The 50,660-nt window shown below is 41.5% G+C and overlaps 1 protein-coding gene across 1 annotated transcript; it reads left to right on the forward strand.

Annotated features, from left to right (window-relative positions):
* Positions 1–9,371: 9,371 nt before the first annotated feature.
* On the forward strand, positions 9,372–37,756 carry LOC125918054 (uncharacterized). Its single transcript, XM_049624108.1, has 2 exons — positions 9,372–9,721; positions 36,780–37,756. Exons 1-2 carry the CDS (start codon positions 9,624–9,626, stop codon positions 37,363–37,365), a joined length of 684 nt encoding a protein of 227 aa, XP_049480065.1. The 5' UTR covers positions 9,372–9,623; the 3' UTR covers positions 37,366–37,756.
* The last annotated feature ends 12,904 nt before the right edge of the window (positions 37,757–50,660 follow it).

The following is a 50,660-nucleotide window of genomic DNA, read 5'->3' on the forward strand; positions in this document are numbered from 1 at the left end:
GTTCATGCTCTGTCTCTCTCTGTCTCAAAAATAAATAAACGTTAAAAAAAAAAAATTAAAAAAAAAAACTTTAAAAAATAAAAGAAATAAAAGTAAATTGCATCTAGCTTAAATCTAGGGTCAACCTAGAAGATGAGGTATGTTTTTTGTTTAAAATATTTTTTAATATTTATTTATTTTTGAGACAGAGAGAGAGAGACAGAGCATGAGTGGAGAAGGGGCAGAGAGAGAGAGACACACACACACACACAGAATCCGAAGCAGGCTCCAGGCTCTGAGCTGTCAGCACAGAGCCCGATGCGGGGCTGGAACCCACGAACCGTGAGATCGTGACCTGAGCCGAAGGCGGACACTCAACCGACTGAGCCACCCAGGCGCACCTGAAATATGTTTTTTGCTTCCTCATATCAAAATTGCATTTACTTTGGTTAGTGATAGAACATGAGGTCAAGGAAAATACATTACTTCCCCCCACTGGACAACCATTGCATCCAAGTAACGAAGTTAGACATAACTTTAAAACTGTGTTGTGGTTAGTTCGTAACACGTGAGCTCTTTATAGAACATGAGTTAATGATGTCTGACATCATAGGATTTTCACTGAATTAATTGCTGAGTACGTTTTGAGGCATGACAGTTTTAAATTGCACGCTTTTCGGCTTGCTTCTGTAATTTAGACTTACCACCACATATTTGTTATCTTTCAAGGTAAGATATACCCGCCTTCTTTCCCTAAGAATAAAATCTTTCTAACGTAAGATCACCCAAGAGAAGAATTCTAAATTAGAAAATGAGAAGGATCTGAAAATAGTTCAGAAAACAGAGGTATTGAACTGGTTGCTGAATTTCTTGGATGCCACCATAGGAGGCAAATAGCATGACTATAAACTATATACCTTTATGAAGACTTTCGAGCCCCATGTTATGGCAACAGGTCACAAGGTTCGAGTCTGACACTGAGTCTTTTTTTTGGAATTTAAGATTTTCTCCTTCATGTCTGGTTACAGCCTTTAATATTTAGTCAACAGTAGTTTCTATAGATGTATATTCCTAGGAAATTTGAAATTGTAATAGTTAGGCCCAGGAAATGCTAAACATAAAATTAAACTAGTTGAACATAAAGGGCCCCTTTTCGTGGAAATTTTAAGTAGTATTGTATGATCTTAATGAGTCCTTACGATTGGCTTTCCATGAAAGAGTTTACTTCTAGATCTCATTTTTTAGCTATAACATTTATGGTGCAGATGTGCATGTGGTAATAACTCTTTGGGTAAAAGGAAATAAGTATCATTTTTTAAATAGTAGCATGATTTCACTAATTTTAATTGGAATGTTGAGGAAAATGTCATACGTTACTGTAAAGGCCTTTCAGTAACTTGGAGTTTTATAAAAGCATAGTTATTGCTGAAAGAATGTAGAATATAAGCAAATGTTGACTTTCCTTAACTAACATGCCTTTTGAGATTGGGTTTATATATGATGAGCTTATTATTGAAAAGTTTTTTGTGGTGCCGGGGTGACTCAGTCGGTTAAGCACCCAACTTTGGCTTAGGTCATGATCTCATGGTTTGTGAGTTTGAACCCTGCATCGGGCTCTATGCTGGCAGCATGGAGCCTACATCATATCCTCTGTCTCCCTCTCTCTGTTCCTCCCCTGCTTGTTCTCTCTCTCTCTCTCTCTCTCAAAAATAAATAAACTTAAAATAAGTTTGGGGAGCCTGGGTGGTTCAGTCAATTAAGCATCTGACTTCAACTCACGTCATGATCTCACGGTTCGTGAGTTCAGGTCCCACGTTGGGCTCTGTGCTCACAGCTCGGAGCCTAGAGCCTGCTTTGGATTCTGTGTCTCCTTCTCTCTCTGCCCCTCCCCTACTTGCACTCTGTCTCTCTCTCTCTCTCCCTCTCTCAAAAACAAACAATAAACATTAAAATTTTTTTTTTTAATTTAAAAATTAAAAAAAAGTTTTTAGACCATCATAGATAAACATTATTAGGAAGTATTTACTCTTATTAAAATAGTTCAGGATTTACAGGGGCATCTGGGTGGCTCAGTTGATTCAGCGTCCCAACTTTCACTCAGGTCATGATCTTGCAGTTAGTGGGTTTGAGCCCCGTGTTGGGCTCTGTGCTGACAGCTCAGAGCCTGGAGTTTGTTTCGGATTCTATGTCTCCCTCTCACTCTGCCCCTCCTCCACCCACGCGCGCTCTCTCTCTCTCTGTCTCTCAAAAATGAATAAACGTTAAAAAAAATTTTTTTTAATAAAAAATAGTTCAGGGTTGGGGCGCCTGGGTGACTCAGTCGGTTGAGCGTCCGGCTTCGGCTCAGGTCATGATCTCACAGTCTGTGAGTTCGAGCCCCGCGTCGGGCTCTGGGCTGACAGCTCAGAGCCTGGAGCCTGCTTCTGATTCTGTGTCTCCCTCTCTCTCTGCCCCTCCCCTGCTCATGCTCTGCCTCTCTCTGTCTCAAAAATAAATAAAAACATTAAAAAAAAAAATTAAAAAAAAAATAGTTCAGGGTTTATAAAAAGATTGTAATATTGCTTATTCTTTTGTTTCCATGCAACTTTTATGGTTTTGCTTCTATATTTGATGCCAAATTAAAAAAAAAGTAGTGAAACTATTTGAAAAGCTTTATATGAACGTAGTTTTTAGCCAGGAGAGCCATAGTCTTTTTGTTTGTTTGTTTTAAGGTTTTTATTTTTAAGTAATCTCTACACCCAACGCGGGCCTCAAACTCACAACCCCGAGATCAAGAGTTTCGTGCTCTATTGACTGAGCCAGCCAGACACCCCAGGAAATCCATATGCCTTTTTTAAGTTTATTCATTTATTTTGCAGAGTCCGATGTGGGGCTTGAACCTATGAACTGTGAGATCATGACCTGAGACGATCAAGAGTCAGATGCTTAACCAACTGAGCCACCTAGGTGCCCCTAGGAGAGCCATGTTCTTAACTTTCCTTTCAGTAGCACTGTATATTTGTTTTTATTTTTCATTTTTTTAAGGAAGCTCTACGTTCAACGTGGGGCCTGAATTCACTCCCCTGAGATCAAGACTCACGTGCACCACCAACTGAGCCAGCCAGGTGCCCCAACACTGTACATTTTTAATGGCTTTTTACTGCAATAAGTCTTCAGGTTTAATGTACAAACACATCAGAAAAATCTAATGATGGTTTGGCTGTTTTATTTATAATTTAAGAGATACTTAGGAATTTGCTGGGAGACAACAGATAAATTATCATTACTTGAGATGAGAGCAGACATCATAAGTGATGCATTTATTTCATTTTAAAAAAGCCTATATTCTGGGTGATTTTCTTCAGCATATACTTATTTTTAACAAGATAATGTGTATATCTAATTTTTTTCATTTTAAGGAATTCATAGCCTAAAATTATCAAATTAACAGGTGAATATTCTTTTTACCTGAACTCTGCTTTTAGAGCAGAGTCAAGATTTAAAAATCCTTCCAGGATATATCCTGGCTTTGATACACAATTCTTTTTTGTTTTTTTTTTTTTTTTTAATTTTTAGAAACGCTTATTTTTGAGAGACAGAGACAGAGACAGAGTGCAAGCGGGGGAGGAGCAGAGAGAGAGGGAGACACAGAATCCAAAGCAGGCTCCAGGCCCTGAGCTGTCAGCACAGAGCCCGACGCGGGGCTCGAACCCATAAGCTGTGAGATCGTGACCTGAGCTGAAGTCGGATGCTGAACCGACTGAGCCACCCAGGTGCCCCGGAACAGAATTCTTATTTAATCACCCCTCTGCTTGTAAACTTCTCTTTCAGTTTACCTGACAAATATTTACTGAGTGCTTTCCTGTGTGCCCGGAGCAGTGCTCAGTTAGGAAGATACAAAGATTGGGGACTCCTTGAGGGAGGAGCAGGGAGGGTGTCTCAGGCAGATGAAGCCGCACAGTGGGGACATAGGGTGCACTAAAGCATGGCCACTGGACACATTATCTCTATCTGATGGCGATAAATACAATGCCTCTCTAAACTGCCTTTTTCAAACACTTTGAAAATGAGAATGCAAAATCAGGTATGTGATTTAAAAAGTTTTTTTTGTCTACCACCACCACACCTGATACAAACACTTTGGTTTGGGGTTTAAGGCAGTTGTTAATAGAGGGGGATACTTAAGGATCGATTTCGTTTGCTCATGTCATAGATGTGCAAAGACTTACTTGGGCATGTGGATTTGGGAATCATCTATGAATGAGGCACTCAGGGGTAGCCACGGGGAAGAAAAAAAACTTACAGAGTTTACTAGACTTACAGATTTTACTAGAATCTAGAGACTACAGAAAACACAAGATGGAAGAAAGGGCAAGAACTTCCAAATTTCCCATTCAGTGCTAATCCTTTTTTTTAGAGAGTAAGGATAGTCAGAACCCGTGGGCCCTTGGGTCCCCAGCAATTGGACCTTCCTTGTCACCTGCTCAGTCCCTCTGTATTTGCTGTCCTACCCCAACTCCTATCTTAGTCCCATAACCTCATTCATTGGACCCCCAAGTATAAAAGTTGCCACATCCGGGAACTACTACCATTCTGGCTTCTCATTCTCCTTCCCTCCAGCCATTCCCCTCCTCGCCCTTTTTGTCCTCTCCTTTTGTCCCTTTTCCTATTGTTTCCTGGCTTGCTGGCTTACCATCCCCACTTATGGCTGTTCTGTGCCTCCTTCCCCCAAAACTCAGTATCCTTCTTCTCTTTTGAACATGTCAAAGACGGGAAGAGTGCTTGCCTACACTTTACTCCTGCCAGTGGGGAGGAATTCTGTATATGCATATGCGTGCATACACGCACGCATATGTACGCATGTGTGCCGGCAAAACAATCGTGTTTTTGTGCTTGTTTGTATTGTGAGAAAGGGGATAGCTACTATATGAATCCCAGACATAGTCATAGGTGTAAATCCTTTGCGGGACCGTAAGGATCCACACAGCTCTGTTAAGGAAATTGACATGTGAGAAGGTACTTCTAAAAGATGAAGTTACTCACGACTTTCCAACATAGTCAACCTTTGAGAAACATCTGGGATTTTCTGTTTTGATTTTAGCAAGGCTACATATCTGAGTATCTAGTAAAAAAAAAATTAATGTATTTGATACTCAGTTTCCTGAAACAACTCAAGGAGGTGCGCACACACACACGTATATGTGGCCATTCTGTGAACGGTTCCATTTTCTATAATAAGGCACCCTGAATGTTTTAAGATTTTTGCTCTGTTGTGCGGAAGTCCATTTTTTTGTGTGCTCTAAAAGGTTTAACATTTTCTACTTGGTCACCTTCCAAATACTCTTACTGATTGGTAGAACAGAACAGAACACACGATTTGGCTTAATCTGTGGTCCGATCTGAGCAATGCAAATAATGTGGATATCCCAGATTAGTCCGAGGAGACACTGTCAGAATCGAAGAGAAGCTTACACGGCGCCTGCTCACACAAACTGTGGTTAATGCTATCAGTCTCTAGTTGTACCTACCACAGGATTAACCAAAACTTGCAAGGAAGAGGTAGGTCAGTTCTTAGGGAATATCAGGAAAATATGGAGAGAGAGGACAGATATGCGACATCATGGTCAATTCATCGAGTGGGGTGGTGGCGTTTATTTACTTTTTTCTCCCTCCTCCTATTTAAACACCTTCTGCAGTGAAGATTTTGCAAATGGATTCTAGAGTGGGAGTCTTAGACCAGCAGATGGAACATTGGGCAAGTTAACATCTCTGGGCCTCAGTTCTTCATCTGTACAAAGAGGGTACTGAGCAAGGTGATGTGTAAGCATTCTAAAAGTTCTAAAATTCTTCTCTTTCTACATTGGGAACCAGGGAATTCCATGTCGCAAGATTTGGCCAAGAATGACACTTTTTGTGGCCTTGGCCAAGTCCCCACATTGTCCTTTGTTTATGACATCTCTGAAATATGCACTTCACAGGTACTTTTAAGTGATTCATTAATGTTCCTAAAATGCTTTGACGAGCGTTTGCGTATGTTGTCTTTCTATCTTGCGTGTTTTGCGCGGTGGGGTCCATAGTAGAAACCAAATGTTCCATAAATGAAATCACTGTTTCCTATGAAGTCAATGAGGGTTTTTGACATTTCCCAGCCTAAATATTAAAGTAGTGGGACACTGAGCCTGCATAAAATTATATTTAAAACCCACACTTAATCATTTGCTCCCTTTCACTCTGTAGGTGAAAACATTTTCAGTTCCAGAATGTAATGGTAATTACACTCGATAGTTGGCTACTGGAGTCGCCGTCAGGGTAGTAAAATCTGATTCATTTGGACTCTGCTAATTTGCAATTGGGGTGATTTTACCTGGCTGAAGTTTATTTCTAAACAATGTATGAAGAATGATGTTAACCAAATTAATAGCGTAAAGCGTATTTCGTGGACTATATTTATGCTTAAAGGAATTCTTTTTAAAGCCTTTGGCATATTAGTTGCTTGCTCATGAGAGATAATTACAAAGGACTCCTAGCAATTTATTAAAGCAGAAAAACTGAACAGAAATAAATGGTCACCATCAGATGTAAGCTTTTAGGGTTTGGGGTCCTTATAAGCACCGAGGGTGGTGTGGAGGGAGCAGTCTTATTCTCTTTTCACTTTGAGCAAATATTACAATTGTCAGAGGTCCACAAGAGCAGGTTCTAAACTTCAAGAGAAATCTAGGTTGGAAATTGACATAGATGATTTGTTGGTGCTGGTTGATTCCTGTGGGACCTGAGGTTAGACAAAGATTATGTTGCTTTTTTTGAATAAGTTGATTGTTCACAGAAAGCTAATAACTGCAGAACCTTTGCAATAAAGTCATCTTCACCTGTTTGGAGATTTGGAAAACTATACATTCACCCTATTTCCCCCTCATAAATGTTGAGTGCACTTTACAGACCGCTCGAAACGCTTCACTAACCATGTTTTTATATAGGTTTGGCGGGGGGCGGGGGGGTCTTTGTTCTCAGAAGTTCTATTTGCAGTTACTGTTTTGTAAGATTTTCCGAAGCTGGAAAGTGGTTGAGCTTCCTTTCTAAAACGTCCCCTCCTTGCTACCTACAGCTAGTTTGTGTAGCTGTTTTGTGTTTTATATTTGTAAATGTTTGAGAATGCTTCACCTTTTTGGAATGGAACATTCCAAACTTGCTTGATGGGTGTGTGTGTGTGTGTGGGTGTGTGTGTGTGTGTGTGTGTGTGTGTTTTATTTTATTCTTGGGGTTTCCAACAAGTTGCCGCTCCTGATTGTTGTACCCGGAAACTTTTTGTCCCATAACTCTTCAGAGTTATTACACAAAGCCTTCTAATGTAAAATATTTACTATGGTTTATTTGCATTAGTGGTGCTTTTTGTTTTTAACCTTTTACATGTACTTTGCTCATTAGGGTATTGATAAATACTCCTTTCTCAGATTCCTCTGAAGATTTCTATGAGACAGTTTTGTGTGTGGGTACTAAAAAGAGAAATATAATTTAACTTTTTCAGTTGCTTGCCTGGCTTTTTGGGGGTGTTTGTGTGGGATAGATTGGATTCAAAATTATTTGTGAGTTAGTGATGGCTGACATCTCCTTACTATTTGATAGCGTTTGTGCATTACTGGTCAGAATTTCACAAGAACCTTTCTCTCCATATATGTATGTTTGCTTGTGGTGTGTGTATATACCGAATGTACATGTATGGTTGGCTTTCATAGGAAAATACTTTGGGCCTGAATATGGATGTGGATCTTAAAGGACGGTTAGTTGTGATTACCTTAGCTCATTGCACACTGTATTTCTGGTACATTAAATTCTGTATTTTGGAAGTTTTCAAAGTAGTTGCTTCCTCTGGTCACATTCATCTGTGCCTTTTTTGAATACAGATAAGAGAGCCTCTTAAGGGACCACATCTCAATCTTTTCAATTAAAACTAGGAATAATTTCGAAAGAGTATCTGAAAGCCAGCTACTTAAGTTAGAAGCAGAAGTTTATTGTTTGCATACAAACTTGAAAAGAAATATGAGCTCTTTGTCACTGCAGTGATTTTTTTTGGTGGCTTCCGCGACAAGGGCAGTCTGCTTTTCCTAAGCTTGCATTGGCGAAGGCAGATAATTCTGGTTATATAGGTAGATGTTGAGTGATGGCGACTTGCCTACATCGGAGGTGAAATTGTAAAATTCTTCAGCCTGTAAATAAAGAGTTCAGCATAATACCCGTCTGCCCTATGTTCACGTCTCAGAATCGTGTAGAAAATTTGTGAGTTGGATGCTTGAAAGAGAAACTTAAAACAACCCCCCCGCCCCGCCCCCATCACTTTCAGGGCACTTACGAGGATGCTATTTTCTGGCAGTGTTTTAAAACAATATAGATGAAACGTCTACTTGCCACTGCTTTCGCGAAATACCTCCAGTTGCCTTTGACAGCAGCTTGAATTTTTCAATCTCCTTGTCAGTCACTAACCCCTAGAGGTTACCGGACCCGCCGCTGAGCTTTGGAACGGTCCCTGCTGGACACCTGCTTGGCCGGCAGCATTGGTCTCTCCTCTAGGCAATTTGTGAGCTCTTTGGGGGTGGGGGGGGGGAAGCGAGGGGGGGGTGAGCGCGAGGGGACGTAGGGGAGAGAAGAAGGGGAGGGCAGCCTTGAATTAGATTGTTGATAGCGTCCCTCCGAGGACTGCTATTAAGAGCACACTACTCTGTGCTCTGCTGCAGAAGACAGAGTGGTATTCGTGTTACCACAGCATGTTGTCACTGTATGCGATTTTGCTCATCCCGGCTTGGAAATAAGAATAGGGAAAGGAGAGCAACTTGAATCAGAAGCCGCTAGAAGAGCGGGCAGAGTTCCGCAGCAGTTTATATTTGTTCTTACATTTTGCCTTCTTCTAACTGGAAAACAGAGAGACTGGCAGTTTTTAAACGGGCTTTTCCCATAATGGCATTCTTGTATTGTGTGGCCAGAGCTCGCACAGGAGGAAAGCAGGCTGCCGAATTTAGTCACTGATCTCTATTAGCTGTGGCCTAAGGCTATGCTGAGGTTTATATCCCATTTGTATTGTTGCAGCTCAAAAGAAGAATGTTCAGAGGATGACAAGTGTATTCTGAGTAGGTATGTTGTTTCATTTTCCTGTGAAACCCTTCTGTTTTTTTTTTCCTGCTACTATTGGTCAGAAATCAGGTTAATAGGCGCAGAATATAGTACAGGGCTGCAGTATCCCTGTTAAGGTAGAACAATGGTGTTGCAAGCTTAAAAAAAAAAAAAAAAAAGAGAGAGAGAGAGAGAGAGACAGAAAGAAAAAGAAAGAAAACCCCAGCCGCTTTTATTAAATAAAGCTGCATTGTGTGGTATGCACGGTGCAGTCTTAAAAAAATATATATATATACTGCAGTCAACGCTTTCCTAACGAGGTGGCACTATTGTTGAGTTAGAACGATAGAATCATCATCTTGCTTTAGGGGACAGGAGGATTTAAAGGAGGTACCTTGCAGCCCTATTTTACAGATTGGAAGCGTCGGTTTCAGGGCACTGGCAGGATCGTTGGCTTGTTCTCGGCGGCCGCCGCTGCCTTGTCGGGGCTGCGTGGAATGGAAGTCCTAGTTGGTACTCTGTCATGGAAACGCTGTTTACTGTTATTGTAGTACCGTAGTGACAACATGCCATTGAAATGGAAAACGGGCTCTCCTGCTATCTGGAAATTCCCAGTTCCTGTGCTTAAAACATCCAGGTCAACTCCACTTTCTCCAGCATACATGTAAGTGAGAGAAAAGAGGATATTAAAGTGGGCTTTCATTCGTGGATCAACCTTGTGGCAAAAAAAAAAAAAGGGGGGGGGGTGGTGGTAAAAATCCCAAGCAGCGACATCCCAAAACCCACAAGATCAAAAACCTCAAGCTTGCTTATCATTAAATATATTGGCATGCCCACGTCTTACCTTCGGTTTGTTGTCCTAGGAGTTTGTTTATTTTCATTTAACGTGCTTAATGGTGATCGAATTACTGATGTAAAAAAGTCTAAAGGTATACCTAAGGAATTGCATAAGGATAAACTTTGATCTTTTACACTGGTTGGATTTTTTTGCTGAATTTTTGTATATCTGAAATACTTAGATGACTTCTTTTGTGGTTGATGTTGGTGTGGTGTTAAATAGGGAAATGTGTTCTATAATTTTTTTTTTTTTTGATGAATCTGAAACATTCGGAGTTAACGCATTGATCAGAAAATGGGTCTTTTAATCCGGACTTTTATTCTTGCGTTGCGTATGAATATTAATAAGTTTGGTGTTCATATCTTTCCCGGTTGTATAATTCAAGTTCAGAAGTGTAAGTTCAAATCTGTGCAAGTTACGGTTCTATGAATAGCTACATATCTACATGGAGTTGCAAAGTATGTTCTACAAATGCCTATTTTAGAAATTTATTTTAAGTAAATATATACTAAAACATATTGGGAAGTCTTGCTAGAATTTTTCAAAATCTTATTTTTTTTAATTTGCAAACTGTTGCCTTAGAAACAAAATCCAGGAGTTGTAATAAAATATCCTTTGGAAATACTGTCTGTGAAGCTTCTTTTTTTCCTTTCGGTGGAGGAAGGAATAAGGGCAAGGTAGACCCTTTTTTTTTTTTTTTAATATTGGTACGAAAAGGGCTTATGAGTGCAAGGCTGTTTCAACTGTATTTCCTTGAAAATATCTTTCAGTAGGAAAGATGTGGAAAATTCTTCCTGCTTTAGGTTAATTGTGTGTTTAGAAAGCCGGTGAGGTGCCATTCTGTTACTTAGGTTTTTTTTCTGCTAGGTTCACATGCACAGTGGTGTCTTCTCTGGTTCTTTGAAAGGATTTCAGCTGCCGAGGAAGGGTGCCCATCTTCTCAGTCCAAACGCATCTTTCCCTAGAAAGTGCTGAAAAATGAGCACATTTCAAAGTGAAATCCCGTCATCGTGTCGTTTTCAGATAATTTTTTATGTCCTTCCTTAGAGATGCTTCAGGTGATTTTCTCCGTCTGTTAATTTTACTCTTCCTGTAAAGTTAAAACTTTATATTTGTAAGAAAAAAAAAGGGGGGGAAGGTTGGTTCTACTTGTTTCTCAAAAGCTGAATGTGTCAAAAGCACAGATTAGTGGAGGTGCCGAGTTAATGGAGCTCCTTCAAATAATTTGAGAAAATGAGATGTGCCTGTTGACTTTATGAATCTTGGCTGGTGAGAAATGAGCAAAGATTTACCAAAAGCAACTTAATTGTGAAAACAAAACAAAGCATACATGCCCCAAAACTTGAAATCAGTAGGGTACAATAAATAATGGCTAATAATGAGTGTTATCTTCCTACTATGTTTTACTATACAGAAGATCCAAATTGCAGCTGGTTTTCCAGTTTTTAGAGACGGTTAAAACATTTTTTTATACTGTATTAATTCATACTAGCCACAGGCTCGGATACAGCCTAGTAAAACATCTTGAATGAATCCCTTTCTTCCTTTTAAGCAGTCACCTCTTTGACCTGATGATATGAATGAATTGATATAGATGGCAGAAGCTAGAAAATTCCACAGAGCTTTGCATGTTGATGTTGATTCTTGGTAGTGGCACAGAGGTAGAACGGACAAATATACTTGAAGGGCTGGCGTTAGGTTACACTGTTTTGACATTGTGACAGTCTGTGTTATTAAATTGGCCTTAACTTATTTTTCTTTATAAATAAATTAACACAGGCTTTAAAATATTATGTAAATGTACACAGGGAAAACGTTAAATATAGGAAAAGACTAGCGTGGGGAGGTTAAATTGGGCTTGGTAATACATTGCTTAGTTTTTGACTGTTTTAGGTTGGAGTTCATTGTCTTACTTGGCCAGAAATAAAAATATCATGGGTAACATGTTGTAACTATTCCACAACACTTCACACACAAGGATACTTAAGTTGAGCATCATTTTCGCTCGCAAAAATTATAAAGACTAAGTTAAAACACCGAGTCAAGAAACATTATATTTGCTCTCACAGTTGCTGAGCCGGCAGACACAGGTTAAATGGTTCTTGGTGTCTTTGAGTCTAAAGCCTTTGCCCTATGATGGAACAGTTTAATTCCGACTTTCTGGTCAATTGCGATATTTTAGAATTTGTCTACAAGCTCACGTATAAACATTTAAAATATTATCTTGGATATAGAGTTCTGGACAGTGACGAGAAACATCCTTTTATACGTTTGCTTGGGTAGTATTGGTTTGTAGCGTTTTCGCATTATTTACTGTGATTTGTCAGATACACGTGACGTGGTTTTCGTGGAAGACGTGGGTCGTTTTTCCTAGACTGAAAATTCAAGAAAAATATTTTCGGTTGTAGTCAAAATGTGCTGTAGTAATTGAGCAAGCATGGAAAAACTGTCAAGGCTCCTTGTGGGCTCGTTCTCAACCTGGTATAGGTGCCCCTCAGCTAGAGCTCCTGTGTTGGTGCCGTAGGTAGGGCGGTGCTGGCACGCTGGTGAAAGGTACAAGAGACAACATTTCAGTTACTGCAAACACTGCGCAGAAAGGCAGTTCTTCCCTTGTGGATTTCAAACCCAAGTGGGTCTTCTTTCTCCGTCTTGAAAGCCTGACTGAGAGTTGCAAGCTCTCCATATTTTTCAGGTTGATTGATGATAAGGACAATGTTTATGACGACATTAAAGAAAATGGTTTCTTCCATAGCATAAAGCGCCCTCCGCACTCTATTATCGTATGCTTCGGGAATAGTGGAGTCGTACCTTGAAGACAAAAGATTTAGGGGAAAAAAAATCCTTTGGCCTTCAGGTAGCTTGGTTACCAAATACTTCGTCTTTAACTGGGTAGATCTGGTCTTCCTTCAGCTTCCATTTTGCACCCTTGCAGGGTGGTGTGCCACCCATGTGGAATGGGATTCTCTGAAGGGACCGTCTTGATGGAAATCTGAGTGACGTGTTTGCGTTACCCTCTGTTCAACAGTAGGTTGAAGTTCAGCCTTAGCCTGAGGGAGGATCTCCTGGTCAGTGTAAACTGAATTAGTAAAGACTGCGCTCCTGACAGGTGTGCACCGTATAAATTAACCTGTCCTTTTGCCTAAATTAATAAAGCTGAAAGGGCAGTCACATCTAAGTGGCTTTCTGGTATTTTGGTATTCATTGTTTTAAAACAGCAAATGGTTCCTTCAGGCTAATGTTCTACGGTTAACGTATTGTTAGTTTCTAAGGGCACACTGAGATAGAACGGATTAGCATTAGCAATCCTTTCATGTTTTTTTTCACAAGCAGTAAACTTTGGATAATAACCGTGTGGCAAAAAGAGGAAGACAATGGGTAGGAATTAACCAGTGCAATGTAACAGTGAATTCTAGCAAGGCAGACGCTGTGAGATGTTTTCCTTCGAATTTCACCTTTCTCAGGCTAAAAGGCAGTGAGCATAGAAGGAGTCTAGTAAATTAGACTTGTCCCCCTTTGGCTAATGCACTTGCATTCGGTTAGCTTCCTGTTTACAATTATTTTGTTTAATATGTAAAATGGAGTTTGTAGTAAATATCAATAGCACAGTATTTTACAGCAACTGCTTTCTATCATTTCATCATTAGAATTCAGTATCTGGATTTCCTGAGAAAAGATTGTGCATCCTAGATAAGTATCCCTTGTTTATGGGTGATTCAAAAAAGAGATCAAATAAAACTAGGCATTTTCTAAATTTGACATCTTTTCTGTTCCCTAAGATTGTCTTCGCCGCCCCCCCCCCAATTTAGGGAATAAAATAAAACCTTGTGGTTTTAGAAATCGTATTTTATTTAGCAAAATACTTCTTAAATTGATAATCTCAAATTAGAAAAGAATGTATGTAGCCACTTTCACCATTAGCGTCTACATAAACTTTTATTTCTGTCTGCTTAATTTGTTTTTACTAAATGCTCACTCTAACAAAATTACGCGGAGAAAAAAACGTAAACGTAAGCTCCTTTAAGACTTACTGATGGAAAACCATAGAGATAAATGTGACCTTAGAGGTCCTTTAGAGAACCTAAACCCCCTTTAAAGCAGGAATCCTTTCTGCGACACCTCTGAAAGATGGTAATACACATTCTCCTTAATCACTGTCTGTGACAGAGAGCTCACTACCTCACTCCTTGCATTGAGTCTTGTTTTCCAGACCTTTCACTCTGCTGGCTGTCCTCACCCAGATAGTTTTTTTGTGTTAATCGTTATACAAGATAATACATCTGAAAGCAGTGCTCCCTGGGTGGTCCAACTAGAAGACACTTTGCCCCTTTTATATAGATGCTCTGCTTGTCTTAGAGCCTGGGATCATATCATTTTTTAATCATAGGATTCACACCGTTCCATAGTGAATTCAGCGTTTACAAACTTCCTTCCCAGATTTTTTAGTCTGAGGAAGCCTGGCATGTGCAAGTGAACGTAAAACTTTGTTTTAAAGCCAATTGTGTGTGTGTTTTGAAAGATCTCTTGAAGTCCTTTTTACATGACTGAAGAATACAGCACAAAGAAACTTGCAAGACAGAAAGCTAGTATTTCTGATGTTTTCAGAACTTTCCAAGAATTCTACCTGTCAAGAATTAATCTAGATTCATTTTTTTTTATATACTTTAATGTTCCTTCCAAGTACCCCTGGAAACACTCGCCGCAGAGGGAAGAGGCAGAAATGCAAATCTCACATCCTCATGGGAAGTCTGGAGTTACTAAGAATTCTAAGGATTCCAGACATTCTGCTTGAAAGTTAGAATATTTAGAGGAGAACCTAAGTAGGGCCCAGTGAGGGGGAGGGGAAAGAAAGATGTAAGAGAGAGGCAAGAATTTGTGTTAATGACTTGAACTTGTGGTTTAAAGAGTCAAGAATTGCAAGCGCTGTGCATGACGGTATTTTAAATCGAAATGGCAACCACTGTGTATTGCTTTCTTTCCTCAAGACTGTCAGAAAGAGGCAGGGTCCGTGGAAGATTCTTGGGGAATTGGTATATAAAGAAGTCTTCCTCTCTCTCTGCTCCTTCTCCACTCATACTGTCTGTCTCTTTCTCAATTTATTTTACTCGCATGAAAATTCTGAGCCAAGATAATCAGGTTAATTTTTTTTAAAGGTTTATTTATCTTTGAGACAGAGCGAGAGACAAAGTGCAAGCCGGGGAGAGGCAGACAGAAGGAGACACAGAATCCGAAGCAGGCTCCAGGCTCTGAACTGTCAGCACAGAGCCTGACGCGGGGCTCGAACTGGTGAACCGTGCGATCATGACCTGAGCCGAAGTCGGACGCTTAACCGACTGAGCCACTCAGGCGCCCCTCAGGTTAATTTTTATTTACTGTATTTTCAGTATTGATAATGGGTTTAATGGGAACGAAAACACTATAGATGAGAAAGGTGTCTGGGCCAAATGTGAAGGTAGGAATTGAAAATAGATACCAGATTTGATTTTACTTTTAAGATTTTTTTAAGAATTTATTTATAAAATTTTTTAAAGTTTATTTACTTTTGAAGGAGAGAGAGAGACAGAGCATGAGCAAGGGAGGGGCAGAGAGCGAGGGAGACACAGAATCTGAAGCAGGCTCCAGGCTCTGAGCTCTCGGCACAGGGCCCGACATGGGGCTCGAACTCACGAACTATGAGATCATGACCTGAGTTGGAGTCAGACACTTAACTGACTGAGCCACTCAGCTGCCCCTAAAGATCTTATTTTTAAGTAATGTTTACATCCTGCATGAGGCTCAAACTTACTACCCCGAGATCAAGAATCCCATGCTCCACTGTCTGAGCCAGCCAGGTGCCTTGAAAATACCTAACAGATTTTATTTTATTTTTTTAATTTTTTTGAAGTTTATTAACTTTTGAGAGAGAAAGAGAGAAATAGAGAGGGAGCACACACAAGTGGGAAGGGGCAGAGAGAGAGGGAGACAGAAGATCTGAAGCAGGCTTCACGAACCATGAGATCGTGACCTGAGCTGAAGTTGGATGCTAAACCGACTGAGCCACCCAGGCACCCCAATACCAGATTTTAAAGTGAATATTACATAGGATGGAAAATGATCCAATTTATATTTAAACTTGACAGTAACCTTTTTTTTAAAAAAAAAAAAATTTAATGTTTTATTTTATTTTTTGAGAGACAGAGAGAAACAGAGCACAAGCAGGGGAGGGGCAGAGAGAGAGGGAGACACAGAATCCAAAGCAGGCTCTGAGCTGTCAGCACAGAGCCCGATGCGGGGCTTGAATCCATGAATGCGAGATCGTGACCTGAGCCGAAGTCAGACGCTCAACCAACTGAACCATGCAGGCTCCCCGATGGTCACGTTTTTAAACAAGAGGAACGGAATGCCATCCTATAAGTTGGACAGATCGTAGGTGCTTTATATAGCACACAAGGGTACATATTTTACCTTTCAAGCAGCAAGAATTTGATCCTGGTCCGTAGGATGTAATCTTTGTGAAAAATAAAATTATACTGTGTTTTCTTTTTTGTTTGTTTGTTTGTTTTTTTTTTGTTTTTTGTTTTTTGTTTTTTCAACATTTATTTATTTTTGAGACAGAGAGAGACAGAGCATGAACGGGGGAGGGTCAGAGAGAGGGAGACACAGAATCTGAAACAGGCTCCAGGCTCCGAGCTGTCAGCACAGAGCCCGACGCGGGGCTTGAACTCACGGACCGCGAGATCATGACCTGAGCTGAAGTCGGCCGTTTAACCGACTGAGCCACCCAGGCGCCCCTATCCTCTGTTTTCAATGATAGTGAAATATTTTCTCTGGTGTGACATCCTATGACGAGGGCATATGTTGTTTTTGCCCCATGTTGCCACATTTATGGTATGGTAAGATAAGAGCATCTCCAGCTGTGTGGAGATAGGGAGATGATTCAGTAGAGAAAAGCAATTAACTTAGCCTTCCCTAAGAAAAATATAAATAAAAACACCTTTCAGAGCTCCGGGAACTTAAAACTTGAATCTAGCCTGTCGAACCAGTATTATAAATTTCATATGAAATGCATTTGTTTGCAACGTTGAAAAGCTGTCAAGCACTTTGCAGACTGCCTCCCAAACGCGCTCTCAGGGTAAATCTCCGTTTTACACCAAAGGGCACAGTGGTTCCGAGAGGTTAATTACCTTGCTCACTGTTTACACTTCAAGGAAGACGTACAGTGAGAATTCAAACTCAGGTCTGCTTGATTTCAAAGCTCTTAACTTCGCTAATGCCTTTTTTGTCTTTATAGACATTTGCTAGTTTCATGCCAGCTCTTAATTAGATGATATCTCCCTAGGATTAGAAGAACAGGGGCGCCTGGGTGGCTCAGTCGGTTACGTGTCCGACTTCGGCTCAGGTCATGATCTCGCGATCTGTGAGTTCGAGCCCCGCGTCGGGCTCTGTGCTGACAGCTCAGAGCCTGGAGCCTGTTTCAGATTCTGTGTCTCCCTCTCTCTCTGACCCTCCCCCGTTCATGCTGTGTCTATGTCTCAAAAATAAATAAACGTTAAAAAAACATTTAAAAAAAAAAAAAAGAAGAACAAAGAAGTAGGATAAATGAGGGAAGCTTTTTTGAAGGGAGCGGTGGTGTAAGGAGAAGTCAGCTTTACTGGGCCGTGCGGTCAAGTGGTGATGTTGTAGGAAAATATTGGGGCGGTTCTCTTTCCTCTCTGATAATATCAGGATGAATTTCACGGTTCCCTGTTTCTCTAGAAGCGCTATTCTACCTTTGTTGGCTACCCACCCTCTCCCACCATGGACAGCGCTCTGTCGTGCTCTTTGTAGTACTTTCCCAGGATTCTCCTGAGTCAGTATTGAGCCCAGAAGTCTCATATGGGTCTCACTGGGCTAACGTGAAGGCATCCGCAGGGCTGTGATCGCCGCATCTGAGGCTCTCGGGGAGAATCCATTAACTGCTCATTGGGGTCACTGGCAGAACTCCGTTCTCCTCAGTGGTAGGACCAACGAGGTTCCCGTCTGCTTGCTGGCTAGAAGCTGAGAGTTGAGGTCAGCTGCTAGAGGCGGCCTGCATTTCTTGCCTTGTGCTCCCTTCCAACGTCTTCAACACCGACAACGAAAAGAGTCCTTTTCACATGAATCTTTTCCTTTTTTTTTTTTTTTACGTTTATTTATTTATTTTGGGAGAGAGAGAGACCGAGTGCAAGTGGGGGAGGGGCAGAGAGAGAGAGAGAGAGAGAATCCCAATCAGGCTCCGCTCTGTCCGCGCAGAGCCCCATGCGGGGCTCAAACTCGCAAACCGGGAGATCGTGACCTGAGCCAAAGTCAGACACTTAAGGCACTGAGCCACCCGGGCGCCCCTTCTCATGAACTGTTTTCTGACCTGCTCTTCTGCCTTCCTCTTCCACTTCTGAGGGCTCGTGTGATTAGATTGGGCCCGCCTGGATAATACAGGAGGGGTTCTACAAATTTTACATTTTTATTACTAAGCCAAATTTATTAATCTCTGCGCCAGTGGTTTTGCTCGTGAAAATTATAATAATTCAAACATAACTAGGCAGGTCTCAAACTCTGCAACGGTGATTTCCTGGAAATCTTATTTACAAGTAGAATTCTCCAGGGACAGCACTATAATCTGGGGTTGTGTTGAAAGCCTCATTATTATGCTCCAAGTCCTATAAAATAAGCACAAATGTATTGTATGCATCAATTTTACAAGTATACACAAACACATAAAATGCAAGTGTGAGTTAAAACTAAGATGGCAATCATTTAAAAAGTTTATTGTTGATTTGACTTCTTAAAATGCAGACTATTTTTGAGATCATTTGCATGGTCCAAGTCTCCTTTTATTTATTTATTTATTTATTTATTTATTTTTAAAGGTTTTTTTTTTTTTTTTTTAATGCTTATTTCTTTTTGAGAGAGAGAGAGACAGAGTGCGATCAGGGGAGGGCCAGAGAGAGAGGGAGACACAGAATCCGAAGCAGGCTCCAGGCTCTGAGCTGTCAGCACGGAGCCCGCCCGATGCGGGGCTTGAACCCACGAACCGTGAGATCATGACCTGAGCCGAAATTCAACGCTTAACCAACTGAGCCACACAGGCTCCCCTGAGGAAAACGTTTAAAAAGCCTCTGCAATCCTTTCCACTTTCTCCAACTATTTTCATTTTATTTGGAGAACTGTCCAGAATTAGATAAAGCATGAGGGCTATAAGAGAGTAATATTTAACAACTACAAGGTCTTCACATATCTCCGGAAAGACATATAGACAGTATAAGTTGTAGAGAACCTTCAAAAAAAAAAAACCTTCAAAAGATATTACACAGTTAGCTGGCACATGATTATGTGGCTGTTGCCATGCTGATGCCCTCAGTGCTTGTGCAGAGGAAAACACGGAAATTTGGATGTTACTTAGTTAACATCTGTGGAGTAAGATAGGAACAATAAAATAACAAATGAGGGTGGTCTATGCCACTCAGCTATTGAGCATAAACTGGGTTCTCCAGCAAGTTGGTATGGCCTGAGAAGTGACATTTCTAAACTTGGGAGGTGAGTGTGGGAATGTTCCGAGCTCAGAACCGGTTATTTAACTCTCTGGACATTGTCTGCCTTCTATTATGGAAGGTACAGGGGCTTGATTGAGTTTTTGATTTCAAAGGGTTGGAAAGCCACACCTGGGTGGCTCAGTCTGTTGAGCGTCCGACTCTTGATTTCAGCTCAGGTCATGATCCCACAGTCATGGGATCGAGCCCCATGTCAGGCTCCATGCTGAGCATAGAGCCTGCTTAAGATTCTCTCTCTCTCTCCCTCTCCCTCTCCCTCTCCCTTTGTCCCTCTCCCCCCCCACCCCCCGCCTTTCTCTAAAATAAAAAATTTTTAAAAAAATTAAGAGGGTTGGATCCTGTATTTTACAGCACTAACATTTCGAGCAGGAAACATCATGAGAATGATCCCACCGATCAGTGGGATAAGACCATGCTGTCTTGAAAAGAGCATACTTATAAGGGTGCCTGGCTGGCTCAGTTTGTAGAGCACACAACTCTTAATCTCTGGGTGGTGAGTTCAAGCGCTACTTTGGGCATAAAGCTTACTTTTTAAAAAAAAAAAAAAGAATATGGGGGCGCCTGGGTGGCTCAGTCGGTTGAGCGTCCGACTTCAGCTCAGGTCACAATCTTGCGGTCCGTGAGTTCAAGCCCCGCGTCGGGCTCTGGGCTGATGGCTCAGAGCCTGGAGCCTGCTTCCGATTCTGTGTCTTCCTCTCTGCCCCTCCCCCATTCATGCTCTGTCTCTGTCTGTCTCAAAAATAAATAAACATTAAAAAAAAATTAAAAAAAAATAAATAAAAGAATATAATTATTATATTCAGGGGCAGTTCTTTGAATCCAAAAGCTGGAAGGAACCTTACAAATTATTTTTTGTCATACCTTTATACCTTGAAAGAGAATGCGATATTTATGTTGGATCACTTTTCCTTAATGCATGTTTGTATTTGATGATTTCAACCCATTCTTTTTTCTTAATGCTTATTTGTTTTTGAGAGAGAGAGAGAGAAAACACAAGTGGTGGAGGGGCAGAGAGAGAGGGGGACAGAGGATCTGAAGCAGGCTCTGTGCTGACAACAGAAAGCTTGATGTGGGGCTTGAACCCACAAACCTGAGCCACCCAGGTGCCCTGATGGTTCAACCCATTCTTAATTTATATTTCCCTTTTATTATTTTATCCCATTCTATCAACTATATTACAAATTAATGTTTAAGACTAGTTTACTACGGGGGAGCCTGGGTAGCTCAGTCGGTTAAGCGTCCGACTTTGGCTCAGGTCCTGATCTCATGGCTTGTGGGTTCGGGCCCCATGTCAGGCTCTGTGCTGACAGCTCGGGGCCTAGAGCCTGCTTCAGAGTCTGTGTCTCCCTCTGTCTCTGCCCCTCCCCTGCTTGTGCTTTGTCTCTCTCTTTCTCTCAAAAATAAATAAAAATAAATAAAAATTTTTTAAAAAGACTGGTTTACTATAGAAGCCTCAACTACATTTGTCTTTATAGATGGGGTTACACTGGAGCTTTTGTCTGCAGTTAGCTCACTTAATTCCTTATTAACTCATTTAGTTTGATCTAGCTTTACTTCGGATGGACCCACAGAATAATTGAACCAGAATTTTGAAAAGCGTATGGATGTTCTAGGCTGTGAATAGGTTATCCAATCCATTAGCATCACCAAACTGAAGCAATTGTCATTCATTATGAGCATTTTCTTTCAAAGGTTTTGTGCATATAATCATTTCTGAATGATTCACAACTAAACAAAAGTTCGTGGAATTGGAACCAACATTTTGATCTTAAGTAGACCAGAGACCTGGATCATCAGAGTATTTTTCATAGATATATTGCTGCACTATATAGACAGATGCAATAAGAGACTGCCTTTTTTTTTTTTTTCCAAGTGATTTGACGACCTGGGACAGTCTTTTAAAATAAAATAATAGAGGGGCGCCTGGGTGGCTCAGTCGATTAAGCGTCTGACTTCGGATCAGGTTGTGATCTCGCGGTCTGTGGATTCGAGCCTTGCATCAGGCCCTGTGCTGACAGCTCAGAGCTGAGAGCCTGCTTCAGATTCTGTCTTCCTCTCTCTCTGTCCCTCCCCCACTTGCCCACGTGCACGCGCTCTCAAAAAGAAATAAAACATTTAAAAAAGTTTAATTGAAAAAAAATAATCGTAAGGAAAGTTTATGTTATTTATCTTGTTTATCTGGTCCTCACGTGCTATATATGAACTGATACACTTCTGTACTAGGGAGCGAAGTTTGCAATTAGTTTTGTTACTGTGGTTTGTTTGAATTATGCGGCATGGTATCTCTTTATAGATAATGGTGACAATTTATTATTATTTTTATATCTTTTAGCCATTTGGAAAGTAATTCTTTCTTTTACTATGATTTCTTTGCAAGCAAGTATCTGGCCTGCTCTCTGTTTACTTATCTCCTAGTGCAGTGTCTGGCATATAGAAGGTGTTCAGTAAATGTTGAGTAGATAAATGAATTTATGGAAAGTAGTTTTTAGGTTGGTCACCTTGTGCAGATCATTTCACTTAAGAGTGTGAATTTCTTCATCTGATATATGCACTAATCTAATACATGACAGTCTCGTTAGAGAGTAAGTTATGCCTATCTTTCCTATGAAAAAAACTAATCCAAATTAGTTTGGATTCTGATTCTGTTTCTTGCTTGCTGATAAATACCATGATGCTGACACAGACTGAAAGTTATTTTAGCAGAAGCAATTTACCAATGACCAGAATACTTTAGTCATGGTTCATCAAAGAGTAATTTGATAAAGAAAATAAGATTATGATCTGTTCCAAGACGGCAACTACTCCGAAAGTTAGGAGTTATTTGACTTATTTGCAAGTATCCTTTACCATAATGGGAAAAACTATTTTAGAGAAGTTTATGTTCTGAAGCTAGTATGTTTGCACTGAAATGATAATGTGTTTTGTGTGTGTGATTGGAAAAAAGGAATGACAGAGTAAGAGAAAATGAAGTCTGACTAGGGTTTAGGAGACGTGAATTTAAAATTAGTACTAAAAATCATCCACGTTTGCTTATGATCTTGATACTTGAAAGGACTTCAACTTAATTGCAGAGGTTTAGCAAATATTAGATTTAAATTAAGTAAAATTTTCCTTCTATTAAAAATATTCTAGGTATGTCTCCTGAGACAAGGGAAACACAAGCAAAAATAAACTGTTGGGATTACATCAAAATAAAAAGCTTCTGCAGTGTGAAGGAAACAACAAAACTAAAAGACAACGAAGTGAATGGGATAAGATATTTGCAAATGACATATCTGATAAAGGGTTAGAATTCAAAATATATAAACAACTTACACAAGTCAACAATGAAAAAACACAGTCCAATTAAAAAATGAGCAGAAGACATGAACAGACATTTCTCCAAAGAAGACATCCGGATGGCCAACAAACACATGAAAAGATGCTCAACATCACTCATCATCAGGCAAATGCAAATCAAAACCACAGTGAGATATCACCTCACACCTGTCAGAATGGCTAAACTTAGAAACGCAAGAAACAACAAGTGTTGGTGAGGATGTGGAGAAAAAGGAATCCTCGTGCACTATTGCTAGGAATGCAAACTAGTGCAGCCACTGTGGAGAAAAGTATGGAGGTTCTTCTAAAAATGAGCAATAGAACCACCTTATGATCCAGTAATCGCTTCAGTGGGTATCTACCCCAAAAAATGAAAACACCAAATCAAAGGGATATGTGCACCCCTATGTTTATTGCAGCATTATTTACAATAGCCAAATTATGGAAGCAGCCCGAGTGTCCATCAGTAGATGAATGGATAAACAAGATGTGGTATACACACACACACACACACACACACACACACACACAGGAATATTACTCAACCATAAAAAAAGAATGAAATCTTGCCAGTTACAGCAACATCAATGGGTCTAGAGAGTAGAATGCTAAACAGTATAAATCTGAGAAAGACAAATGCCATATGATTTCACTCATGTGGAATTTAAGAAACAAAACAAATGAAGGGGAAAAAAGAGAGAGAAACCAAGAAACAGACTCTTCACTGTAAAGAACAAACAGATGGTTACCAGAGGGGAGGTGGGGGTGGGGAGAGATGAAAGGGATTCAGACTACACTTATCTTGATGAACACTGAATTGCTGTAATGTACAGGTGAAACTAATATAACCCTGTATGGTAACTATACCGGAATGAGCATTTAAAAAAATAAACCAAAGAGTTTAAACTACATGGTTTCTACACATTACTTGGTTAACAATAGCAAAAGGGCATAGCCGTTACTGTGTCCGCAGACAACACACTCTAAAACAAAACGGTTGATAGTTCGTGAATAGATTTGGGTTTTTCATGTATTTTCTATGTGTTGGATACATAGTTATTTTGAATTATTTTCTGGAATGTGCAATAGGTTAAGGAGGGCTGATCCAAGAAGCTTGGAACCCGAGCGTGGGATTTGGTTTTTGTTCAGGAAGCAGTGAGGAGTCATTGAAGACTTTTGAGCAAGGGAGTGACTTTCAGAGTTCTAAATACAGTCACCGTATGTGAAGTAGCTGTGCTGTAACAAATACGTAATTTACATGAATCACCAAATCCAAGTAAGAAGTAACAGATACCGGAAGTGTGGTGTACGGGCAGTGACCGTGGAGACGAGTGGTAGTTTGTTGACTAGACGCGGGAGATTGGGAAGCCGCGGGAGTCAAAGATGACAAATATTTTGATGATAACGATTGCCTTCTAGAATCCAAAATACCCCATCTGTGGCTCTCTTGAATGCATGACACTTAGATTGCTGAACTTTCTTCTGTCTGACCAGGCTTCCGGAAATGATCATCAGGAACTGTAGAGTATGGGGCGCCTGGCCGGCTCAGTCGGTGGACTGTGCGACCCTTGATCTCGGGGTTGTGAGCTCGAGCCCCACGTAGGGGGTTGAGGTTGCTTAAAACATAACACCTGTAATAAAATCAGATCTTTCAGAGGTGTGGAGTCAAAGTTGTTTCCATTGAGAGTACCTTTAAAGAACCCGGTTTTTTCCTTAAAGTGGGATCTGTGAAAAGATTAGGTTTGGGAGATTTAAAATGACGTATTGCTTCAAGAAGTACCTGGTGTAGATGGGGTGAGTGAGGGACGTAGCATTTAGAATAGCATTTTCCAACCACCTGGGCAGATTTTTAACACCTTGACTCTGTGCCATCCTCACCTCCCTGGTGACTCTCCCCCGTCTCCTTGTCACCTGCATCTGAGAGTCGGAAATTAGAAGGTGGGATGTGAAACACTGCTTTAAAAGAGCGTAGGAAGGAAAGGAGAGGAAAGCTTGTCGGTTTTTGCTTAACATCCCTCTTTCCTGCCTCGAACACATCAAGGTAGTACCTCATTATTCCTTCACAGTTCATAGCTAGCTTCTACAAAACACGTACACACGGTCCGAAGATGCTCCAATGATCTTCTATTTAAAATTCCCACTTAAGGGCACCTGGGTGGCTCAGTCGATCGGGTGTCCAACCCTTAATATTGGCCCAGGTCATGATCTCACAGTTAGTGGGATTGAGCCCCGAGTCAGGCTCTGCTCTGACAGCGTGGAGCCTGCTTGGGATTCTCTCTCTCTCTCTCTCTCTCTCTCTCTCTCTCTCTCTCTCTGCCCCTCCCCTGCTCACGCTCTTGCTCTCTCTCAAAATAAATATTTTAAAAATAAATTAATTAAAGTTCCCACTGAAGTGGCTGGCAAATGTGAATGTTTGACACCCACTGTGTCATACTGTTTCAATGGTATGATGTGCGTCTACCCTTTTGCAACTCCATGCGAGAACACATACTCTGTTTAAGCCAGAAGCCGTAATTTTCCTAAAAAGAAACACCTTGTCCCCAAACTGGCAAAATGCCTAATGAATTTTATTTTGTGTCTACTCCCTCCAAAAAAAAAAAAAAAAAAAGAAAGAAACCCAAAAACAAAAACCAAAAAACTGTCTGCCTGGTGGGAAATCATTACCAGTTTTATGAAGAATATTTAATACTTTTAGGTGCACCTGGGTGGCTCAGTCGGTTAAGCGTCCGACTTCGGCTCAGGTCATGATCTCACGGTTCAAGCCCCGCACCGGACTCTGTGCTGATAGCTCGGAGCCTGGAGCCGGCTTCACATTCTGCGTCTCCTCCTCGCTGCCCCTCCCCCACTCACGCTCGCTCTCTCTCTCTCAAAAATAGTCAAAAACAGGAAAAAAGAATATTTAATATTTTAGGTCAAGAAATACAGTCATGGTACATAAACCCTTTCCCTAAAGGAGTCCTTCCTCCGTGCTACCGTGCTGTGGACGAAGACTCACACAAATATTTTTGGGGAGCATTTTTCATTACTCACATCAGCATAGCTGCCTGTAGCTAGATCTTGGAATAGTGTCGTGATGTGGAACCAAACATCATCGTTGTCTTGTTAAAAGTTTTCTAGGAGTGTAGTAAGATGGTGCATCTTGATGGTATTTGAGGAGACAAATCAAAAGCCATTTCTGACGTTAAAAACTGCAGTTCTTGGTGGGGGTGGGGGAGGGGGCGCCTGGGTGGCTCTGTCGGTTAAACGTCCAACTCTTTGTTTCGGCTCAGGTTATGAACTGATGGTTCTGTGAGTTCAAACCCCACGTCGGGCTCTGCTGGCAGCATAGAGCCTGCTTAGGATTCTCTGCCTCCTCTCGCTCTGCCCCTCCCCCCACTCAACGCTGTCTCTCTCTTTCTCTCTCTCTCTCTATCTCTGTCTCTCAAAACAAATAAACTTTTTTTTTTTTTAAAAACCCTGCATTTTTACTTAGATTATGACACTTGAATGTGTCGATAGGTGGGTGGGCTGTAAATAAAGGGGCTGTAAAGATTTTTTTGCATCTCCTGACGACTTGAGAAATGAAGGCACGCGATGGTTACGTAAGCGTGGTATAAGAGGGATAACTTAAAGTCTTCTTCTAACACAATTTTATGGACAAAACCCACCTTAATGGTGACGCAGATGCGTACAAAATGGAAAGCATTTTAAGCTGAAATGTTATGTAAATTTGACGCTTTGCTTCCATTGGCTCCTTATCTGAGATGAGCTTGAGAGAAGTAGCTAAGTGTGATTCCCAGATTTGTCAGGTTGAGAATCTGTCGTGTGATGCGCATGTATTTTTTTGTGTTACCTTCCCGTCTCTGAAACATACTGGCTGCCACAGTAAAACATTGATTTGGTCACATCATATTAAAAAAATTTTTTTTGATGTTTATTTTTCAGAGGGAGAGAGAGTGAGACAGTGTGAGCAGGGGCAGGGGAGGGGCAGAGAGAGAGGGAGAAACACAGAACTCATAGTGGGCTCCAGGCTCCGTGCTGTCGGCACAGAGCTGGACGTGGGGCTGGAACTCACGAACTGTGAGATCATGACCTGAGCTGAAGTCGGATGCTTAACCGACTGAGCCACCCAGGCGCCCCAATTTGGTTACATCACATTAAATATGTTATATTGAAACGTGATCGATTCAGTAGTGAATTTTTTACCACATTCATTGACATAACTAGAGATGCCTGTAGGTCATTGCAAAATCAAGGTTGAGATTTGTTACATTTATTACACGCTTTGAAGACATAAAGGCAGTGGGACTCAGCCGCCACTAATGCTTCTTAAAACATGGAATGCAGGGTGCCTGGGTGGCTCACATCGGCTAGCCTTCCGACTTCGGCTCAGGTCATGATCTCATGGTCCATGAGTTCAAGCCCAGCGTCGGGCTCTGTGCTGACAGCTCAGAGCCTGGAGCTGCTTCAGAGTCTGTGCCTCGTGCTCTCTCCGCCCCTCCCATGCTCATGCTCTGTCTCTGTCTCAAAAATAAATAAACATTTAAAAAAAATTTTTTTAAAAACATGGAATGCAATTGGCTATTACTTTGTAAGTTTAAAAGTCTTATTACTCTTTGGTTTTTTTGTCATGTTTCATTTTAAAAGAGAAATAAACATTCCCTTAAGATCCGGTCATGAATTATTGACTTTACGAAGTTCAATATAACTAGGAAATTCAGACAAGGATAGGATTTTTACCGCTTGATTAATGATTCTCCTCTTCCCAAAGAGACTTGTCTCAGTGATTTCTAATTGGTTTTGAGTTTGTGGAATCAGCCTTTATAATAAACTCAAAAATTGGATAACTTGGATGTTTGAATATTTAATAGACTGAAATTTTAGGCAGGCGTAAGCCCAATTCTTTAATCACACGCTCTCCTGTTGAAATGCACCATAGCTCAACAGTCAAATTTCAAAGTTGGTGAGGTCCAGATAATAGAAGTAAGAACGACACCTTCGTTAGCCAATCTTCTGGGAGCCAAAGCAAGAAGCCCTTTAAGGAAAGTTGGCCGGGGTATCGGAGCTCCCATGCCAGTTTCTTCATTTGAGGATTGAAGAAGAACAAGGCTTGCTCCCCGCCTCAGGTACAGCTAGACTTCTCCATGGCGGGGCTGGTGCTGGCTGTAGGGTGGCTCACCCTTCCAGAAGGCTTATGTGTGGCCAGAGGATTATAACTGCTATTTTCTCTGTGTCCTGGGAAGGGGGTTATTGACAATGATGGGAACGCATGCTGTTTTCCCTAACTCACACCTACACATTCCCATCTCCCTATACCACCGTCTCTTACCTTCTTATGGCTTCTTAGGGCAAGGAAGCATTGACCTGGTTACTTTATATATCGTAGGTATGGAATCAGCATTTGGGAATCCATTCTTTTATCTCTACTTCAGGTATGCGTGTATGTGTGTGTGTGTATCTATGTATCTGTCTTTTATCACAGTATTAATAAGAAACGTAAAGAATGAGAAATAATAGAGAAAGAATGAGAAATAGTAGTAAAGAATGAGAAATAGCTTGGCTCAAGCTTCAAAACGGACGAATTTTCTGGTCTAGATACCTGACGCTCGATGTAGCTAAATTGGTGTGTGAATTTTAAAAGAGGAAGAAAGACTTAAAAGTATGGCAATATGGTAGGTAGAGGGAGCGAACATTAGTTTTGAAGTTTGTCGGGGCCAGGATTGAGATATTTGGTGCCCATGCTTTACGGTTCGGGTAACTAACTTTCATCCTCTCATAGTTCTCTAATGGGGTATCATTTGTTGTTCCATTTGTTTAGCCCAATTCCCTCATCTGTGCTGTAGTGCTATTTCCGTGACAGTGATGGGCGGCTCTGGAATTCAGAATCTGTGCCTTTAAATGTTGATATCAGTATCGTAAAGTTCTCCCTAAACTTGATCTGAGCTGCGTACTAAGAGATGCTACCTCCTTACCCTATGTGTGTTGGGAGAAGGGCATGAGTGATTTCTAGCAATGGTATTGTTTTAGCGGAGGTGGTCAAAGTGGGTGATTGTCGACTGAATTAATCCAACCAGAAACTTACTTTCCGTTGACAGAATGTGTCTTTCTGAGATCTTCCTTGTGTTTAGAAACGAAGCATCGAAACGCCAGTTGCTTCAGGGCCTCTACTCTCTAGTGTTCACTTATTTTGGGGGGCTCGGTGTAATGGGACCGTCGTGGGCTCTGGAATCAGACTCAAGTTCAAATCATAATTTGCCAGACTCATGATGAAGCCTTAAACCCTCTTGAGCTTCAGTTTCCTGTCTTTAAAATGGGATTGTTCCGAGAATGTGGCTGGTGCAATGCCGAGTACACAGCAGGTGCGGGAGAAACAATCTTATTTCTATGTTAAAAGCGACATCGGCTATTTATTAATGTGATTTTATTTTAAACGTGACAGACACAGGCATGTAGGGAAGCCTCGTTACTTTAGAAAATCATTTTGCCGTCTGACCCTGTCACCTTGAACCCTCTTTCTCTTCTGTGGATTCTGGTATTTCTGCAGCAGGAAAGAAAGCCTTGGGAAGATTAGCCTCTATTTTATATCGTACCTGCGAAAGAGTTCCGTTAGCGAATCCGTTGCGAGTTGACAATAAGGTGCTTGCATTTATGTCACTAAAAATTAGAAATAACTAACCAAAGCTTTATCTTGCATGATTTCTTTCAGGCAAGTACCTCAGTAAGAGATACGTTCTCCATAGTTTCTTAAACGGCTATTAATTTATGCCTTATTAAGAAAAGTTGCTATGATATGTACGATTTCTTTGTGTAATGACGCTATAAATGACGTTTTAGTTGGGACGTATCTTTAAAATATTTGAAGCTTTCAAGTTTTGTTTTTCCTTCTTTAAATTGAAAATACCAGACGTATTGTATACGTATTGCCTTGCTTCATACATTGGAATTTTCTTTCTGATTTTTTAAAAACAATTTCCCATTCTTTTTAAATGGAAGCTGAGTGTGTGTGTGTGTGTGTGTGTGTGTGTGTGGTGTGTATCATTCAGCTTTTGCCCGGGAGGGGTGATGAAGGATGGTTAAGACTAACTTTTGTGAGGTAGGATGGTTATAAATATCTTTAGCGTTCAATGTGGTGCGCATACTTTGAATCTATAGAAAAATCAATGGGGAACAACTTTGCCCATCTTAAGTTTTTAATTTATTTCTCAAGGGTGGAAGGAAATACCTTGACAGATTTAGCACTCAATTTCAAATGAGTATGAGAACAGGTGGCTACATTCCTCCCCCACCTGCCGTGCAACTGTATGGCGAGAAATGTTTCATGTAGCAAATGCCGAGGCCGGCAGACCCTTCTCTGTTTCAGAGCAGAAGACACAAATGGAGGGGGGAGTACTTCTTTGAAGTATTATTTGTGTTTTGTTTTGTTATCGTTGGTTCTTGCATACTCACCCACAGGTGCTGACTTTCAGTTATGGTAGCACCGTGACTCTGAGAAATTACAGTCTTCGTGTAATCCTTTTTTTTTTTTTTTTTAATGTTTATTTATTTTTGAGACAGGGAGAGACAGAGCATGAAAGGGGGAGGGTCAGAGAGAGGGAGACACAGAATTGAAACAGGCTCCGGGCTCCGAGCTGTCAGCACAGGGGCCCGATGCGGGGCTTGAACTCATGAACCGCGAGATCGTGACCTGAGCCGAAGTCGGCGCTCAACCGACTGAGCCACCCAGGCGCCCCTCGTGTAATCCTTTTAACGCTAACTTAGAGCCCCCTATTCTTTTGTTACAGTGGAGTCATGTTATTCAAGTACATTGTTGGGCGCTGCCCGGCTGACTCAGTCGGCAGAGCATGCAACTCTTGGCCTTGGGGTTGTGAGTTCGAGCCCCACACTGGGTATAGAGAGTACTTAAAAACATTACATCTTTTGAAAAAGGAAATAAAACACACTGTTGGCTTCAGCCACTTTGTAATATAATCGTGGCCACCAAAAAGAAGTGCTGTGAGGCTAATTGGGAACTGAAGAGAGGAAAGTTCAAGGTGTCATTCAGATACTTCTACCTTCGTCACTTTCTCTGAGAAATTTTTTTCCCCATCGGAAATTAAAAACAACATGGGAGGGGCGGCTGGGTGGCTTCGTAAGTTAAGTGTCCGACTCTCGACTTCGGCTCGGGTCATGATCTCACGGTTTCGTGAGTTCGAGCCCCGCACCGGGCTCCGTGTGGAGCCTGCTCGGGATTCTCTCTCTCTCTCTTTCTCTCTCTCTCTTCCCCTCCCCCACGTGCGTTGTCTCTGTCTCTCTCAAAATAAATAAATAAACTTTAAAAAAAAGAAATAAAAACAACATAGCAAAGTACAGAGGACAGTTTGACGACGATTCGGAGAGTCTTGGGCAGCACTTTTTCTCCCGCACATCCAGCATCTTTCGCGTACACCCTTTTAACGAGCTGGTCTTCATTTGACGTGTGCAGGAAGTGAACGTGCCAGGGCTTGGGTTGGCACGTACGATATCTCCACACACAAAAACGTCAGATGTTTCACGTATTTTCGTGCTAGTGATTTCAAAGAGCACCGCAACGTCGCCTCTTCCGTGTCAGTGATATTTGACCTCACCTGGCTTTCTGCATAACATGATCTGGTGCTTGCAGTGATGGAAAGCAAGACACTGAGATGTGCGGTCCATCATTTATCAAGTTGATACCTCGTTTTTAAAACATACGAGTACTCACTCCAGTGGACTGGGCGGGGGGGGAATTTCTGGTGGGTTTTTGTCTTTTGTTTTCTTGTTTTCGGCGTGGAGTGTCAGAAGACCTTTTTGACACTTTGGAGCCAAATAACGCAGTAATACTCTTCCCTTACTCACAGTGCATATCAACAAACCCAGTTGCTGTAGTGAATCCTCAGAGTACGGGTTCTTTATAGAACGTCTACCAACCTAATAACCTCCACAGAACTATGCACTGCAGAAAACATGTTTCAACCAGATGGACGCAGAACATTCTCCCTACCGGGTCAGCCATGTAATGCACCATCTTTCATTGTCCTGGTGTTCACCATAAAAAAAGAAAAAAGTGTCCATTTGACGGCTCTTAAAAAATTAGCAATTTCTCATTTAAGTTTACAGGTTGAAAGACGGAATCTTTGCTTTAATTTGCATATTCTGGAATACTAATGAGGTTGACCATTTTCCATCTATTAACCATTCACACTGAGATCCCTATGAGTTGTGTGCTCGCAACATGGACACACGTTTCCCTCGGGGGTGATTTTTAAAGTACGGTCATTGTCTTTTAGGCAAGATTATGATGTTAGCATCACCTTGTTAGCACGACAGTTGCTTGGACTTCCTGTTTCTTTTGTCTTCAAGTGGCAGTGCAAAGAAAGAGCATAGTTTGTGTATGTTCAAGTCGACCCCCTTTGCAATGCTTTCGGGAGAATCATTGAAAAAGTCGTTGTTCTCGTAGAACAAGCACGGTTGAGTGGTTCGTGCACACTCTGTGAAAGATTGCTTTTGTGCTCCGTGGTTGGTCATTGTCAAGAAAACCAGATCTGTCCGGTGACAGTGGGGTGGGCTGGAGTGGCTTGATAGCAAATACACAGACACGAGAAACAGATTTGAGTTTTGAACAGAAAATTGCTGAACATACTCTCTCTGGTGAAGAATTTTATAGCGTTGACGAAATGGGACTATTTAGGAAGGATTTGCTTGATTCTTTTCTTTAAGTTTGTTTACTTATTTTGAGAGAGAGAGAGAGAGAGAGAGAGGGAGAGATTTCCAAGCAGGCTCCGCAACCAGCAGCGATGAACCCGATGCGGGGCTCAAACTCACGAACCGTGAGATCATGACCTGAGCCGAAACCAAGAGTCGGAGCTCAACCGACTGAGCCACCCGGGCGCCCCTGGGATTTGCTTGATTCTGAGTTAGCATGTACAAGTGAATCCAAATAGCAGTTGTCTTAAGCAGAATTAGAAAATTATTATTCTCACACGAATTTATATAGAACAAAAGCTTTCCTGCACAATTGTCTTATAAAACTCCAAAGCATTATCTACTTATCTACTGTAACACTTGATTGTTCAAATTGTGGGGCTGGAAGAAAGCAGAGGTATTTTATTGTTCGGTAGCCTTGGAAGAATTAGTGGTAATTAATAATACCACCGCGTTTCTTACTGCCAGCATTAACCTCGTGTAGGCAACCCTCAGACTGGGAAGTAATTTAGAACATGAAATTGCTTTAGAAAAATTTTCCTGAGTAGGTTAATCTCTCTATATCAGGTTTCTCAGTCTTGGCACTCTTGACATTTTTGCCTCAGTACATCTTTGCCGTCGAGAACTTTCCCGTGCATTGCTGGGATGTTTAGCCGCATCCCACTAGATGAAGGTAGCACACACACACACCCTTGCAACGATGAAAAATGGCTCCTAACATTGCCAAACATGGGGGCAGAGAAACAAAATCCCCTTGGCCTTCCAGCCCCTTCTGAGAACCGCTGGTCTTTACATTGCTTTTAACCATATGACTTAAATAATAAGATTTTTATTTAAAAAAATTTTTTTAATATTTATTTCTGAGAGAGAGAGAGACAGAGTGCGAGTGGGGGAGGGCAGAGAGAGAGGGAGACACAGAATCCGAAGACACACAATCTCCAGGCTCTGAGCCGTCAGCACAGAGCCCGACGTGGGGCTCGAACTCGGGAACTGCGAGATCATGCCCTGAGCTGAAGTCGGACGCTTAACCCACTGAGCCACCCACACTCCCCAACAATAAGATTTTTAAAATGCTCTTTGTTCTTGGAATTACTCAGATAATCATTCCTGTAAGGATAGGTTTATATAATTGTGGCCTGGGCTTTGCTGAGAGGTTTTCCCTCCTTGCCATGTTGAAAACCAATGCTCGTCACATCCAGTCGGTAAACTTAATGGAAAGAAGACAGAGGAGGATATCGAATCTGCTGAGAAGGTGGACATGGCAGGTATTGTTAGTGATGCAGAAATAATAGGGAGTGTTCTGAATGGTAAGAAGTCAAAGTATGTTGATGAAAAGTCATAAAGAAGACGATTTTAGTGAAGCCTTCTTCAGCTTTTGAAGGAATTAATTAGAAAGCCAAGCATATTATCTTGCCGAGGAAAGCCTGCATTTTCACGTCCTGCTATTCAACTTTAAGAGCTAGAGACAAATGACAAGTAAACGAGTTGTTATCTGTAGTTTCTTAAAAAAAAGCGATTTCCGGGATATGTCATGGGCACAATGCGGCTTCAGCTTTCTTCCTGTCCCTTTTACATCTGTGGCTCTATAAAAATGATAATCGATGGTCATTTACGGCACTGCATGAGAAAGAAATGTCCACAAAAATGAGATTCTGTGTTCATTCAGGTGGCATACGTTGCAATTCTCAAGTGCCACGTTCTGTGCAGGGATTACGGAAAATAATAAAACATGCTGCTTGGATGTTTCATTAAAATAATTCTGTCTGAATGGAAATTTTCCGGTCAGGGGATACCAGTCTATTTCCCACTTTTCCAATTGATTCTATCATTTTAAACGTCTGCCTGCAAAAGCTGTTTAAAAGGGTGTGGGAGTGTGTGCATGCTGTATGTCATGTATATAATTTAATTCTTTTTAAGGCTATTTCTGAAATTAGTAGACAGCTATATTCATTTTCTTTTATGCTTGTAAAAATCTTATTTAAATGATTCTCTTTATTAAATATCCATGAGAGTTGAATAAAACATGGTCATATATTATTCATTTTTGGTTATACCATGGCTCTAATATCATTAAGAGGAATTGATGTCACCCTTGAGGCCAGAACTTTTGCTAATTGTTATAGGATCTAAAACCATTTGGTTGACGTGAGCATTCAAAAAGCAGGATCTTTATTAATATGGTATAGTCTTCAAACTATTTTCTCGTTCATACCGATCAACTGAGATTATAGGCATGGTAGTGAACACGTGAAATCTTCAGGATACCGGGTAGGGCAGAGTTAGAAAAACAAATGATTTGGGAGGCCCGGCTGGTTCAGCTGGTGGAGCGCGCGACTCTTGACCGCGGGATTCGATCCCCATGCTGGGTACAGAGCGTACTTAAAAAGAAAACCTTAACAAAGAAAAAAAACAATAACAATTCCACACGTAGGAAGTTCGAGGTAAATAGCAAACGTGAGGGGCAGAGGAAGGGAGAGAGAATCTTCAGCAGGCTTCATGCTCAGTACAGAGCCCTACTCGACGACCCTGGGATCATGACCTGAGCTGAAATCAAGAGTCAGTCGCTCAACCGAAAAATTAGCATCGCGTACCTAAGGAAAAGCAAGCCTGCTTAGTCTACGATAATGAAAGGTGGTACTGTGGTAATCAATTTTTAGTGTTACCTGGGGCTCCCTATTAAGTAGTTTGCGTATTCTCTATGAAGACTAACTGACCTGGGGCGCCTGGGGGGGCTCAGTCGGTTGAGCGTCCCACTTCGGCTCAGGTCGTGATCTCACGGTTTGTGAGTTTGAGCCCCTCGTCGGGCTCTGTGCTGACAGCTTAGAGCCTGGAGCCTGCTTCGAAGCCTGTCTCCCTCTTTCTCTGCTCCTCCCCCACTCATGCTCTGCCTCAGAAATAAATAAACATTAAAAAAAAACAACAACAACTAACTGACCTGTTGAATGCCAGGTCCCCCAGTACTTTTTATGGATCCTGAAAAATTATTAACATAATACGCACATGGGCATAGCTTGCATTTATTATTCCCACTTTTTATTTCTTGGAAAAGATGGAAATGCCACTAGGCTGTAGCTGTTTCACTAAATAATCCCCAAATGATGAATGAGAGATACTGCTAGAAAAAGAAATTAATTCACATATAAAATTTTTGTGCAGTTGGGGGTTGATTGGAATTATAACTCATGGGGGGGCTCCCGAGTGGCTCAGTCGGTTAAGTGCCAACTTGGGCTCGGGTCATGATCTCGCGGTTCTTGAGTTTGAGCCCCGCGTCGGGCTCTGTGCTGACAGCTCAGAGCCTGGAGCCTGCTTTGGATTCTGTGTCTTCCTTTTTCTCTGCCCCCCCCCCCCCGCTCACGCTCTGTCTCTCTCTCTCTCTCTCTCAAAAATAAACATTAAAAAAATTTAAAAAAAAGAATCACAACTAATGATAGAAGAGGAAGCAGTGTATTAATACATCAGTTAATCTTTGACTTTTATTAACAAAGTCTGCAGAATTTAGAATCATACTAGACGTAGATTCAAATCCTGACCCAACTACTTTCATAATTTTGTGACCTTAGGTAATTTATTTAAACTTTTCTGTAGCCCATTTTTCCCTACCGCTAATACAAAGGAAATAATAGTAGTACCTCTTGCTTTGGATGGTTTTTTTTTTTTTTAATTTTTTTTAACGTTTATTGATTTTTGAGACAGAGAGAGACAGAGCATGAACGGGGGAGGGGCAGAGAGAGGGAGACACAGAATCCGAAACAGGCTCCAGGCTCCAAGCTGTCAGCACAGGGCCTGACGCGGGGCTCGATCTCACGGACCGCGAGATCACGACCTGAGCCGAAGTCGGACGCTTAACCGACTGAGCCCCCCAGGTGCCCCAACTTTGGATTGTTTTAAGGATTATACGAAGTCATGTGTGTAAATTTCTTGACAAGTACATGACGCATAGTGACTATTCAATAAATGATAGCTGTTATTTTTCTCTTCCCAAAATTAGGTATTCCAAAGTAATTTTAACTGTGAATAACACAATTTGATGTTGCTGCTACCACAACAGCACAATACCAAAAGCAATTATTCCGGCACTAAAAACACAAAAACCCTCCGTGAGTATAGTCTTGAACCAGCCTTTAGGTTGATTTCTCACTTCCAGTTTATCTTTTCCGCCCTCGAAAACGTTTTCCAAATACCTGTCATTTTCGTAGCAGCCTCAAATGCGACGAAACAAAATGCAGTCTATTCCGGAGTCAAGCGATTGGCCCTCGTGACTGATTGTCTCCCTAAATGAGGTCTTTATCGTGCGTTCTTTATCACCTTTTAATTGGCCTCTCTTTCCGATTTATAAAAATCTTCAGATCTCTGGTGGAGGACGAAGACCAGCACATGAAATTGTCCCTCGGAAGCAGCGACATGGGTCTCTCGTCGCATCTGCAGTGTTCCAAGTCAGGAACCACACGCATCTTTACCAGCAACACCCACAGTTCCGTGGTGTTACAGGTAATCCGAGCGGTCTCTTCGGTGATGTTCAAGTGGCCCCAGAAACCACACAGGATGCTTGTGACGTGTGACGTGATGGTGGGGGCCGAGGGGCGTGCATGTGCGTGGGCAGAGTGCCTGTGGGAACTCTCTGTACTTTCCGTTCTCTTTTGCCGCGGACCTAAAACTGCTCTTAAACAATTAAGTTTCGTGATCGCACACAGAGCAAACAGACCTCAGAGAAGAAGCCTTGGGTGGAAAACTGCATACCTTCCTGATGTTCAAAACAAAAAAGCCCCAGAGTTCGTTATTTGTTTTGTTTGTATGAAGAAGGTCGTGCTCTCGGCCACTTTCCCAAAGAATGTTAGGTCTGGGAACATTGACTTTCCAGTTTGTTTCAGCCAATATAAATATCACAGTGCCCTGCGCCAAATTTTCTGGTTCCTCACTCATGACCTGTTTTAACTGTCACCTTGTTATCATAGTTCTGAAGATCATATTTATTGGTGTCTCAGCTCATTGACAGTAGTAGTAGGTGTGGGAGTATAGATAAGGACAGCTGGACGTAAACACACTGATAGATGTAAGTGGTAACAAGTGCCAAAGGACAGGACGGAAATACAATAGAAAGCCAAGAGAAAAAAAAAAAAAAACAGATATCACAGACTGCGATGTGGTTGGGGCGCCTGGCGGCTCCGTGGGTCAAGCATCCGACTTCGGCTCAGGTCACGATCCCACCGTTCCCGAGTTCGAGCCCCGATTCGGGCTCTGTGCGGACAGCTCAGAGCCTGGAGCCTGCTTTGGATTCTGTGTTTGTCTCTCTCTGCCTCTCCCCTGCTCGCACTCTCTCTCTGTAACACAAAAACGAAAAAAAGATAAAAAAAAAAGAGGGGGGGGGGGGCGCCTGGGTGGCTTAGTCGCTTAAGTGTCTGACTTTGGCTCAGGTCATGATCTCACCGTTCCCTAGTTCGAGCCCCGCATGGGGCTCTGTGTTGACAGCTCTGAGCCTGGAGCCTGCTTCGGATTCTGTGTCTCCCTCTCTGTCTCTGCCCCTCCCCCGCTCATGCTCTGTCTCTCCCCAAAATAAGTAAACATTAAAAGAAAATTAAAAAAGAAAGAAAGAAACGGCAATGTAGAGCTAATTAGCATAAGGATAAGCGGTCCCAGGACTTTTGGCCATTGTGGACACTCCTTGACCTCTGAGGGCATTGCTGAATTAGAATAACAATATAATACTGGATGTCCATCAGTGTCTTCTAGATATAATCAAATTATATCAGTGTTCCCTCTAGGGAGATGGGGAAAAAAGCAGTCTTTCTACCTGTTTTTTCCGAAGACATCTCCCCAGGTGAATTTCTTTTTTTTTTTTTATTTTTTTTAACGTTTATTTATTTTTGAGACAAAGAGAGACAGAGCATGAACAGGGGAGGGGCAGAGAGAGAGGGAGACACAGAATCTGGAACGGGCTCCAGGCTCTGAGCTGTCAGCACAGAGCCCGACGCGGGGCTCGAACTTACAAACTAGGAGGTCACGACCTGCGCCGAAGTCGGACGTTTAACCGACTGAGCCACACAGGTGCCCCAACTCCTGCTAATTTTTCAAATGGCCTTTAAACCAGATAATGGAAGGCACTTTAGTGCAGTGATGCAGATTTAGGACAGTGGTCCTCAAGCATGTCAGAATCACCAGGAGGAAGGCTTGTAGAAACAGTGAGCACTGGGCCCTACCCCAGCGTTTTGAAATCAGAAACTCAGATACATGTATTTTTAACACTTTCCCAGGTGGTGCTGCAGAGCCAAGGAACATACCTTTAGAACGACTATTCTAGAGACAGGGTCCTTCTTCCACCAAGAAAGATGGCCTCTCCCTTTCTCCCTACGTATCATATGGTGCGTGATAAGCTATTGTTTTAATGGGGAAACATGTGGAGTATCTTATATATCCATCAACAGGGAAATGCTTACAGAAATTATGTTGCATAAGAACTATGTAATACTTTGCAGTCGCCAAAGAGGGTGAAGTAAATCTGTGTGTAAGAATGGAAAGAATATAGGGGCACCTCGGTGGCTCAGCCGGTTGAGCATCCGACTTCAGCTCAGGTCATGATCTCGTGGTTTGTGAGTTCAAGCCCCCCATCGGGCTCTGTGCTGACAGCTCAGAGCCTGGAGCCTGCTTCGGATTCTGTGTCTCCCTCTCTCTCTGTCCCTCCCCCACTTGTGCTCTCTCTCTCTCTGTCTGTCTGTCTCTCTCTCAAAAATAAACATTAAAAACATTACCAAAGAATATGTTAAATGAAAAAAGGGGCAGGACAGAGGCAGCATCTGCACACGATGAAATATTCTTCGGCTGTGGGGGTGCCTGGGTGGCTCAGTCGGTTAAGCGTCCGACTTCGGCTCAGGTCATGATCTCACAGCTCGTGAGTTCAAGCCCCACGTCGGGCTCTGTGCTGACAGCTCAGAGCCTGGAGCCTGCTTCGGATTCTGTGTCTCCCTCTCTCTCTGCCCCAACCCACTCGCATTCTGTCTCTGTCTCTCTCAAAAATAAAAAAACATTAAAAAAATTGAAAAAAAAAGAAATATTCTTCCATTCATACAAAGTGGCCAGAACAGGGAAATCCATAGAGACAGGAAGTAGACTAGTGGTTGCTTTGGGTTGGAGAGAATGTGAGGATTATGAGGGTGCTACGGGGCCCAGGGTTTCTTTTTGAGATGCCGAAAATATCCTAAATTTGTGGATACGGTTGCACGTGTTATCTTGAATGTACCCCAAACGGCGGAATTCTACACTATAAATGAGTGAGTTGTGTGGTGTTAGCTAGATCATCATCATCAATTAGAAAGTTACAGGACAACATGTATCACATAATCCCATCTATTGGTAGAAAAAATAGACAATATGTGTCCCTATATATGAACATAAATGCACAGCCAAAGGTCTGGAAGCATCAGGGTGGCTGGTGAATGTTGTCTTAATGCTTTCTGCCCTGTACAATCCCGGCCCTGTTTAATTTTTTTTACAATGGAAATATTCTTGGGTGTCACCTGTGTAGTTTACAAAATACCATTGCTGGCAGACAGTCTCTCCTTTGCTCCTGCCTAATATATATATAATTTGTTATTATACTTATGAATCAATATAATTATTAATATTTATGAAACAATATAATTATTAATATTTATTAATATATATTAAGTTGTTGGTGAAACACATATAGCTGAGTCTTAGACACTTAGCTATATGGCGTTTTAGTTCAGGAGGGACAGTGATGTGAAAGGAACTAGAAACTTTGTATCGAGCAAAGGTGACCTTTCATCGACTGGCCTTTTTTTGTGGTGATGATGCTACTTTCCGTGGTGGCTGAGAACTACGGGCCTCTACTGCTGTTGGCGGACCCTTGCTGTCTTTCAAAGTCAATTAAAAATGATGTCCTCACAAACGGCGATTTTTCCCTACAAGCACTGACAGAGAACTTTTTTCCATATCTGATCTTAGGTGTGTGGTTGTCAAGGGAACAAGTGAGAGAAGTGTTTCATGTGTAAATGTTATCATTGTTTTAAAATTAGCAGTCCTACAAACTTCAGCTCCAAAAGGCCTTCAAAGTAGCTGTCAGGGGAAGGGATCCCTGGGGAGAAGCCGTTTCATGAAGTCTCACTCAGCAGGATTTACCGACTCTAGTGGGAAAGGTGTGAGTTTTGGCCCAAACCGGAATCCTCATTGTACCACCAGCTGATTATGTGACTTCGGGAATCTTCTCTCCTCTCTGGGCCAGTTTCCTTATCTGTGATATGGGTAGGGGATGTGAGGATGAAATGCGACAATTAAAGTAAGATGCATAATAAATACTCATTTGGGGGCACCTGGATGGCTTTGCCCGTTGAGTATCCGACTTCGGCTCAGGTCGTGATCTCACGGTTCTTGAGTTCAAGCCCCGCATCGGGCTCCCCGCTATCAACACAGAGCTTGCTTTGGATCCTCCGCCCCACCCCCCACCCCCCGCCTCTCCAACCCCTGGTGTGTACGTGCGCTCTCTCTTTCTCTCTCAAAAATAAACATTAAAAAATTAAAAAAAAAAAAACAAATAAATATCCCTCTCATTTGAGCCAAATGGAACGTGTCGGAGGAAAGGTAGCTGACCTCAAGTGATGGGTGTGCCAAAGAAGGCATCCGTGTGGTTGGCAGGATCAGCTCTTGCAGATTCCTCGTCTCCATTAAACAGGCTTTATGTAGCAAACTAGGCTGTCGAAGAAAGTGCCTTAAGAATTTTCATACCTAATAGGCTTGGATTCCTAGACCCTCGCACAAATCCCAGGAGACTCCGTTTTACATTCCCACCCACAATGCATGAGGATTCCGATTTTTCCGTATTCTTGCCAACACTAATTTTCTGTCTTTTTGATTCTAGCCGTCCTGGTAGGTGTGAAGCGGGATCTCAGGGTCTCGATTTGTCCTTCCCTGATTGCCAGTGATGTTGAGCGTCTTTTCGTTTGTGCTCGTGGCCATTTGTGTCTGCATCATCTTTGAAGAACCCCCCCCCCGTTCAGATCCTTTGCCCCATTTTTAGTTGGGTTATTTATCTTCTTATTATTCAGTCGGGAGAGTTCTTTATGTATTCTAGATACAAATCCCTTATGGGAACATGATTTGCAAGTATTTTCTCCCCGCAACTTTCTTTTTTTTTTTTTAAGTTTATTTTTTGAGAGACAGAGAGAGAGAGAGAGAGAGAGAGAGAGCAAGTCAGGAAGGGGCAGAGAGAGAGAGGGAGAGAGAAATCCCAAGCAGGCTCCACACTGTCAGCAAAGAGCCCGACGCAGGGCTCGAACTCACGACCCGTGAAATCATGACCTGAGCCAAGATCAGGAGTCAGATACTCAACCGACCGAGCCACCCAGGGACCCCTCTCCCAGCACCTTTGGTTTTGTAGTCCTCTGTTCTGTCATAGTTGCCTTGCCAATCCCCTGTGCTTTATGCATTCAATCATCTGATCTTTGTTTCTGCTTTACCTTAGTAGAGTTCACAGGACAGATAGTCAAGGCAAACGCTGGGAGACTTGGGACTTGTCGCCGTTCTCTTAACATATGTATTTTTCCGCACTTCGGTCTTTGCACCCATTTCCTCTTCCTGAAATGCCTTTATTGTCCTTTTTGTTTCTAGTTAACCCCTACTTACACATAATGATCCCCATCTTTTTTTTTTTAATGTTTATTTTATTATTTTTGAGAGAGACAGCGCGTGAGCAGGGGAGGGGCAGAGAGAGAGGGAGACACAGAATCTGAAGCAGGCTCCGGGCTCCGAGCTGTCAGCACAGAGCCCGGTGCGGGGCTCGAACCCACGAACTGCGAGATCATGACCTGAGCCGAAGTCGGACGCTCAGCTGAGTCACCCAGGTACCCCATAATGATCCCCATCTTAAAATGTACATAATAAAACTGGAATTCTGGTTTTGCCCTCAACTCATGTCCTTCCCACTGCAGTTATGCCGTGGGTAATCCTGCAGCGCGGGACCTCTTAAAACGGTCCCTCCCATTGGCCTGTTGCCCTGACAGCTACTTTAAATGCCTTTTGAAGCTAGAGTTCGTGTGAGCCAGGCAGAGTTAGTGGCTTCTCTTCCTTCCTCTGCGTCCTCGTTAATATGACCTATCGGTGCGATCCACAACTCCCAGGGTCCAATTTCTTGTTTCTGTATGCCTACGATCTAGTGCTGGGGTACATGGTGAATGCTTAACAAGGGCCCGTCGTCGTCATCATCATCATCGTTATTATTGTTATATTTATTACTGTCATTAAAAGAGATAATATATACAAAGAGCCTAGCCCATTAGCCGGCACAGAGAAAGTACTCCGTGCTTTTCGTTGCTACTATTGGTATTGTTTGTGGAATAAACGAATTTGAGTGGCAGTTATAATAACTTTCATGTATACTTGCTTCATTGATGCTTTAAACAACATTGGGAGGCAGAAAACCCAAGAATTGTCTCCATTTTATAGATCGGGAAACTGAAGCTCAGGGAGCTTGAACACAGGTTTTCTGACTGTAAACTTGTTTGTATAATCTGTTTTTACGATTAGTTTCTTCTGATCTTGCTCTAAACTCTATCATCTTTTTAAACATAATGTCTGTCAATACTAAGTTTTCATTGACGGTTAAATGTAAGAACATTTATTAACTAAGGCTGACAGATAATTTGTTGTGAGTGATAGAGCAAAGATTCTATTCTTTTTTTTTTTTTTAAGATTTTTTTAAAAGTAATCTCTGCACCCAACGTGAGGCTTGAACTCACAACCCTGAGATAAACAGTGATCTAGAAGTCAAACACGGGTGAGGTATCCTCAGAGTATTAGCTCCTGACTTGCTAATAAATGTCAGCAATAAACTGGTTGAGGTGACATTACTAAATGAACATTTGCCCGTGTTAACTAAAGAGAGAGAAAAGATGTATCACTTTATGCTTAACAGCTCTGTAATAAAAAGTCCACTAAAGTGAAAAGAAAAAGTCCCATGGTCTTCAGATTGAGCTAGCCAGGTGCCCCATAAAGATTTTATTCTTTCTTTTTTTAAGTTTATTTGGATATTTTGAGAGAGAGAGAGGGAGTGTGAGCAGGGGAGGGTCAGGGAGAGAGAATCCCAAGCAGGCTCCGCACTGTCAGTGTGGAGCCTGATGCGGGGCTCGAACTCAGGGACCTTGAGATCATGACCTGATCCAAAATCAAGAGTTGGACATTCAACCGACTGAGCCACCCAGGCGCCCCATAAAGGTTTTATTCTTAATAGAAATAGTAAAATTATGCGGAACGTCTTCCAGCATAATTAGAAAAATTAGGAAGAAAACAAAGCAAACAAACGAAACAGAGAAAAAAAATTGCCAACTGCCGGTTGGACACATCCTTGTTAGGACAAGGGAGGCCATAACTGTAGTACCACGTTTCAGCTAGTGGCCGTGTATATTAATTGTAGAATATTTACCTAGGTAGAAACAACATTTCTTTTTTTAAAAAAATGTTTATTTATTTTTGAGAGAGAGAGAGAGAGAGAGACAGAGGATGCAAAGCAGGTCCTGCGCTCACACCAGAGAGACAGACGTGGTGCTCAAACCCACGAACCGCGAGATCATGACCCGAGCCGAAGTCAACCGACCGAGCCACCCAGGCGCCCCACAACAAATTATTTCTTGACTGTTGGCTGTGCTTACTCAGACCTACGGAGTTTCAAACTGCCTCCCGGCTCTGGGTGTCTAGGTTCCTAATTGGCATTTTCTCAGGTTAAGACTGATACCTACCAGACTGCTCTTTCTATATTTTTCTCCGTTTTTATCTATTTATTCTTTTTTCTACCCAGTTTTAGTTGCGAAACCAATGAAAGATCATTTTATAGTCTCAGACTATTATCTGTATAGTGCAACGTTAAAGAAATGAATTATCCCAAGAGCCTATACAAATTAGCTGGTGTGGCCTTCCAGTGGACCCACTTTCTGAAATGCTTATCCTAAGGTAGATGTTTGGGTTGCTGATCACGTCGTGTTGATGACCTCTACCCTATTTTAAACTTTTGTGATCATAAAATAAACAACTTAAAAATGTATTGCTGGGGCACTTGACTGGCTCAGTGAGTAGAGCATGGGACTCTTGATCTTGGGGTCGTGAGTTCAAGCCCCCTGTTCGGTGTAGAGTTTCCTTAAAAAAATTTAAAACTAAAAATGTGCTGTTAACATAAGCAAGTGAAGCATAATAGATAAATGGACAAAGAAGATGTGGGATATATACGTATATACACACATATATATAATGAAATATGACTCAGCCATAAAAAAGGCCGAGGTCTTGCCATTTGTGACAACATGGATGGACCTAGAGGGTTTTATGCTAAGTGAAATAATCTATTTGATAAAAGAAGAGCTCCCATAATCTAGATGGTTGAAGTTTTTATCAAAATGAAACTTGTAATTTTTTTACTTCAGTTTCCTAAATGGCTGCCAAAATAGAGAAATGAGTATGTGATTTTTCTTGGGAATAGCTTTTTCGGTACTCGGGACAGGTAGGATACAGTAAGGTATTCTAATCCTTCCACAGTTGAGTGTGTATCTTTACGACTTTCAGTCTACGTTAGTATCTTCTTATCCTACGCTCTCAAATGAGATGTTGTCATTGTTGTTATTATTTAGCGTATATTGAAGTAACAACACGTACCAACCGATAAAGATGCCCTAATACAGGATTTCCATTTCTGATTGTTTGTTGCCAGTATAGAATAATACAATTTGTTGATGATTATTGACCTTGTGTCTTGCAATCTTGACAAACTGACTTACTCTGGGAGGCTGTTGGTAGATTCTGTGGGGTTTTCCACGTAGACGGTCATTTTCCCTATAAATAAAGATACTTTTGTTTCTTTTTTTCCCAGTCTGATGCTGTTTATTCCATTTTCTTGCCTTACTGCACTACACGGAAACTCCAGAAAAATGTCGATTAGCAGCGGTTGCGTATACATTCTTGCTTTTTTGCTGATATTTGTGGGGGTGGGGAGCATTCATTCTTTGACCATTAATTATGATGCTAGCTATAGGCTTGAGGAAGTTCCTTTCTGTTCATAATTGGCTGAGAGTCCTGTTCGGTGTTTTTCATCGGAAATGGATGTTGCATTTTGTCAAATGCTTTTTTGCACCTATCGAGATGATCTCATCATTTTTCTTGGTTCGTCTGCTAATACTGTGAATTATGTTGATTGATTTTTGAAGGCTAAAGCAACCATACACTGAAGGAACAAACCCCATGATGTATTATCTTCTTTCTATATATTATTACATTTGATTTGCTAAAATTGTAGGAATTTTTCCATCTGTACTCATGAGGAATTTTGGTTTTAGTCTTCTTAGTTTTCTTATCTCTGTCTGGTTTTGATATTAAGATAATGCTGGCGGGGTGCCTGGGTGGCTCAGTCGGTTGAGCGGCCGACTTCGGCTCAGGTCATGATCTCGCAGTCCGTGAGTTCGAGCCCCGCGTCGGGCTCTATGCTGACAGCTCGGAGCCTGGAGCCTGTTTCGGATTCTGTGTCTCCCTCTCTCTGACCCTCCCCCGTTCATGCTCTGTCTCTCTCTGTCTCAAAAATAAATAAATGTTAAAAAAAATAAAAAAAAAAAGATAATGCTGGCTTTGTCGATATTAGGATAATGCTGGCTTTGTCGAATGAGTTGACACATGTTCCCACCTCTTAATTTTCTGGATATGTTTCTGTAGAACTGGTGATATTTCTTCCTTAAATGTTTCATGGAATTCACCAGAGAAAATTCAGTTTTATAGTAGACATATAGCTATTCGGGTTATTTATTTCTTGTAGAGTTATCTTTAGCAGCCCGTGTCTTTCAAGGAATTTATCCATTTCAACTGAGTTGTCAAGTGTATTGGCATACAATTGTTCATATTTACTCACTATTCTTTTAAAAGCTATACAATGTCTAGTAATCTCACCTCTCTCAATCCTGGTATTGGTAATTTGTGTTTTTTCTCTTTATTTCCCTAATCTAACTAGAGTTTTATCAAACATATGGATCTTTTCAAAGAACCAAACCTTTTTGGGTTTTATTGTTGTTGTTTTTCTCTTTCTATATTACATTTCATCAGTTTCCTCTCTGATCTTTATTATTTCCATTTTCCTGCTTTTGGTGATTAAGCTGCTCTTTAACTGCTAGTTTCTTTTAGTTTTCAATGTTTATTTATTTTGAGAGAGAGCAAGCCAGCAGGGGGAGGGGCAGAGCGAGAAAGCGCGCGCACGAGAGAGAGAGAGAGAGAGAGAGAGAAAGAATCCCAAGCAGGCTCTGCACTATCTGTGTTGAGTCCGGGGTGGGGCTTGAACTCACAAACTGTGAGATCATGACCTGAGCCAAAATCAAGAGTTGGCTGCTTAACCGACTGAGCCACCCAGGCACCTCAATTTCTAGTTTCTTAAGGAGGAAGCTGAAGTCTTTCATCAGACCGATAATAAATATTCTTTCCTCAGAAATCTATTTTGCCTTATTTTATGGTCATGCCAGTTTTTTTGTTTTTTGTTTTTTGTTTTTCCGCTAAGCTTTGTGCCCAACATTGGCCTTGGACTCATGACCCTGAGATTAAGAGTCACATGTTCTAACTGAGCCAGCTGGGCACCTCACGCCAGCTTTACTTTCTTTCTTTCTTTCTTTTTTTTTTTTGTTAAATTTTTTTAAATGTTTATTTATTTTTGAGAGAAAGAGACAAAGTGTGAGCGGGAGAGGGGCAGAGAGAGAGGGAGACACAGAATACGACGCAGGCTCCAGGCTCTGAGCTGTCAGCACAGAGCCCGACGCGGGGCTCGAACTCACGAACCATGAGATCATGACCTGAGCCGAAGTCGGCCGCTTAACCGACTGAGCCACCCAGGCGCCCCATTTTATTTATTTTTGAGGGAGACTGTTTTTTGATCTCCGTAGCCCTCTGTCTCTGCAGATCTCTTCTCCTGTGTTCTGCCCTACAAACCTAGCTGCCTTAACTCCCTCGACATTCGCAGGGAGAATGCCATGCTTCATGTGGGTTCCTCCTCCCTGTACCTCTGTCTTGGAAAGTCCAGAACAATCATGGGGCTCATCTAACTTGCTTCTCATCTTTCGCAGATCCCTCTCCTTCATCCAGTCTTTTACTGTTTTTTTTGTTTTGTTCTGTTTTTTCATATATTTTGTCTGGTTTTAAGTTGTTTCAAGAGGTAAGGTAAATCCAGTCCCTGTTCTTTTATCTTTGCTGGAAACAAAAAAATCTAGAGGCTATAATTAAATGCCAAATTGTGAGACTCAGGCTAACGGTGCCTGATTATTTTGGAGATTTGGTTAGAGATAGCTTTACAAAGGAGGTCAAATTTGAACTGGGCTTTGAAGGAGGGAAGCTATTGTATGTGAAAAATAATGGCATATATAAAGGGACTAGAAAAAAGGTAAGCCTGGTTTTTACCGATGAGCCAGTCTAGACAACAACCTGAAATAATGAAAAATAAGGTTGAACCGTTGAGCTGGGCCATTAAAAAAAAATAGATCTTTAAATTCCAGAGGCACCTGGCTGGCTCAGTCAGTAGTGCTTGCGACTCTTGATCTCGGGGTTGTGTGTTCGAGCCCCACGTTAGGTATAGGGATTACTTAAAAATAAAACCTTAAGAAACAAAACAAAACAGAGCCGCCTGGGTGGCTCAGTCGGTTAAGTGTCCGGCTTCAGCTCAGGTCATGATCTCGCGGTTCGTGAGTTCGGGCCCCGCGTCGGGCTCTGTGCTGACAGCTCAGAGCCCGGAGCCTGCTTCCGAGTCTGTGTCTCCCTCCTTCTCTGCCCCTCCTCCCCACGTGCTCTGTCTCTCTCTGCCTCTCAAAAATAAAGAAAACTAATTAAAAAAAAATTTTTTTTAAGAAACAAAACAAAACAAATCTGTAAATTCCTATATTGTGATATAGTGCTGATACAAAGCCCTTAGAAGTATTTAGGCTCTAGGCAATGTTGTATAATAAGAACAGTTTAATTAATATTAATATAAACTTTTATATCCAGTCTATAGATCTCTTTTACTTTAAACATGCATCTGTTCCTTTTGTGTCCTCTGAATTAAACATGGATATGGCATTGTTTTCATCAAATGCATTATATTTACTTAGAGACTGGGAAAAAACCCATTCTTTAACTTTCTTTTCTTTTCTTTTCTTTTTTTTTTTTTAATGTTTATTTCTGAGACAGAGAGAGACAGAGCATGAGCGGGGGAGGGCAGAGAGAGAGGGAGACACAGAATCCAAAGCAGGCTCCGGGCTCTGAGCTGTCAGCACAGAGCCGGACATGGGGCTCGAACTCACAAACTGTGAGATCATGACCTGAGCTGAAGTCAGTCGCTCAACTGACTGAGCCACCCAGGCACCCCTAACCTTCTTTTCTTTAGTTCCTTTATCTTTGTGTGTAAAACCTGTTTTCCACTAATACTCTTTATTGCTCTTCTCAGGATGTGTTTCCTTCTTCTCCCACTTCCTTTTCAAAATTACACTGATCAAAACTAGATACAATATGCTAGTGAGTTACTTCCAGTGCAGAATTTAATGGAAAGATTTGCTTCCCAGATTGCTTTTTAATACCTGAAATTATCATTCTAGCCTTTTTCACAATGACATTATATTTAATTTGAAAGCTATTGACATTCAGGGCGCCTGGGTGGCTCAGTCGGTTAAGCGTCCAACTTCGGCTCAGGTCACGATCTCACTGCTCATGGGGTCGAGTCCTGTGTCGGGCTCTATGCTGACAGCTCAGAGCCTGGAGCCTCCTTTGGATTCTGTGTCTCCCTCTCTCTCTCTCCGCCCCTCTTCCACTTATGCTCTGTCTCTCCATCTCTCTCTCGCTCAAAAATAAATAAACATTAAAAATTTTTAAGAAAGAAAAATGAAAGCTATCGACATTCAACCAACTTTTGGTAGTAATTACTTGTAGCTCATACGGTTTCTATATTATGGTTGTGTAACGTCAACGCATATCCCCTTGTATTTTAATATGATCATTTAAAAATTTATCACGTTCATTTAAGATGTCTCAGTCCTTCAGGGTATTATATAGGTACCTCCCTCTATTTAAAACAATTTTCTTAACAAAAAATATTTTTTTAAGTTCATTTCATTTACTTTGAGAGAGAGAGTGAGAGAGCACGTGCACAGCAGGGGCAGAGAGAGAAGGGGAGAGAGAGAATCCCAAGCAGGATCTGCACTGTCAACACAGAGCCCCATGCGGGGCTCAAACTCACGAACCAGGAGATCATGACCTGAGCTGAGGTCAAGAGTTGGACGCTTAACCAACTGAGCCAGTTAGGCACCCTTATTTAATAGGAATTGAAGTTTTGATACATTGGGTTAGTTTAATACAGGGGATAGAAAAAGGGTTGTTTTTTTTTAATGCTCTGGTTTTTTTCCCCCAAAGGATGTGAAGAAGAAGAAAAGAATAGATATGGGAAGAGTTATAGGAGGGGGAAAGGGAAACATTAGAGTAGAGAAGCCAAGAACAGATAATAATCTCCACATCAATGGAACCCAAGGCCCAGAAGAAATAGAAAAATCGAGAACTAAGATATGGATTGGGGCAGAAAGAAGTTTAGTTTAAAGCAATAGGAACCATTTTACAGATACTCTAAAAAACTGGAAACTTTGCTCAGTTTTGCGTAAACCAGAGCTGTATCGGTAGAGAGTGAACTAGCATATGGAAACAGACAACACGCCTTATAGCATTTTGACAAGAGGAATGAGTACAAATGTGGTGGAAGAAAATGATTTTATATTAAAAGGACACATTTTAAGTGTGCAGGGGATCTTTTTTTTTTTTAAGTTTTGTTTTATTTGTTCAAGTAATCCGTACATCCCACATGGGGCTCACACTCACGACCCCGAGATCAAGAGTTGCATGCTCTTTCAACTGAACCAGTCAGGCGCCCCATCAGGGTGTCTTTGAGAGTCTTCCTCGAGTTGAATGGGGGAGGAAATGTATAAGAGTAAAAGCGAAAGATAATTCTATAGAAGGCAGGTAAGACCTGTGGAGAATGACCTCCCCCTCTCTTTGAATGTGTGCACCCTTCACAAGATTAGAGTATAAAAGTTGTTTAGAGAAACTAACAACATACAGATTCTAAATATCTTGTTAGCACGCTGTTATCTGTAGAGAACTGTAGTCTCTTTAGACAAAGCTGGGATATACAGATAACAGCACGCCAAGAAGATATTTAGAATCTGTATGAATATAATCTGAATCGACAGATTCTT

This window comes from Panthera uncia, unplaced genomic scaffold (genome assembly GCF_023721935.1).
Source record: "Panthera uncia isolate 11264 unplaced genomic scaffold, Puncia_PCG_1.0 HiC_scaffold_404, whole genome shotgun sequence".
Classification (NCBI taxonomy): Eukaryota; Metazoa; Chordata; class Mammalia; order Carnivora; family Felidae; genus Panthera; species Panthera uncia.

Coding starts and splice junctions, on each gene's coding strand:
- LOC125918054 (XM_049624108.1), top strand. CDS start 9,624: ATGCCATTGAAATGGAAAACGGGCTCTCCTGCTATCTGGAAATTCCCA. Junction 9,722..36,779: donor CCACTTTCTCCAGCATACAT/GTAAGTGAGAGA, acceptor AAAAATCTTCAG/ATCTCTGGTGGAGGACGAAG.